This window comes from Bos taurus, chromosome 9 (genome assembly GCF_002263795.3).
Source record: "Bos taurus isolate L1 Dominette 01449 registration number 42190680 breed Hereford chromosome 9, ARS-UCD2.0, whole genome shotgun sequence".
Lineage (NCBI taxonomy): Eukaryota > Metazoa > Chordata > Mammalia > Artiodactyla > Bovidae > Bos > Bos taurus.
This window is the reverse complement of record NC_037336.1, coordinates 43,825,514-43,897,602: the sequence shown is the minus strand read 5'-3', so window position 1 is coordinate 43,897,602 and position 72,089 is coordinate 43,825,514. Positions and strand designations below refer to the sequence as shown.

The 72,089-nt window shown below is 41.8% G+C and overlaps 1 protein-coding gene across 6 annotated transcripts; it reads left to right on the top strand.

Annotated features, from left to right (window-relative positions):
• Positions 1-31,222: 31,222 nt before the first annotated feature.
• PRDM1 (PR/SET domain 1) lies at positions 31,223-53,693 on the top strand. 6 transcript variants are annotated; one of them, NM_001192936.1, is made up of 7 exons: positions 31,401-31,442; positions 33,067-33,315; positions 39,710-39,829; positions 43,328-43,580; positions 48,613-49,733; positions 50,210-50,338; positions 50,684-53,693. In NM_001192936.1, exons 1-7 carry the CDS (start codon positions 31,401-31,403, stop codon positions 51,254-51,256), a joined length of 2,487 nt encoding a protein of 828 aa, NP_001179865.1. In that variant the 3' UTR covers positions 51,257-53,693. The 6 variants fall into 6 exon arrangements, with proteins under 6 accessions (XP_059745774.1, NP_001179865.1, XP_005210891.1 ...); XM_005210834.5 differs by lacking the exon at positions 31,401-31,442 and adding an exon at positions 31,459-32,790; XM_059889791.1 differs by lacking the exon at positions 33,067-33,315 and having other exon boundaries at positions 31,223-31,442.
• Positions 53,694-72,089: the final 18,396 nt, after the last annotated feature.

Below are 72,089 nucleotides of genomic sequence, written 5' to 3'. Positions count from 1 at the left end.
TTCAACAATTATAAATCACTGCCAGTTGAATTTTCCTAGTACTTTGGCTGGTAGGAGACTGGGTGGATAGCCTTAAATATATATCCAGTAATACCCTACTCTGCAGTTTACTGAAACAGCAAGAAGACTTCGTTTCAGAAGAATATTTCTTTTTCTTTCATTTAGTTATATTTGTGTGAACAAAATGCTGTCATTGTATCTAGAGGATACATACATACCCTGCATTACTATATACATGAGACGTATTACTAATCTGGTTAGCAGCCTGATTCACAATTATACCTAGTTGTCAATACATCTCTTATGTTTTATTTACTTGTAAGAACATATTAAGTGGAAAATATTTGTCATTTGAATGTCTGAAACTTAAAAAAAAAAAAAAGAAATATGTGTCTCTGTGAAAAGCCTGCAGGTTAGATTATCAGCACAGCTAATACTTCAGAGATCTGTGTCTCCCTCATTTGCCAATATCTATTTGTTGAGTGTTGCAAGAGTTTGCTAATTAAACAATTCACAAGGTGTTTTGAGCAGTGCTTGTGGACATTTCGCCAATTAGACAATTTATTGCTGCAGTTGAAAAAAGTTAGTTGCTGTTTATTAACTAACTTTCTTGCCATGTTTATGGAGAGGCATGAGTGCAACTTCTGGCCCCTGACTCAATTTTTAAAGGGCTCATAGTCATTATTGGCACTTTAGTTGCCAAGGTGCTTGTTATTAGTCCAAGACACAGCCATCACTTTGCTGAATTTGCAAATTTAAGTGAAGTAATAAGACTCTAAGCCTAATAAAATGAAAGCTGTATATATGGGAAGAGGATTGGGTGAGAGTTTCATTCTTAAAACAAGCATCACATTTTTCACTCAAGGGAAAAAACTCATTGTTATAAAAAGGTAGAAATTGAGGTGTTTAAGATAAAAAGAAAACCTTTTCAAGCTATGAATTTCCATATCATAATTCTTAACAGATGAAGCTACAAAACACTTCTATTTCATTAGGTAAGTGCAAACTTTCATCACCAGCTCTTTGTTGTCACAGCCCAGCAGAATTTAGGGTGCTGACTTCCTACTCTGATGTGCATTGAGCGCTCAGCAGAAAAGTGGAGGAAGCACAGGGCATATGAACTGGGACCCACAGACCCCTAAGCGGATAAGGAAGGGCAAGTTTTGGTCCCTCCACCTTCCTGCCACCTCTCCTGGGCAGGTGACTGAACTCTAATTTGACCATTCCTAAAATGCAGTTAGTAAGAATATTAATCCAGCCTTGACAAAAGTGGAAAAATTGCCTCACTCACCAGATACCATATCTAATCTCCAAGGTGTATACACTTGCTTAGGCTTGAATCCCTTAGACCCAATAGCCTGTTTCATCAGCCGTACATGAACCACTCAGAAGCAACAAGAGAGGCTCCTGCGAGGAAGTGGGTTTGAGTCTATTTGCCCTTTGTTGTGGTCAGTAGAGGAACTACTTGTGCTTTTTAATTACAAGGGTGGGACCAGAGTCTTCTTAATTGCAATTTGAGCTATAATGTAAAGCATTTACAAGAAGAATTAAAAAAAAAAAAAAAGAAATTCATTTATGTTCTCTCCTTCTTGCAATCCCTGGCCTTTTCTTTGAATGACTTCTCATTTTACATGTTTTACTTAACCCCTCCACCAGAATATATTCAGCTTTCTCATCTCTGAATATGTTTCTGAAGCTGCAACACTGCTTGTGTTGCTTATTAACTTGAGAAGGTGCCCAAAGCGTGCAAAGCCTTGGCTGGTAAGGATGCAGAAACACTGGGTGTGCCCTTTGTTTTTGGAATGGAGACTCAAAAGTGCACAAAAAATATGAATTCAGCCATGCACATTTAGAATAGCCAGAAAGGGTTCATCAAAAATTGCAGACAGCTGCTTGTGCTAAGTAGGATTTATCCTTAGAACTAGACAAGGAAATTTGTATTTCCTGTTTTAATTAGAAGGGACTTTCACAACATAAGAATAAAAGGCATGGTTTGCCCCAGAGACACACATCTGCTTTATATAAAAATAAATGCATTATAAGTGTGAGAAATTGCTTGAAGATGGCCATAATATTGAGAATATGCTGTGTATTTACTTTATAGCCATCTGAGGTTTTCTTTTCCAGTAAGGTTAAGAACCTCAAGAATTTTTATGAGTGGTGTAGAGAAAAGCATGTTCAAGTACTCTTGTTAAAGTTATATTTGCACAGAAAGGTGAAAAGAAGCTTTTTACCTCATACACCTGCCAAATATATTCACATAAATGCAGCTTTTTCTTGTAGACATGAGAGGAGGCAATGTTCCTCAGTTTTTCACCACAGTTGTTGGTTTGAGATGCATACTGAATAGAGTATAAGTTGATAAGAATATATGTGTGTGTGTTCTGAATTTGTAGGATAATATACTGGTTTACTGCACAATGTTAATTGTCTTTTTAATAAATCAACCCTACATATATCTATGCCAAATTCACTGTGTGTCCAAGAAAAACATGTCAAAGAGCCATTTAAAATCACTTGGAGTGACAGGATTCCTACCAGAACCATAAATCATCTTTTAAAATGAAAAAATATAATAATCATTTGACCCTTGGTTCTTACTTTATATAAAACCCAGTTTTTGTTTCCATGCTTCTCTTGCTCTAAGAAAATGTGACATTTCTTAATTTGTTTTCTTCTTAAATAGACAAATAAATATAAAGGAGATGTGAAGTGCAGAGGTTGCTGAGGCCCATGATGACCACAGTTTGGTGCCTGGGAGGGTTCTCACAGTCCTCTCCTAACTCCATCCTTTGAGTGGTGCGGCTGTGGTCCATGCACAAGGATGCAGGTGGTAGGGGCAGTTGCAGTAAGCTCCTCCCATAGTCACCCATCAGCCATGGACCAGAGTCTTCTTTCATGTGAGTCTCTTCCCCTTTTTCTTGCTGCAGTTTTACCCCAGCCCCAATTCAAAACCAAAAATACAGTGAAATATAGTTAAGTCAGAAAATAAGGAGAACTCATAGTTCAGCTATTGCTGTTAAAAGTAGGTAGACCATGAGGCAAATTAACCTGTGATCCTCCTCTCTTGCCCCATGCTGGTTCCTCTTTGGGCAACAGCACTTCTGGGTTGTATAAGTTTACATTCTTAAACTGCCTTGCGACTTTTTCTCACTTTGGCCCCTCCTTACATGACATACCATCCTGCAGCAATATCTGGCAAAAGTTCTTTTCCACTCTCAGATGCTTCTTGGAACAGCCTCAGGGCGAGTGATCCTGACCTCTGTTTGCTTCCGCTTCAGCATTCTCACATGAGTAGCTGGCACATCTCTCTAACTTCATCTTCATCATGTCAGTGGCCCTGATCAAGAGATCACTGTCCTTAACAATCACTTAATGAACCAAATTTAAATAAGTAGCATTCAATTTCTCCATCCACTCATTCAGTAATCTTTGTCCAACAAATATTTGTGGAGTACCTACCAGTAGTACCAAGCTTAATTCTGAGTGCTAAGGACTATAGGTAAAAAGACAAAAAATAAAAACAAAAAATATATTCTGTAATCTTAATGGGGATTACATTCTAGTGGGAGAGACAGATTAAGTCAATAAGCAAGCAAATTAATTAATGCAATTTCAGGTTTTTCTGAGAGATAGTGAATTAAAACAAGGTAAAGTCCCAGAGGATGATGGGTTCTGGTGCTATTTTATATAAAGGTAGATAAGAAAGGTCTCCCCGAGGAGATGGCATTTGAGTATAGACTGTAATGAAATGAGTGAGCAAATCCATGTAAGATCTGGTGAGAAAATAGTACAGAATCAAGGTAAAAATGATTTTGTCTGTTAGAGAACAGCAAAAAGACAGTGTGGCTAGAGCCTGAAGAACCAATGGGATCATGAAAGGAGACGCGATTTGAGAACTAGAACCCTGAAGGTCTTGAACCATGGTAAGTAGTTTAATTTCATTCTAAGGATGATGGAAAGCCCTTGGCAGGTTTTATCTTTGGAATGATGTGATCTCATTTATGCTTTAACCGGCTCTCTGAATGTTGGGTAAAGAATGGATGGTGGAGGTCAAGTCAGAGAGACTACCAGCTAGTAGAGTCTTTCAACAGTCTAGGCAAGAGATGATAGTGTCTGGGGCTAGAATAGTTCTGGCAGAGATGATGAGATGTGGTTGGAGGACCTGGAATATATGTGAGACGTAGAGCTAGTAAGACTTGATAGGGAAGGAACAGAGAGAAATAGGGAAGCATAAACAGTTGATTATTCCTAAGTTTGATATTGGTGAGTGGAGGTACCTTTCAGTGAGACTGGAAGACAGAGAGAAGAGTAATCTTGGGAGGAGAAATTCTATTCTATTTTAGATTGTTAAGATGTAGATTTCCATAAAACATCCAAATAAAGACGTCAAGTAGGTTGTTGGTTATAGAGATCTAAAATTGGGCGTTCTCAGCATATAGCTAATTATTTAAATCTAAGCATTAGATGCTTCAGCTGAACCCTAGTTCACTCCACCTCTTGAAGGAGGAAGATGAGAATTCAACAAAGAAGACTAGAAGCAGCAGCCAGTGAGACAGGATGGAAACAAGAGTGTGTAGTGCTTATAAATTAAAAGGATTTTCTCAAGAAGGACGATTGTGTCAAGTGCTGCTCAGAGATAAATATGATGAGAATAGAGAATTGCTGACTCATTTGGCAAGATGGAAGCCACTAGTGAACATGGTGATTTCAAGTGCAATTCTGGGAGTGAAAACTTGATTGCAGTGGATTGAAGAGAAATTAGGATGAAAGAAAGTAGAGTTGGAAGACATAGACACCTCTCTTGGGTCCTGGAGTTTGGGGTAAGCATGACAGAAGTGGGACTATGTAGTTGAAAACAATATGCAAGGGAGACTAGATTGTAGACTCAAAGTTGGGTAACAAGGGACGTCAGAACAGGAGGTAAATATCAGACAGTGAAAAAGTAGGGCGTCTTGTCATTGGACTAAAAGATCTGATGTGATCCGAGACATTTCCAGAGTCAGGATAGTAAAGTGAATGTGCTGGGAAGACCAGAGAAGGGGAGATTGAGACAGAGGCTTAGAGGAAGGATGTTGCATGGTGCTTCATGATGCGATGTCATTAAGTGGACTGGGAATGGTTGATTGGGGTGGAGTGAAGGGAAGAAAAGATCAGGGGATCAACCAGGAGGGTCTATGAATGATGACAGCAAGCAGAGGTGTGACATATGCATGTGATGTCCTTCAAAAGGAGGAACTGAGGGTGAGGAGAAATGATCTAGAAGCAGTCACAAGAAGCAAAAAAAATCTTAACCTCAATGCCAGGCAATCCGCCGCCCTACCCCATTCCTTTTTTTTTTGTTTGTTTTTCAGCCATTGTCTAGAGATTTAGCCAGAATAGTTAACTAGTTCCACTAACTCGGACCGAATGCCTTCCAGTAATTCATATCCACCTGTCCTCTAACACCTGGCTCAAGTGTTACCACCCCAGCCAGATGTCTGAATTCATCTGCCTTGGTCATGATAATTGTGTCCCTCAGGTCAGTGTTATTTCAAATCTATTTCCTACTATGCAGTTAGATTCTGAGTTCCTCTACTTCATTTCAGCCATCTCTAGCAACAAGCACTGTGGTATAAAGATACACTATTTGTTTGAGTTGAGGGTCTTTAATAAGGAAATTGAGACTCAGAGACATTGAGTGATGGGCTTGAAGCTTTCAGCTAATTAGGGGCAGAGGTCTTCATACATTTCAGAGGCCTTGGGAGACTTTAATGCTATTTAACAGGGAAATTCAGCCCTGGTCCATCCATGATCAGTTTCTAGGTTTTAGAGAAGGGATTCAGAGTATACATCTGTCGAAGAAGAAGTGATGTGGACAGGTTTTAAAGCACATTTACAACATGTAGTCCAGAGAGGATCTATCCTGATGGACAACTAACTCATCCCATATCATTTTGCTTATCGGACTGGCAAAGACGATTGCTGAAAAATGCCAATATAGGTAAGGGCAAGGGAAAAATAATGATCGGTGAAGTTATAAATGCATTCATCAGTATTGTAGAGTAAGTGGGACATATATATTACAATAATAATAATAATAAAAACCTCTTGGCTCCATGTCTACATATCTTGTTTTATAACTCGGGATATTTATAAAGAGATTTTTGATCATTTCAAATTTGGACCTAGCTATAGCATCTTAAAAACACATTTTTGCTTCATCTATTGGAACACACCTCTGAAATGCAGTGTTACATTTTATTCTTAAGATCTAAGTATTGAGTAATTTTCCATGTCTTTTTTCTTATAGCATTCATTTTCAATCTATTTTTCTTGTCAAAGGAAAGGAAAACGTGTAACCTCTTCTTCCATGAGGTTAATCCGTAACACAAAAGTTTAAATCTTAAAAGTGATTTTTCCATGAATTTATACTACAAACAGTTTGAGATGGATTTCCAGTGCTCTGTACATCACTGCCAACACAGTTAATGTTGGAAGTACAAAAAGCAGAATCTCAACAAAGTACTTGCAATGTGATATGTACAAAAAAATGTTGGCTACATCTGGCCATTTCTAAGAGTGGACTAGCTTTTATATGGAAATATTTTAACAGAAGTTATTCCTGACAGAAAAAAGTTAGGAAGAGCTTTTCAAATGTTTTAAAGCTCCCAACCCCCAACATACATATCTCCTCTAATTATGGGTTTTGAATAAGTTGTGACTTGCTGTGGTTAATAGGATGGCTGCTAATGTGTGGGGCCATGTTGATTCTTTCCCAGTTGCCCTACAAGGGTTTGGTGGGGGGCACTGGATGGAAATGAATAATCACTGCTGGCTTCTGTTTTTCAAAGCCAAAGGAAATGGCAGGCCCCCTCCTTCCACCACCCCCCTCCTAGAAAGCCTAATGAAGATGGATGGATTCCCTCCCTCCCAAAGGGCACAGAGGATGCCCTCCATCTGCAATAAGAACGGTGGGGTGATTCTTGGGTCCCCGCAAATGCAGTCCTTTCCTTGTGCTGTTTTCCTGGGGTTTCCTGACTGTGGCTGCTGCTCGGCTCTTAAAACCTCTACCTCCAGGTCAGGCTGAGGTTAATGTAAACTAACTCAACACCTCCTTTCCAGATCATTCTTCAAATGGCAAAAAAAAAAAAAAAAAAATCCAGGGGAAGTAAAGTGCTTGGATTCTCAAAAACTGCCTTGTACACCAAGGACTTCACCTCTTGGTTACAGACCAGGTAGTCTTGGCACCAACTAGAATGACCTAAAGTTGGTAGGGTTTACCTGATCTTAATCTATATTCTGCCTATAAATGTCCCGCAACCCCACCCTTGAGAAATGAGCAGTCACATTTTAAAACAAGGACATTAATTGCATCTAGCGTGAGTTTTCTCCTCATTTTGGGGTATTTAGGTATCAAGTTTGATTGCCTGCTTTGTGGGACATTTTTTCTCTAAAGTGTAACATGCTACATAAAGATAATAAATCAATTTAGTAATTCCTGGTTCCCTGAAAAATAATTTCTAAAAAATATGAAAAATTGGCAATATGATCAACCCCCCCCCAAAATGTTTTTTGGTCAGTTCTGGAAATTTCATTTTAAGTGTACTGCATGTTGAATCAAGTTCTTGATCAAATCATTTGTTAGCCTGAGATTTTAAAAAGTGGAGTGAGGATAGTGGTTGAGAAGGGTAGAAGGCAGAAATATGTCAAGAAGCTTTTGTTGTTATGTTGGTTAATTTCCCCCTTATGTGCTAGTCTTATTTAAAGTAAAGGATCTTCATTATTGCATCAAGAGTGTAGCTTGTAGGGATTTAGCCTATACTCTGTTGACTTTCACAGTTTAAAAGAGTTCAGTATAGAGGGTGTAGCTTTGAATTGAAAACAGAAAATTCTAAGCTCACTGACTTTACAAAGGGTAATAAATGCCCTCATATTAAAATTTTACCCCAAATCCAGCATCTGGGAAGGACCTGAATGCAAGAGGATGTAGATGTCTCAAAGATAAAAGGGAGAATTCACTGTCCTGTCTAAAAATAGCATTGTGTCTTCCACCAGTTACTATCAGTTAGAGGAAGGGTTAAAGAGTAGTTGTCTAGGAGAAAAAGACAATAATTGAGTGTGACTGATTCTTTTGCAAGGCGGGTGCAGGTGGTGAAAGTTAAGTATTGTCATTCAGATAAGGCTCAAAAAAGTTTGCCTCCACATCTCTTTGACTCTTCTGCAAAATGTCCTTTCTGGGTGTTGAGCCGTAGACAGACACAATCCAGATCCATTCAAAGGGGTCCCATGGCAATCGATTGCTCTCCTGGGTTCTCAGTGAGGGGCTGAGCTGGAAGGGAACTGCGGGACTGTTAAAACACATAGGCAGATGTTTTTGTTATGGATCTAAGTCCAGAGACTCAAAGAGTATTTGCCAGGTGACTTAAATCTGATATTCTGAGGGACATCTGGGTAATTTGACTCCTGAGTGAAGTTGGAGCAGGGAAGCAGCGCAAGAACCAGGGACTTGGCTTCTGAGAGCAGACAGGCAGTGTCCATTTATCCTGACCTCTACGAGCAGGAAAATTCTCTCTAGTTTTCATGGCAGTGGAAGCTTAAGTTGGGTCCTGATGTTTCAGATGTTCCCAGAGCTGGTTCTCCTTAGTGAGAAGGAAAAGAAAGCACATTTAGCCAGAGTTCTCACAGATGTGGGATTAAAGCTAGCACTGATCAGGGAACTTTCCGCTGGGGTGGGGTGAGAGGGACAGCAGAGGGAACTGGGTGCCTCACAAGTGCCAGTGGGTTCTCACTCACTGAGTTCAAATCGGTCTTTAAACTTAGGACAGTTGCCTTATTGAGTCAGTGTTTCCTCACCTGTGGAAGGGAGATGATGCTTTCTGCTATTGGCCTATCTGGTCCTTGGTAGGGCATCAGCCAGCCACAGCTGCTGTTAATGTGACAGACCTTGCACAGACTGCAGGGATGGCTCAGGAGGCCCATCGAATTTATTCTCACTTCCACATGCCTGGAGGATGTCTATGGTTTAAAGGTTTCTGTCGCTCTTGTCTCTTATATATTCAACAAGTATTTCTTGAGTATCTATGGTGATTAGACCTGTCCCTACACAGATCAGTCCACAAGAGCTAGACCCTAGAAGACAATACATTTTCAGGCAACATCCTATAACTCAGCTCCTTTTACAATGGCTTGTGTTGTTAATAAGCAGAAATGAATAGTGGCTAAAATTCTCAAAGGAGGTTATGGTAACCAACAGTTCATTTCCTATGTGTATCATTAGTATCATGCATCATCCATAATGTTCAGGTTACTGTAATTATATACGAAGAGGGCTATACTTCTGCTATGCAAATAGTTTCAAAAGTCTGTTTTTAATTACTGCACAAATGTTCATTTGTGATTAGGCTGCCTGCCCAACAGTATCATAGAAAATGACTATAATGTCATCTGTAGTTTATCAGTTTATTTTAAACAAAAACTGGGTCAACAGACCTTCAGATAAGAGGTTAGGATAAAAGAAGATTGAGACTTCATTGCTTCTATAGATTGAGTCTTTGACTTCCAAAATCGGGGGCTGCCTAGTAATCCTAATGGATTGACTTCCAAAATTCCTTAGATTTGCCCTGTCGGACTTGTCTCTCTGGGGCTTAGCCAGATCCCTGCAGATAGATATTATGGTTTATATACAGTAATTCCACTCAGTCCAGCTGTAAATTTAAGTCTATTGTATTACTACAGCATTGAACAGCAACCTTGTTCATGCCTGTCTTGCAGACATGTTGAACAGAAAATCAAGGATTTTCAATTAGTTGGTTGGGAGGCCCTTGGAGAAACAGCCACTCTGCCTCACCACACATTAGCTATGGTTTCTGCCTGCTCCTTCTAAATGGGACAAATGAAGAGATTCTGTGCATGGTCATTAATAGGCAAGCTTTGGTGGGGGCTTTGTTCTTAAATGGGGGCTTTATTTTATCCCTGCTGGCTAAGCTCCTCCGCGCACTCCTCACCTGTCATATCTGTCATACATTTAATTCATCACGCTGGGGACAGGAGCTAGCTGATCATGTCAAAAGGCAGGAGGGAGCTTGAGGAGAGTGGCTTGGTCAAGTGAGTCTTAAAACTTTACCGTCAAAGACGATTAACAGATCTTAATACAAATTTGTAAATAGAATGTTAATTGTAGACAGTTTTGTAAAGGAGAATTTTCTGCTTCATGATTCTTCATCAAAGAGGAATCTAGAATTTCTGAAGTTAGGACAGCAAAATCTGTTTAATTTTAGGAATCCAAATGAAAAATGTGGTGGGTATTTAAAAAACAGCTCTCCTATCCAGTATTTTTAACTTTTTCCCCTAAATATAAAAGTAATATTCATTTTTAAAGATTTTTAAAATCTTAAAAAATGCAGGGAAAAACGTTGTATTTCTACCACTTAGTTATAATTACCAATATCTTATGTATATATTTCCAGTTTTTTGGACATACATACACATTTCCACCCAAAATCATTATAGTAATGCTAGCTATAAATCCACGTATTTCCTCCACTTTTACACATCTTCTGCAAAAGTTATTTATTATAAAATTAGGACAAGCTTATTGTAAAGTATTCTAACCATATGTATGGACATGTACTAAGCACATTGTATGTGCCAGGCTCTCTTCCAAATGTTCTATGCACATTAACTGGTTTAGTCTTTACAACCTCTCAGTAAATATAGTGCAGTTATTATTTCCATGTTGCATATGAAGAATATGAGAAGTAGAGAAGGTCATTAATGTGACTAGAGTCAGATAGCTTGTAAATAGTGGAGACAAGATCTTAACCCAGGCGGGATGCCCTCATAGTCAATTCTCTTAATCACCGCCCTGAACAACCTCATGGACTTTGCTCTTATAAGTAATACATTTATTCTATCCTATGTGATTTAATCATTTGGCTTGTTTCTAATTTTTCAAATTTATAAACAGTGCTATGTTCAATAACCTAGTAGGTAATTGTCTGGGAGCATCACAGTTACTTCCCTAGAATAAATTCCTACGATTATAATTTCTCTACTAAAATGTACATGAGTTTGCTTCTTCAAATAGCTAATCAGAGTTGCCATATGACACAGCTATTCTTCTCCTAGATATATACCCAAAAGAATTGAAAACAGGGACTCAGATACTCGTACGTTGATGTTCAGTGTTATTCACAATAGTCCAGAGACAGAAACAACAGGTGTCAATCAACAAATGAATAAGCAAAATGGTATATACAGATGGATAAACCAAATGTGGTAATATCATACAATAGAATATTACTCAGTCATGAACAGGAATGAATTTCCAACAGACACTACACATGGATAAACCCTGAAAACATTATGGCAAGTGAAATAGTGAAAGAAGCTAGACACAGAAGGGCAAATACTGTTGCTTTTTACTTATATGGGAAATTAGAATAGGCACAGCCATAGAGACAGAAAGGATAGAGGTTATCAGAGGCTGGGAAGGGGACAAGTGGGATGGGGGTGGGAATTAGGAGTTATTGCCTAATAGATACAGAGTTTCTGTTTCAGGTGATGAAAGTTTCTGGAAATAGGTAGTGGTGATGGTTGTACAACTGTGTGAATGTAATCAATGTCACTGAATTATACACTTAAATAATTAAATTGTTTTATATACTTTATTGTAATTTAAAAAATGTGTAAGTTTGTCAAATTGCCCTGAGTCAAGATTTAGCATATCTTCAGCAACATTATTTTTAAATATAAAGCTATATATACATATATATATAATATTTGATCTATTTTGCATGAGTAAATACAGTCCCATGGTTCAGAATTCAAAAGGTGACAAACATGAACAGTGAAAACTCGACACACACAGTCGGCCACCGAGTTCCCCCCAGAGGTAGAGCCTCCTGTGTAGCCTTCCCTATGTATGTCTGTGTGCACTGTGTATATTCTTCTCCCTTCCTTTTCCTGTAAATTGTATTTCATAAAGCATTTTTGTAAATTTGTATTTATGGAAACCTCGCCCACTTCATTTACTTTTTAAAATCCTGATTAAGTTTCCTCACTCCCATCCATAGTCAAGCAATTGAATATTGTTATTTCCCAGATATGTTGAGTTGGGAGTTTGGGTCAAGAGATGGACCCCCTTGTCTGGAAACATCATGCAGTCTTGGGATAATCTTTCCAACTCTAGATGGAATGATAGCCTCATGGCACCTCCTGGAAAGAGAAGATAAGCAGCCATTTTCTTTCCCTGCAATAAGATGAACGTTATGCTCTCTAGCTTATTTCCTGATGAAAACAGACAAGTTCTTGAGGAATTGGTGCTTGACAAATGTTCTCTACTTGAGAACTGTGGGATGTCCCCCACTTTTGCCCATTATTATGTCAGCACAGACAGAGCCTTCTTCAGCTGCACGGGACTTCCCGTCACTCCCTGGTCTCTGCGCCGTGTGGCACGGGGTTGCAAAGAGTGCACAAGGACACGGGAGGAAATACCTCAGCTCTGGCACCGGCTCTTCTGCCGGCTGCCACCCCTGGCAGGTCACCTAGCCTTCCTCCTACAACGAGAGGGATGACAGCAGACTCACTTGTGGCAGCTAGAGCCTACTAAGTGTTGATTTGCTTGGCATAGGATCCAGCCAATTAAAAAAAACTTAAATCAGTAACTTGATTTTATCTAACTCCTGATAATGTCTATATTTAAAAGAAATAAAATCACAGTTCCTCAGAATGTATATAAAGTGAAAGTCTCTCAGTCGTGTCCCATGGACTATACAGTCCATGGAATTCTCTAGGCCAGAATACTGGAGTGGGTAGCCGTTCCCTTCTCCAGGGGATCTTCCCAGCCCAGAGATTGAACCCAGGTCTCCCGCATTGCAGGCAGATTCTTTACCAGCTGAGCCACAGGGGAAGTAAACTATAATTCAACAAAATAAAGAGAGAGATTTAGAAGCAATTAAATTTGAGGCCCTGAGCAAGAAACAAATCTATCAATAACCAAAATCCTGCCCCTGTGAGCCTAGAGTGTCCTTTTTCTCTTTAGAAAGATGGACGCAGAAAGTATTAAAAAACATACAATCCAATAAATGTACTGCATTTCTAGGAAACAAAAATACAAATAATAAATAGAAATCCATGTTATTAGCAATTCTATAACCAGTTCGGCCCTAAATATAGCAGTCGGTTTTCGGATTTAAAGTTTGATGTCTGCTTCTTAAGGCATTTAAAACACTGAGAAGGTGATAACAAGACTGTTAACTTTAATTAAACCTGAATGTATATATGAAGGTGCTAAAACTGCCTTATGATGCAGAGCTTTTTTTGAAATCATGGTTATCAAAAATTGTTTATAGACTCATACAACTCTAAAGTGATGTTCAGAGGAAAGAAATGGAAGCACCTTTAGAATGTAGGGAAACTATTACAGGGTTATGCTTACAATGGTGATAGATAGCTATCTATCACAATAATAAAAGGCTAGCCTTTTATTATTTTATCAGTCACGGAAAGAAAGGCAAACTGGAAGCAGAGTAAAGTGCTCCACTTATAAATTCAGATGATGCTCTATCTTACTCCGTATGAGTGACATTACTCTTCCGATGGTTTGGCAGCCCTCTCTACTGCTTGGATGCCATGGAGAAAGAGCGACCAGCTTCTCAGATATTCCAAATGACGCGTGCCAAACACGTGGAAGGTAAATCCCCTAATTCAGTCCGTTCTTCCAGCATTCTCTGGCAGACAGCCAAGCTAAATATTTCTGCTGGATAAAAAATACACTCTTGTGAGCTACACTCTTAACTGGTTGCCTGATTCAGTGAAAGGAGTTGCCTTAGTGAGGAGAGTAGGAAATAAGGAATTGGCTTCCAATGCCTGTGTATGTTTTTTCACCTTAAAAAATTTCTCTAAGCTATTTATGGGCTGTGATTGGATTAACTTATGGTTGCAGGAGGGAGGAAAATTGGAAAACAGATTTAATGCAATTCTTCCTCTTTCCCTCCCTCCACCTCCCCCTCAATTTGCTTTTAACGATTATCTTTTCAGATTTCCTAGGTGGCTGTCATTTTGTGTCTGTTGCCTATTTTTTAGCTAAATTAATTTTCAAAGGCTGTTACATTTGGTTGACTAAGAGGCCCAACATATGGACCAGCGAGTGCGTGTCAGATGGGGATTATAGTTAATTGTAATTTATGACAACACTACTGACTTCATTAAGACTAATTAGAGGAATAGAATTGGAAATCAACTTTCATATATACTCTTCTAATTGTTTGGATGTTTTTGTTTTACATAAAAGACAGGACACTTTTAGTAGTTGTAAAAAAGAATACAAATGGAATCATATCATAGTACAGTTTTGTAGCCTCCTTTTTTCGTCCATTTGGTATATCGTGAGCATTCTCTCACGCCACATTTACTTAAAATCTGTTTCAATGGCTGCGTAACACTCATCACGTGGCCATATTATAACGTATTTGGCAATTTCTATAAATATGACTATTCAGGCTGTTTTCACTTTGTCATAATTCTAAATAATATTGCAACTAATATGTTTACATGAATCTGACTCTTCAAATTATTTTCTTGTCAGTATATCTCCATAAGTATAATCATTTGACGAAAGGTTATAAATCTTTAAACCTCTTCACATATATTGCTAAATTTCATTCCAGAAAAGTTATACCATTGAAATATAGTCTGCAAATAATTGGACATTTAGATTCAACTTAAAATGTCAAGAATCTCCATATTTTTTTATCTACGTAAATATTGATGGCATTACTGATATTTGAAAATTTTCCCTGTGGCATACATGTTTATTGTTTGTTCATTTCACAAACATATTGGACTGTCTATGTTCTAGGCACCAGGCATATCCCAAGGAGTAAGTTTGGCTGCTTTCAAATATTTATTCTGAAAACAATTTCCAGACTGTTTCTTTGAACAATCATGATTTACATTGATAGGTTTGAACCTTCTACATTAAGAATGTATCTTGCTATGACCATATAGTCACCTTTTAATTCAGACTATGACCAGAATATAGTTTGATAACAGCAGTAATATAAAGATAAAAAAAATTAATACAAGAAGATTACAGTACTGACCCACTTTCAGTAGAATGCAGAATTCTGAGTTGATTTTCTGGTATTGGGTATTGCATTGAAATTTACTTATCCACACTCTTGATGGTAGTTTCCTTTTCCAGCCACAATATTCCCCCATAACTGGAATTAGGGACACAATCTGTGGCCACAGACCCAAGCCAGCCTAAAGGACCCCTGTGAGTACAGAACTCATGTCCTTGGCCTCATTGCCCCAGTTCTTTGCTAATCTCAGCAGCAGATTGTCTGTTACCCGTGATCACCCCAAGCCATACATTCAGATGCCATTCCTGTGAATGTTCCACAACCGTGGTACATTTTGTTTGCCAGAGGAGGGTTGAAGAAGACAAGATTTTAAATGCAGATTTAATCTAAAAGGTGGGCATCTGATTAAGTAAAGCATTTGGTCCCCAAACTTGGCAGCATATTGGAACCACCTGTGTGTGTGTGTGTATGTCTGTGTGTGAGTGTGCTCACTCATGTCTGACTCTTTGCGACCCCGTGGACTGTAGCCTGCTGGGCTCCTCTGTCCAGGGAACTTTCCAGGCAAGAATACTGGAGCAAATTGCCATTTCCTTCTCCAGGGGATCTTCCTGACCCAGGGATCAAACCTGCATATCTTGCCTCTTCTGCACTGGGAGGCGGGTTCTTTAACCAGCTGAGCCATCAGGGAAGCCCTAAGGATCTTTAAAAACTAGTGCCAGCTCCAATGCCAGTATTCTGATTTAATTGGTGTGAGCTGTGACCTGGTCATCAGAATTCTTTATTGCTCCCAGCACCATTCTAATATGTGGAAAACTTTGAGTACCACTGAGAGAAGGCTTTTGTGGGGCATTTTTTGGGGGGTGGGGGAGAGGTGGGGTAGCTCCAGGTCTTAATGCCAGCATGCAGGGTTTTTGATTTTTGTTGGGGCATGAAGGGTCTTTAGTTGCAGCATGGGGACTCTTAGTTGCAGCATGTGGGATCTAGTTCCCTGACAAGAGGTCGAACTTGGGACCCCCGCATTGGGAGTTCAGAGTCTTAGTCACTGGACCACCGGGAAGTCCTTGTGGAGCATATTTTAATGACCAACTATCAGTACGTTCCAGTCACTGATTCCCTGGCCTGGGCCTTTTGCCTTTATGTCCATACCAAGTCATAGGCATCCATCTTCTTTACCTACCGCGATTAAAAGCTCTCCATCATACTTAGTTATTTCTTCGGGTTCAGGAAAAGAAGAGAGAAGTTGAGGAATAAATTCATGGTCTAAAACGAAGCAAAATACTGCAGGCATATTTGGGGGACTGATATATGAGTCTAAAGCAAGGTTTCAGATTCCAAAGGAGGCAGTTCTGGGAACTGTGACCTTTGCTCTCTCTACACTCAAGTACAGCACATAATTGGGTGCCTCGTCTGCAACTAAGGTATTTCATATTCCCCATGCACAACTCTCCTATGCTTTGTTGTAGAGTTTGAGTATTGCTTCAATGCAGAGGGGAAGCAGAGAGAAGGAACAGTTCCCTCTTCTGTCCCACAAAGTTAGTCCCATGGTGAATCTTTTCTCTGAAACCCAGTTCTAATAAAACTCAAGACTGGATAACCAGATTTCAGAGTGTTCTATTTGGGAGCCTTTACCCAGATGTGTGAGTAGCTTCTCCCGCCGTCTGCGGTGCCGTCTGCGTGGGGGAGCTCCGAGACAACCTTCTAACCATTTGTGTCAGGAGCCCTGAGTAAATGAGAACAGAAACACGATGGGGTGGATTTAGCCCTTCCCTGGAAAGGGGATGGTTTCAATACTCTTCATCCCACACAGACTTCCAGGGGATGCTTTGAAGGGAGCCTTATGCCAGCAGGCCTTTGAGCTTCCCCGGAAGACAAGGATTGTGTTGTGTGCAGATTTGATTCCAGTGGGCCGAGGAAGGGGAAGTGGAGATGACACGAGGGCGAGGAAGAAGGATGAGAACTGGCTGCTGGCTGTTCTCTTCACCACAAGGCAGCCAGGAGCAGGCATCTTAACTCCCAGTGGTCAATGAATTTGTGGGCCTGTGTGCAGTGTATCATTCTAAACCCACCATATCTCTCTTTGAATTGCTTATATTAAGAGCAATATTATATCCTAGCATTTCAGGATCTTTTTAAATCTAGAAAAAAAAAAATGACAAAGCCATTTTATTGTCCCTGTCTTCAAATCAGTTGAGCAGTATTAATGAAGTATTATTTTTATTTATTGTTCTGCCTAGATAATGTGTGACTAAATATCTTACTATTTAAAAATTATTTGTGACTTTTAAGTTTGCATAAGAAGAGAAAAGATTCAAACTTTGTAACTGACTTCAATTAGTATCTTTGTTGAGCCATGGTCAGTCATTTTATTAATAAACATCCGTCTAGTCAAAGCTATGGTTTTTCCAGTGGTCATGTATGGATGTGAGAGTTGGACTATCAAGAAAGCTGAGCGCCAAAGAATTGATGCTTTTGAACTGTGGTGTTGGAGAAGACTCCTTGGACTGCAAGGAGATCCAACCAGTCCATCCTAAAGGAGATCAGTCCTGGGTGTTCATTGGAAGGACTGATGCTGAAGCTGAAACTCCAATACTTTGGCCACCTGATGTGAAGAACTGACTCATTTGAAAAGACCCTGATGCTGGGAGGGATTGGGGGCAGGAGGAGAAAGGGACGACAGAGGATGAGCTGGTTGGATGGCATCACCAACTCGATGCACATGACTTTGGGTGAACTCTGGGAGTTGGTAATGGACAGGGAGGCCTGGCGTGCTGCAGTCCCTGGGGTTGCAAAGAGTCGGATATGACTGAGCGACTGAATTGACTGACTGATAGAGTCACAGGCCCAGGGACCAACTGAGGAAAGTGATCTGGCTCTGGAATTGACCCTGGGGTAGGTCCCACCCCTTTATGGGCATCTCTCAGGGCCAGGTGTGATTTGCACTTTGGAACTTCTGAGAATTTAGAGAGGTAATATTGATGCATATCCACTCAGTGAATTTTTCTGATTCAAACATTAGTGTTTCTGCAGCAGAAAACAGCATGACATTTCAGTAATGAGGCAAAAAGAAAAGACAGTCTTAGGTCTGCAGCAGCGGGGGCTGTGCAAGGGTCTGGGCCAGGGAAGGGCCTCAGAGCACTAATTCCAGTGGCAGTGATGTTGACGAAAGTTCTAGTGAAACTAGAAATGGAGAAAGCAATTAGAAGACCATAGTATCTTGGTGATGAGAGTAGATACATGGTAATAGGAATAAAAAAGTGAAACAACTTTCAATTTTCAGAGCTTTTTGGATTGAAGACTGGCAGATAAGATATTATGGACCTGGCACCAGTAACTAGGATCAAAAGAAAATTACTCGCTCTGTCTGTGTCAGCTTTTTTCCCCTATAAAATTAGTAAGTTAGATAAGATTTCTATGGATTATAACTTTCCATGAACTGAATGCTCCTGAACTTTAGACTCAAATTGCTAATTGCCCACAGCATTTGGTATAATAGTTTTAAAGTATTGTAAGTTTGATGATTAATAAAGCATGGTATGATATACTTCATGCTCTACACTTTAGAATACTCTATCCCAGGTGGCTCAATAGAATATTCTAAAGTGCATATTCATGGCTTATTAGTCATTAAATTTATACCATTAATGATTTTTTTAACTGTTATAAGAATGCTATGGACAGTTAGCAATTTGAATCTGAAGTTCAGGAAATTCCATGGACAGAGGTACAATCATGGTGTCGCAGAGTCAGACACGATTGAGTGACTGAGCATACATCCCAGGTGGCTCAGGGTAAAGAATCCACCTACCAATGCAGAGGATAAAAGAGATGTGGGTTTGATCCCTGGGTCGGGATGATCTCCTGGAGGAGGAAATGGCAACCCATTCCAGTATTCTTGCCTGGAGAATCCCATGGACAGAGGAGCCTGGCGGACTACAGTCCAACGGGTAACAAAGAGTCGGACACACTGAGCGACTGTACACACACAGAGCAATTAAAGATGACACAGACATGGGAAGATATTTCCAGTAACAGCTGAAAAAGTGGGTTATGAGACTATTTACAATAGGATGTCGTTTAAAAATGATACTTGGATAGACTCAAGAATCTACAGAGTAATGGTTAACAGTGATTGTTTTGTTGGGGTTTACTTGGTAGCTAGGAATAATAAACCCACCTAAACTGTCTCAGGTATAAAGCCTTTTGTTGAAGATTTACGAACGGGGCACACCAGATAATCTCATGGCCATCTATCTGAAAAGCAATGCAGAAAAGCTACTGTGATATTGTAAGCAATATTCATTTCTTTTTAATTTAACCATGAGCATTGATTACTTGTGTATTAAAAGGGTAATTTATTTTTAAGTTTTTAAAAACTACTATTTCCTTTATCAGCATCACTGTTGATTCAGTTCTCAGCTAGCATTTTAAGAAACATCTTGCTTCTGCTTTGAGTTCTGCTAGTAACTATTTGTTGTCAAAGCCAATGAAGGTATCTCATAACTCTACCTCTACTAGTGAAAACAAGGACATATTTTTTGTGTGATAACTCTCTTAACTAAGCATAGGCTTTATAGTTTTGTATTATATATACTCTTTTGCTTTTTAGATCAGAATGTTTATTTTATGGAGTCAGTATTTCCAGTTTACTAGTTATTAAAAATCATGTTTCATAGTTGAGAAGAAATATGGGCAATATGAAAAGTGAATAATATTTTAAAATCACAGCATCTTCTTGGTTATACTTTATATTATCGGTTGCTTCAAAACAATTTATTATCCCAAGTGGAGTGATTTAGAAAAATTCAGTTATTGGCTGACCACCTAGAAATGCTGTTAACTAACCTCACTCAATCAGCTTGCTGTGTGTCTTCATATTCTTCTTGTCCTCTGTAAACACACTGACTTTTTTATTCAAGAATAAAAGTCCAAAGATGTTTATTGCATTGTTTATAATAACTCCAAATTAGAAACTCATTATTCATCAAAAGGAGACTGCTTGAATAAACCATGGTTTATCCATAGCATTCTTTTTTAGAAATTTTTATTGGAGTATAGTTGCTGTAAACACACATTTTACTCCCATGCTTCTCTATTTGACCCTTCTCTGACATTTCTTGAGACTTTCTGCTTTTTATTTTTTGATTTTATGCTTACCAAGAGATGTTTGTATGTGTTCCCAAAGTTGATGGTGCTAGTTGGAATCATGTAATTTAATTAAATATTATATAAACAAATGAAATATAAGTATTAAGACTTGGTTCCATTAAAACCAAGTAGAAATCTTTGGCAAGACTTGATAAATACTAATTGAAAAAATCCTATAATTGAAATAGATGTGGGTGAAACAATTAAAAAATATTGGGGAAAGTGTAAGTCTAAGAGGATTTTGCCTTCACCTTTCTTGGACTGAAAAGCACTGCAATATGTGAGGATGTATGCAGGAAAGACACTGGAAACTTCAGAAGGAAGAGGATCATTTTGAGACAAGAGGCCTTGGCCCTGTATCAAAAGCAGAGAAATTGTCATTCATTGACATATCATCAAATACAATGTATAAGGTTAGTATTTATTGTTTTTTTGTGAGTCTCTGATTTAACTCTTTATATAATTTTAAAAATTGGGGAGGGACAAGATGGGGTAGAAGGTTAAGAAGAACAAGCTATAATCCATGTTTTATAGTAACTATAAGTGGAGTATAATCTTTAAAAATTGTGAATTACTATGTTGCATACCTGAAACCTACATAATACTGTAAATGAGCCATGTCTGTGCTCGAGCTCCATCGTGTCCCACTTTGCAACCCTTTGGACTGTAGCCCACTAGACTCTTCAGTCCATGGGATTTTCCAGGCAAGAATACTGGAGTGAGTTGCCATTTCTTCCTTCAAGGGATCTTCCTGACCCAGGGATCGAACCTATGTCTCCTGTGTCTCCTGCATTGCAGGCAGATTCTTTACCTGCTGAGCCAATGGGGAATATTGTAAATCAATCATACCTTGATTAAAAAAATTTATAGAAAAAAATTTGATCCCAGTTACACTGAATATGAAAACACCAACTGCATTGACAGTCAACTAAATTGAAAAAAAAAAGTAATTTTGACTGTAACAGAACTTGATTTGCATTATCAATTTCTCTTAATATATCAACAGATCTCATTTTAATTTTTTTTTATAAAACCAAAGTTTTACAAAGTGAGCCATATTTTAAAAGCAGGGAAAATTTGCTATTTAGCAGAATCCTTCAGTGACTTCATTTCTCAAGCAAACTAATTAAAAAAAAATCATGATTTCCTATACTAGATTAGATTTCTAGAAGCCAAAATAACATTTTAGTTATTTTTTTTTTATCTCTAGCTCTTCACCAATTCTATATAATTTGAGGCAATTGGATTTTTATTTCCAGTAATCTGTGTCATTCACAATAAAGACCTGCTACTTAGCTACAATGGCTTCTTGGGAAATCCAAGAGATAAAAAAAGCTTATATTAACCGTTAAATGTCCCTGGTTCTGATAAGTCTCTTCGCTGGCCCTCAGAAGCTATTGTGTTTGTTTTCCTGTAGGGTTATCTGAATTTTAACACACTGAGAATTCTATTACTGTCAGATGCTCATCCAAACTTCTAGTGGAAAGGAGAGTTTACTTTTAATTAAATATAGACTTTTCCTTTTCAGGTGTAGTTGCAGAAAGCTTCCTTCATCGTTATGTTCTTATTCTAAAAGTCAAGGGAGTTGGTATAAAACTGTCATAAAGATCACGACAGGAAACAGCAAATTAAAGTATAAAGAACTCCACATATATGCTTGAAATCTTATATGGCACTAGTGTTGAATAATAGGCAAAATGTTGGAATTATGCCACATTTTTGGTGTACAAAAAAAGATTTTACAATGATAATGACTGGAAAAAGAAGTAGACTTGAAATCATAGTATTTTGTGTAATTTGAAAGTAATATGGATAGGACCTGGTGAGGCTGAATAGTGACCGAATGAAAGGTCCTAGGCGATAGCGTTGCTTAATGGACCTAGCTTGGGTGACTAGGTCAAAGCAAAATCATAACCACACTTGAATAGTGTGATCCCCTCACTGATCCCTTTTAAATTAATATGGCACACAAGTAAAGTATTTTGTGTAGAAGCATTCAGGAGATTGTATCATGTTTATAATCAACCTTCCGTTTAAAAAACACATAAGAGCTATTTAGTAGAAAATATGAGGCGTTTGTCTCAGAATCATTTAAAACTCTGTAACACTGAAAAAAATAATTTGATCTGAATTTTAATTGAAGAAGCCATAATGCTTAGTAAAATGTAGCTAAAATGTAATGGTAATTTTAGACTTCAAATTTAAAATATGGAATTGTGTTTCCTACACACAATGGATTATATGCAAAATGGTTGCATAACGTATTTATCTTTCTTTTAAACTGCTTTGTACATCCTAAAACAATTTTGCAATCAGAATTATCAGCCCACTAAGCAGCAAGGAGTTTGTTTTGTTAATTGCTCTTCTTAAACCTAATTACCATGGGGTGGAGTGGCTATGAAGGGGAGGAATGCCCAAAGACCAGCAAGGAGAAATTTTAGGGAGAGGTCCAGTGTGGCATAAGTGGACAAAAGCAGACCTCAGAAGACTCTGTAAATCACTTAGGTTTGGGAAACTGTTACATTTGTTTTTAGCCAGTGAAGTTATTTTTAAGTGCTGTTGTTAGAGGTAGGTTCCTCCCTTCTTCCATAAATATGCACATTTTTATGTCTGTGGGTTCTGTCCAGGAACATTTTTTAATGTTCCATGAACTTAGGGCTGAGCAACTTTCTCTAGACAAAGAGCCTATGGCTGTGCTTCATTCACAGGTGGGATCCGAGACCCATTTTTTATCCATTCATGAAATGCACATTAATCAGCCATATACGCTCAGCACTGTGCTGAGTGGTGGGTGTTCTAAGATGCCTGGGATTGCTTGCAGGCCAGTAGGTAGCAGATCTTAGAGACAGGTCCTCCCTCAGTTCATGGGTAAAACATGAGCCAAAAAGTGGTACACATGAAGAAATGGAGCCCAGGGACACAGCCTGGCCTGGAAGCCAGATGTCCTAGCCACGCCTGGCACTCCCATCCTCCAGCAGCTCAGAGCAAGGAGTACACTTCAGTAACCCAATATCCTGTACGAACTGTCATGTTAGTCTTCGCCAGTCGGGGATTCTGAAATTAAAAATGTTTTGAAGAATGTCTGGAATCATATGAATGAATGTGTATATTTCATATGCCTCACAATTTGAAGCGTAATGTCTCACACTGTGTTTTTATTTCTATTTTGGAAAAACTCCTCTCCTAAGGAAGAGAGGACATTATCACCGGAGAAAACTTTAATCTGGCAGAACCTTTTTATATTAGCGTAAACTAGATGTTCATGAAATAGAGGTCAATAAGGAGATAAACCTTTGATTTGTTTAAATATATTCTGAGTAGGACATCAAGACGAATTGGTGTCACTTGTCTGATGAGTGAAAAGCTTTGGGAGAACATTGAACTAAGCAGTGAGGTAGTTGCGATTAGTTCTTTCTTGCTAGGTAAATGTGTTTACGTTTTTCCACTGGTATTTATACTAGTTAATGTGTTGTACCAGATAAATCTACTTCCTGAGTCCATCTCTCAGCTTGTTCTCCTCTCTTTAGAGCTGACAAATGATTTGACTTTGACACAGTTTATCAGTTGAGCCCCTGTGGGGTGCTGCCAGCCGCTGGCTCAGAAGAAAAAGTGAGTTTTCTGCAATATTTTGTTCCCGGTTCCTCTACCTAGAAGTGCATGACTCAGGGACTGATTTTGAGGGCTATGAGCTGTTTTACCTCCTGTCACATATTTATGTTTTCAGCCCAAGACGCGCTCTTGATCATTTCCTGGTGGGGTCACCGTAAAGCTGCATCGAATGAGGCACAACTTTCAGTTTTATCATAAGGCTGAAATCAAACCGAGTTGGTGACTGTTATACCTCTGAGGCTGAAGGGCACTAAAGATGCCTTACACATGCCGAACGATCAAAACCAAAAACTCATCCCCCGGAACGACTGCAAGCCCAGAGGCTGCATCTCTTGACAGGGCCAGGAGAGCAAGCAGGTGCCTTTTTCATTTTGTGTCAATGTTTCTTCATGTGCATTCACATGAACAGAAGGCAATAAACTTGAGTTCAACACCATGGGTCAGTCAGGCAGAACTTTAAAAGTTTAATTTTTTAAGCTTTTTATTATAAAATTTTGTTTACAATACTAAAGAACATATTATAATGCACCCTTGTGACCCAGTTCAACTCAAGACCTGGGTTGTTTCCTCTGTACCCCAGCATGAGGGGTTTTGACACAAATCCCAGAAGGCACAGTTGCACACATCAGTATTTCAGTGTGTATATCTGAAATGCAAGGAATTCTTTCAAAAACCAAAAAAAATTATTGTATTTTTAAGAGACCGATTACTATATGTACTCTTTAGGATACTGAGTAAGGCAAGAATACATGGTTCTAATTACAGATTTTCAGCATTCAAAATAGAACCTAAGGGCTAAAACTGTATTGCAAAGATAACTTTGCTCCCTTCCTAAGATTCTGAAAGGAGAGCATGCACACGCAGGCGGGCACCAAACTGGCATTTAAAGCTCTGTTGTTGAGATAGAATTATATGCTTTGTGGTGCTGGTTGAGAATGAACACTTTCCTCTAAGTAGTTGGTGGTGGCAGCATAATTAGTGAGATGTCAGCCACAAATAGAATCACCCAGGCAGATACTCCGCACGCATGAGCACATGCAGATTTGGCAGCCAGCCGTGATCTAACAGTTGGATCCTCTGTGCCCCGTGCCACTTGTGGAGTCTGATGCCTAATGCAGTTTACTCACTGGTGTGTCCGAAAGCAAGATTAGCTGTTACCGATTAATAAACTGTCTGAGGCCCCAGAGGTATTGATTTGGAGTTAGCCTTCTGTTCTAACACCCCGCTTCCCTCCAACACCCTTCCTTCTCATCTCCTTGAGTTATGAGGAAGAGGGGGGAAATAGAAGAGAAAAAGAGGTCCAGATGGGAAGAAAAGAATGCTGGAAAGATCCTGTAGGAAGTAGGTCAGGTACTTTGGAGATTAGAGTAGCGTGCTTCATCCTGAATGCTGGAGCCGGGGACAAGTAGCATACAATTAGAAGGAATTAGAACAGCAGCAAGTAGCTTGGGTTTATCAGCTTTAATTGTCTATTGTCAGGACAGAGCTCTCCTCCCGAGGATCTCGGTGGCGGGCTACATCCTAATACTTCTAATGGACCTCCATTGTGGGATTATCTCTCCTAAAGTCCAGTGCCTGTTCTTTTAAAAGGAGCCGTTGGGAAGCCAGCCTGAAAAACTCGAAGCCCTGGCTCTCCCTGTGATTGGTCCCATTCTAGGGTAATGCTGGGCTGCCCTTCTGTCCCCAGGGGAGCACCTTAAGGGGGAAGATGCCTAGTGAACATTAACCCCTCAGCCCCGGCTTCCCCTGCATATTTGCAGGAAACAATGGGCTGTAGATGGAGATCAGATAAGCCAGGACTGCCGGCTGCGATCTCCACACTGTCTTCTCGTTAAAAGGTTTCCTTAGTCAATAACAGAGTTTTTCAAAAGATAAGATGTCTGTTAAATTAGGTTTGTCATTGTATTGCCTTCCCTTTCCTCCATCACCTCTCAACCCCTCAGGTGAAGAAAGCATTGAAGGGAGGGGTCACCCAGGCACTGAATTAGGCTGGTTTACTTTTATTCTGGTCCCCACCAGTTTAGAAGGTAAAAGGGTCTACAGTAGGTGAGTCTCCTCCCTCCCCCTTCCCAGCCCATCTGTACTTGGTGTTGGTCCATCAGTCACATTTGACTCGCTGTGATTCCATGGACTGTGGCCCGCCAGATTCCTCTGTCCTTGGAATTCTTCAGGCAGGAATACTGGAGTGGGTTGCCATTCCCTTCTCCAGGGAATCTCGACCCAGGAATTGAAACCAGGTCTCCCACATTGCAGGCAGATTCTTTACCATCTGAGCCACCAGGGAAGCCCTGTACTTTGGGCCCCACAGGTGCTTAAGAATCCGAGGATTTTACACTAAATGGAGAGCCTAGATCTGGTTTTGCTCACTGTCTGAGCAGAGGCTTGTCTGCTGGCTGGCGTGAGCCAGCTCCACAGCTTATGGAAGAGGCAAGTATGGAAGGAGAGCCAGGAGAGATGAGCTTTGTGCTTCCTGACCTCTGCCCCTCAGCTTCCTCTGCAGGAAAATAAAGTGTTGGGCTAGGTCTGGGGTCCTCAAGGCTGGAGGATTATGAAATCCCCTTTGGAGCAGAACGGTGGCAGAGGGGACATCTTTCTGTCTTTAAACAAATTACAAGGGTCTTATCTTTCCCCCCACCCTCACTGTCTGTTTGGCAGGGTGTTCAAATGATTTCACTATTAATTCTGTCTTTTCCTAACTCACACTAGCACATAAAAATTAAGCTTCTACAACCTCGAATCCTCGCTTAGAAAGGATGAGAAGAAATGCCAATCCCATTTTTAATTAGAAATCATTCTTCCCTGATCTTTTGCTGAACACTCTGGGGCTTCAGAGAAGTAGAGTGTGGCAGGCCCAGCCATGGGGCACATTTTTCCATTCCTTGGAGACGGTTCCTGCTTATGCGGGCTCTCCTGGGCTCAGGGCTGCTCTTCCAGCTACTGTGCTTCTCATCAGCCCACCTTTGTTTTTAAGACAACTTTCCCCTTTCAACTCACTCTGCTGAAACATCCACTCTGCAACCCTCTTTTGTTTGTAAGTCCACCTTGGATCTCCACTCCCCACCTTCAGTGTGATTTCTCCTCCCACTGGAAGGTGCCAGAAGCAAGCTTCCGTCCCAGGTCTTCCTCCCCCTGTGTGACTGCTGCTCTTCCTCTTCCGTAAATGAAGAGAAGAGGTAAGAGGAAGCTGAGTTTCAGGATGGACACCTTTCCTGTTGCGCTCTTACTCCCTTATTTACAGTTCCTATTTTGTCTTCTGTTTGTTTGTTTTATGTCTTTGTCCCATCAAATGCAAGATTAGGAAATGTTTTCCGGTTTCAGAAATGATCTTCCTTCCTGTGTCCTTCCCCGCCGCCTTTTCAGACATTTAAATCCCCCTCTTGTCTGACTATTGGAAAAAATAGATACATAATTAGGAAGAAACACCAATATTGGAAACCCACCTTGTTTGCCCCATCAATCTCATAGGAACGATTATAATTGCTGTTGTAGTTTATTAAGTGGCTGGATGTCAAACTCATGAATAATTTAAACATATGTAACTGATTCAATAAGAACACAACTATATGTCTGAAGGCTGAAAGGACACTTAGGTAGGATGAGACACAAGTGATTCTGTCAATCCTGAAACCTCAGACATTGTGTGGGTTTTATAAAGTCCTCTGGATACTTACCGGTTCTTTATTCCTAAGAAAGGGAGGGACCTCAGCTTTGGTTCTTCAATGTACTTAATTTCTGTTTCCCTTATTTAAGAAGTCAAAACACTGATCTCATTTCAAAACACCCATGGTCCCCTAGGATTACCATCCCAGGGTTTAGGCCCTGAATAGGTTTGTCCAGAGTCTTGGAGTTGTGAGCTGTATCACCAGAAGGAAGCCTGGTGCTATTTTTAAACTGATGCAACCCATCACTGAAACATATCATACACATATCATACCAATGACACATACACTGCATTGTAACATAGCATGTGTCATACATACATTCTCTCTCACTCACACACATCCTTGCCCTTCTTGTCCGGCTTTAAAAAAGGAAGGCAGCCAACATGCCGAGCCCAGTGATTTGAGTTGAAAGGCTGTTAACGTGTAAAAACCAAGTGCCCTTAGTGCTCAGCTTGGCTTTGAGACATGTGGGAGGGCTTCAAAGCTGTGGTGCCCCTCTTTTAGAGCTCAGACTTGCAGTTGGTCCCCAAATGTTTACCAGCAGGAAGATGCCTGACTTACAGGAAGTGGGAAGTGGGTGTGGGGGGTAAGGGTGGGTGGGTGGGTAGGGAGTGGGGAGAGGAGGGTGGGGGGTGTTCTCTTGATGTGGTTAGTCTGTCATTGACCTTGTTTGGGTAGAGCAGGAGTTGAATTAGAAAATGAAAACACGTTTCATCTTAGGCACATTTCATCCCATTTTTTACTTTCCTTAGGAAAAAAAAAAATTATTTTTTTCCCCCAAGTGGAGTCAGGTCTCCAAATTTGGTACTCAGTTTCCTTTCATTCTACAAGAGTCTTCTCTCACACTCATCTGGCCGCCTACACGGCAACTCCCAGACCACCGAGGATGGGCCAGGCCCAGTAGCTGAGTCCGAAGAGCATAGACTTTTCAAGCCGTTGTGATGACACCATCAAAGGGAATAGATAGGGGTTTCTGAGAGCCCAGCTGTTCGGATCATTTATGATTTTGCTGCCATTGTGAACACTCTTAAGGAGAGAACTCTGCCTGAGAAATGCTGATTAATAAAGGTAACTGAGGTTGGCTTTTTTTTTTTTTTTTTTTTGGTGTTCTAACAGGGAGGGAAATAATATAGTGACTAAAAATGCACCAAGGTATTACTTAGAAATGAACATTTTGAGACTTAATATTCCAGACAGTGGCAGCCTCTGATAGCTCTCTCTGCACAGCAGTACCAGTGCTGACATCTGCCTGCTTGTCAGCTTTCTAAATGCTATGCTCGGGCCTTCTAGAAGCGGGAGACCCTCTCTTCTTCTCCTCCAGCACTTTTGTGCTGGACATACCTAGGTGTGACTATATGAACCTACTTTTTCTTACAAGGGGGCTTGCTTCCTTCCTTTATCCTTTCTTCCTTTTTTTTTTGCAGCTTTCATTTTAAATTATATTATGGCCGACCTTTGACTGCTATGATTACAATAAAAATGGTCAGGTTTGTGCTTTTGGTATTATTGGAAGGATTTTCTAGTTCAACACTCTGTGTGTCTTTTTTCTTGAAAGCTCCAATCGTGCCTTCTCCAGCTCAGCTGGAGCACCTGGAACTAATTTTAGGGTTGCCTGGCTAAGCCCCACACTGGTATTTGAAGTTTGCGTCCTCCCTAGACTCAAGCCCATTTCACCACCTCTGAAGGTGAGTGCAGGCTGATATTAATTAACAGTGAGTTGATTCACTGGCATCTTCAAGTCATTAAAGTAAATATTTGGTTTAAAATAGCCTCTTCCCATCTAAACTATCCAACTTTTTGCCCCTTTCCTTCCTCCACTGTGATTGACTCACCAGCCCTTGGAGGGTGTATATGGCCTAAGAACAGTTTGATTCTAAAAGGGAAGTGAAATACTCTAACATCTGCAGGCGAGACTGACTGAACAGCAGGCCAGCCTTCAGTGTGACTACGTTGGGGTTTTTTTGCCCCTTGTGGTGCTGACTCAGCATCAGTTAATAAACCCTCGCGAGAAGGCTGGATTTCTCTTGTTTAATTATCATCTTGGAGCTTTCTGAGAACTCTTTAACAAATTGTTCATTCAGTTTTACACCCCCTAGCATATCTGCCAATTCAAAGTCCTGTTTCCTCTGGGTGCTAGCGTCCCCTCTGGCCTAACATATAATCACAGGTCATCAGGCAGTGATGGGGACTGTATTACTTATGTCCCCTAGTGGGAATTTAATTGTTCTCTACTACAGAAATTGAGGAAGGATTTTAGACACAAACACCATTTCCTGCCAGATAATCTTTTACCTCCCCTCTACCTGCCCACTCCCCCCGCCAAAAAAATTCTAGAAATGTTTCCTAAAAGAGAGAAAAGAAATTTTAAAGATAAATATTTTTATGGTTGAGTTGGGCTTTGTTTGGCTTTGTTTCTTCCTGTAAACAAATACTCACATGTCCACTTCATTGTATGACTAAGTTGGTATCATTAGGTTGGGACTGGGTGTGTGTACGTGGGGGTGTGCATGTCTGTCGGGACGTGGGTGTGTATCACACGTGTATTTAAATGTTAGAAAAGACACTGCAGCCTAAGGTTGAAGGAGAGATGCTTTTAAAAATCACCACGTATAGAAAAGAAGCAGGAATAGTGGGAGACTTGTGCTACAAAGATCTAAACAGTCCTTGTAATGGGGTGTCTGCTCTAAATGGACCCTTTGCATGATTGTTTCTCTGAATTAGAGGATTCCTTGCTGAAGGCACAAGACCATTGAAGGAAGTAAAGCATCTGGTTTGTTTTGTAATGAGAAGCAGGAATGCAAGGTCCACGCTCTTAATAATAAACAAACAGGACATTGTATGCCATCATCACAGGATGTCCTTCCTTCAACAGAGGACTGACCGGGGCTGGAGGAAAAGCCGGACAGGGCTCCCAACGAAGAGCCCCACTAATTACTGCCTCTGTCTGCCTTCCACTTGGAGTGATCAGTTCCACATTCTCTTTAAGAAACAGATTAATGCTCTACATTTTGCAAACACACTCCTCTGCCTGTGGGTTTTGGGGAGGGGAGAAAAGGCAAAGAAATTTCAATCTGTAGGATTATAACTTTTTCCTATTTCCCTAAATAATTGAAAGAGGGAGGTCAGTTTTACTAAGTATGAGCTTTAATAATCAGGAGAAATGGACGCTTACAAATTTTGGGGCGGGGGGGGGGGGGGGACGGGGGCGGGAGGAAGGAGTCCTTTATTTCCCAAGCAATAGCTTGAGGACTAGACAGCTCCGTCTTATTTCATAACATGCAAATTAATTGCTCTTTTTCACGTGTTCTTTTCAAGTAAGTTTTGTAAGCTTTCTAACTGGACCTAGGCCGAGGAACTCCAAGAAGTTTAGATCCTTTTTAGGTTTCCCTGAATTTAAGGAATGTGCGCCCCCTCACAAAGCCGCAGCAGGAAGGAGGGCGGTCTGGAGTCTTTAGAATACAATACAGTCCGAGTCTACGCGGAGGTTAAGTGCCTTCAAAGGGAAGTCACGATTCCAAGTAAATGTTGAAATTCAGATACGGAGAGAGGAAGCTCTGGGCGCTCGCGGGCTGGGGGGAAAGCCCTAGACTGAGCTCGACGCGGCTTGGCCAGGTGCGGCCACGCCCCCTCTTCAGGCGACTGGTAGGAGTGAATCACGAATGGGAAATCTGCAAGCTGGGAGGGGGTAAGGGCCGAGCCGCCGGCCGGGTTAACACAGACTGTAAGCGCAGCCGTGACACTCGGCCCTCCAGTGTTGCGGAGAGGCAGAGCAGCGCGGCACCTGTCCGCGCCGGGAGCCGGGACGCGGGCGCGGGCGGCCGAGCAGAAGGGCACCGCCGCGGTGCGCGCCAGCCTTCGGCCCGGAGGGGACGCGGAGCACTGCGGACTGTTTAGGCATGAGCGACATTTATCTCAGATGTTGGATATTTGCTTGGAAAAACGTGTGGGTACGACCTTGGTAAGGAACTTGATCTTGTTTTTGATTCTGAAATTGATCTGAAAACTTCGCCCCCCCCCCCTCCTCTTTTCGGCTAACGTAGTCGCAGTATAAACCAGAAATGCTTCTGCTTTAGGGCACTTAGCACTGTCAAACATTTATAAGACTTTTTCCTTATGAATCATTAACCCTTTCAGTTCTAGGCATAATTGTCAGTTCATTGAAATTTCAATAGTGACTCCCGCCCACCCCCGTCCAACAAAAGTAACTATTCCGCGTTGGCTTAATTTTAAATTTTGGTTTTATTTTAACACTTATGTGGCATCGTGACTGTACATGTCGCAACTACGTAGACTTAAGCACGTTTGTTTCAGTCGTGACTGAGGGAAGGACAATTTCGCATCTGAGTTTTAAAAAAGGGGGGGTCATTATATTTAGAGAAGAAACAGAAGAATGGAAAAGCCACCCTGAAGGACTTGGACAGTGTTGTGTTTACATTCTAACGAGGACACGTTCTTACATGGAAATAATACCCTACTCCTTTTTAATACGTTCCTACTTTTTCCCCCAACACGTCTGTATGGGAAAACACTGCAGACGTTGTTTACCTTTTTACCCCCTCTCTCTCTTTGGAAAGCACTTTTCCTGCGTGTGAGGGGGGGATTTTCGGGAATACCCTTATCAGTTTACAAGTGGAAGCAGAGCTTGTCTTCTGAGTCTTCTATATTTGTTATAACTTTAGTTACAGTAAACTGTAGCCCATCAGTGACTTCTGGGAATTCGTACACTTTCAGATTTAAATGGAAAGTGCTATTTGTAGCTGAGGGCTCCTAAAGGAATTCTCTTTAGGGAATTCTGTTGAACAGTTTTATGTTTTGTTTTTGCTTTTTCAATCTGGCGTAAGATACCCACAATCAAAAGAAACTGTGGGGAGTTTGCCCCCTGCCCCCCACCCCCATCTTTCCTCGTCTTTTCCTATGGTCCAAATGATTTCTGAAAAGCTGCAGCTCAGTGATGCTGGCAGGATGCAGTCCTTTTCAGTCTTCCATGTGAGAGGATGAAAGAGATCGCGCTGCAGAGGGGGTGTGGGGGGGGGTAAGTTGTTTTGAAAGTTGTTTTGAGTTGGGAGCTGGTGGGAAAGTTCAGTCTTCCCCATTTGGAAAAGGCAGGCTGGGTTCCGCTCCTGCACCACACGCGCTTTCCATTTTTAGCTTCATTCAGAGGCAGACAGAGCTCCTTCCTCTTCCTCTCCTTGTTTGTGACACTTTTCTGAGGCAGCTTTTCCACAGCGTTGAGGGTCTGGCGGCCATGACCCCAGGCGTCCTGGGACAGAGGACTGGGCGCCCACAACATTTTTCTGCTGTGAGAGGTAAAGCCTGGGATTGTTCGGAGGTGGTTCTTTTCTTTTTAAAACTTTGTCTTCCAGTGAGGTTGCCACACTCTTTGTTGTTGTTATTGTTGTTAAAGGATAGCATTTAAAAACCTTGCTTCTCCAAGGCAATCTTTATACGGCTTTTTGGCTCTTACTCAACTGTACCGAGCACTCTGCATCTGCTTTTAAAGTCTTCAGACGACTGTATTAGTCATAGCCTCTCAGAGGAGCCACGGGACAATGGGGATTAAAGGCCTTTCCCTTCTCTTCCAGGCTGCCCCCAAGTGTAGCTCCAGTGCTGTGAAGGTTCCAGGGTTGGCAGAGGGGACTGAAGGGACCATGAAAATGGACATGGAGGACGCGGATATGACTCTGTGGACAGAGGCTGAGTTTGAGGAGAAGTGTACATACATTGTGAATGACCACCCCTGGGATTCTGGTGTGGAAGGAGGCACTTCGGTTCAGGCGGAGGCTTCCTTACCGAGGAATCTGCTTTTCAAATATGCCACAAACAGCAAAGAGGTAAGCCTCTGGTTTCTTGCTGAAGAAGATTGGCACCTGATGCCAAATCTCCCTACTTGCCCTTGAGGCCTTGTATATCTGTGAGAATCTGTAAGTATCAGTAAATAATTGATCACTTAATTCACTTCTTTCATTGCTTTCTCTTGCCCTAAGTCTGTCCCTGCTTATTTTCTCCAGCTCTTGACTATTCCATATTAATCAGTAAACAGTTAAATTTTTTGGCAAGTTGACATGTCTTAGAAAAGCCGAATTGCAGCATGGGGTGGGTGAAATTGTCAGCAGCTTCGAGAAAGTTTCCTGACCGCTCTGGACTCACTGGCCCTCATCACCCAGTACAACTGCTTTGGAGGGAGAAAACTTTTTCTTTGAGAAAAATGTTTTTCATGTTTCTTTTGTCTCCTTTTGGTCATGAGATGGCTTTAGTCTTTTTTTAACGAGCCAGCTTTATTAGCTGGGTTTCTAAAATTATTCTCAAAACCTTGACGTGTTTATGAACAGAAGTGATGGTGTAAATTGAGAAGAGGTTCATGTAAAAGTGTCCTCTGTCCGGGTGACTTCAGAGCTAACCACTGTTTATCTGCAGCAGCTCCTTTGCTTTGGCAGGGCTGGCAGGCTGATTCCTTCTTAGCCTCTGAAGTGGGTACACTCTTTGTTGTTTCAAAGGGGTTGAAAACCCAGACTTGGAATGAGCAAAGGATTTGTGTTTACCCTTTTATATAATGATTATAGCAAGGCGTGATGTTTAGCTGTGAAAAAACTTGCAGAACCACCTCTTGTTTTGAGAATTCAGCTACTGCAGTTGCTCTCGTGGGTCGACTGCAGGGCTGAGTTGAAGGAATCGACGCCACCACAGACTTAGCACCACCATTCCCGTCACTCACTGTCAATCCTATCACTGCCTTCAGAAAGTCGTGAAAGGTGGGGGGGGGCGGTCTTTTGCTGTAGGAGTCCAGAATTCCATCCCGAGACTATTCATTAACAACCATGTCAAATCACTTTCCTCCTTCCCTAAGGAACAGTATTTGAAGGCGTTGAGAGCTGATTTGGGAAATACTTTTGTCTCTTTCCTGTTGGTGTGTCTCAGTTTAGTGTTGTTAGTGAGGGGGTGACACAGCTGTCTAAAATTAAATAGAGCAACTCTGCTTTGGGTTTCATTAAAACTCAACTCCCCCCCACCCCCGCTCCCCGTTTTTCCTACTGGGAGAGAGGAGGCTGATTTCATAAAAAGCAAAATTTAAATTGTGTTTGTATGTGAACATTACCAAAAACTTGACCCCAGAAGTCAGGCTTAATTACACCTTTTTTGTGAAAGTAACACCCTTTTCTATAGAAAGTCTCTTAGTTTGTGGCCCATGGAATCAGTGTAGGATTTGTTTGGGTCTGTAATGTTTGTCTGTGGCTTTAAAAACTGTAGCATTTTTTTCCCAGATCAAATTTGACCAAATACTGGTCTGTTCCCAGATTTTAATTGTGTTGTGTTGCCCTGTCCAGCCGCTTGGGATTAAAATCAAGACCTCTACTCTGGTTCATCCTTGCCTTTTAGTTCTGTAGTATTGTCCTCATTTCAGCTCTTAGCCTGTCTTTCAATTTTCATCATTCTATTTAAAATAATAGCTAAATAGAAAAAACAATGCCCTTAGATCATTAGTCCAAAGTTCAAAAAACTAGGCACATACTTAAGGTGTATACTTGGAGGCAGAGCCAGACTTGGAGCAAAGTTCTTCAGACTTTCCAACTAATGCTTCTACATTGTGCTACACTGGCCCCTCTTGGTGTCACTGTGGTTTTATTTATCGTCTTAACATACTTCAGACCAATCCTTTCTTAAGCTTGTTTGGCGTTTTTTCACTGCATGTGTAACTCCTTATTTCGTATGTTCAGCACTGAAAACGCATACGGTACCTGTATTCCTAAGGAGGGTCCTTCAGAACAAACCTAGTAAGAGGCCAGGGTTCTTTTATTCTATTTTCTCCTATTTGATTTTACCGAAATGCTTGAAGAGAACAGTATGTCTTTAGTCCTTCATCATAAAAGTCAGCAGGAAACCAGCTTAAATGTAATAATACTGGCTTAAGCTCCCTCTGTAATGCGTGCCTGCTTTTCAGTTTCTCCTTCCTTTTTGCCTTTTGGAAAAGGACAGCTCCCTCAAGATGGTGAAAGAGAACTGTGAAATTGAGCCATTGAGAGTATGATAGCTGCAAACCAGTTCTAGGACAGGAACCTTCAGAATGGATGAAATGTTTACATTATCATTATTCAGTTAGTTCTTTCAGTCCCACAAGGCGTGGAAAGAGGAAAAAAGCCTTTGTACATGTAGTTTTTATCTGACCGATGTATCTTGCCCTTCTTTAAATGTTTTCATTTAAGTAGCAGAAGATGTTACATTATGTACTGATGTGCTGACATCCTGGGGATTTTTTTTTTAACAAGACCATTTTTCATTATGAATTTGTGCTATGTGTCAGCACCTTTTTTTTTTTTTTTTGGTTTAAAAACAAAACATACAAACCGTATTTCTGATCTTGACCCTCATTTTTAGATTTAGTTTAGAATCATTTTGCACCTTTAATGAGGCTGTTCTTACTTCCTATTTCCAGAACCCAAACCAAATATAGATGTTCTATTCAAAAAAACTTTTAAAACTTTTTAAACTGCTGGGTTATTCTTTTAGGGGGATTTTCCCCTTGATCTCCTGAAATAATCTACTGTGAATACTTGAACACAGAAAGATTGATTTAAACACTTCTGTTCTAGAAGCCGTAGCCTGAACTGAGGTTGCTTGCGTTGAATTCAGAGGCTCTGTGGCTCTGAGCCTGAACTCCAGCATCATGTGGCAATTAAACATCAGGCCGATGATGGGGACTCAGTGTCCATTTTGATTGAAGTCCATTATTAAGTCATCTGTAAAAAGTATCTCGCCATAATATGCAATTCCCTCTTCACACTGCCTTTTATTGGGAGACCATATAACCAGGCATTTCCTTTAATATAAAGATAATTAAGGAAACTTTCCAAAAACATCTCTTTCCACTCCACCCCCTTTTAAAAACAATGGAGTAAAGTACAGGCTGAAGTCTTGGTTCACTGCAGAGCACTAACCATCTCAATGCAAATATCCTTGTATTCAAAATAGAATTTTAATCTAATGAGTCATTTCTTTTGAGGGGGAGGGGAAGAGGTAGCTAGTAATTAAAATGATTTTAATATAATTTGGGGTGAGGATACTTATCCCGTCGTTAGACCTGAATGATATTTCTGCTTGAAACTCAGTGAGATTCATGTGTATTCATATATTCCTGAAGAGGGAATTTGCTTAAAAAAAATTATTCTCCTTTCTATCAAACTTTGATTCAGCACTCCTAGTCCACCCATACTAAGTTGTGACATCTTCATTTTGTGAAATGGAAAACAAGCCCTATTTTTTGTCTGCAGGTCTTGGACTTCAGGGTATGTTGTGTAACTGAGGCTGTTGATAGATCTGTAGGGGTCAGCCCAGCACAGAGCACACAGCTGGGAAGAGCGGGCAGGCGGGGAAGTGTGAAGGCCAGCATCCTCTCGCTGGTAGATTTATGGGAGGCACACAGGAGTCTGGGCCCAGCAATGATGCTTTAGGACCCTGGTCAGTTCCAGTGAAGTTTCCTTCCTGAGCTTAGGTGAACACATTCTTAATTAGTCCTTCTAGTTCTGGGAAATTCAAGGCACACACCAGGTTTCCCTACATTATGTGCTGGCTCCAAGGATAGAATGTTGTTGGTTGTTGGTTAAGATTCACATCCAGATCTTTCCAGGGCCGGAGGGAGAAGTATGACTTAGTCTCTTCCCATTAAAAACTACCCTGGTTCTGATCCCCGCTCTAGTTACCTGGCTGAGCTCAGGAGTCTTAGAGCTGGAATCTTAGTTATAGCTCTTATGTCCTCTTTGAATAATTTCTCAGATAAGGATCTGAGATGAAGGTGCTGATTGTGAGATAGGGTGCTGAACTGGGAATGGATAGAGATAGTATATGAGCTAAACGGTTCCTTCCAGCCTCAAAATTCTGATTTGGTGTCTCTATTTATTCATGTGTGAGTATATAAGTACCCAAAGCTCTATGGATCACAGAACTTAAAATATTAGTGTTCTGTCTCACTTGTAAAGATAATCTGGTATTGAGGCTCTTTTATTTGTTTGGGACTTGAGGATTTCCGCAGACCTCCCTTTCCAGACAATTGTTCTCCTGTCTTGTCTGGTGAGTTGCATTTGTATGGCTATTGATGGCAGGAGCTCTTTAATGCCCTCTCATATCTTCGCCAGTGACTTGCCTATGGCTGCGCTCAAAGATGTTTGGTGGCGTATGTCTTCTGCAAATTCTTTTGTAGGAACAAGTTGCTAGTTGACTTCTTTCGGACCATAAGAAAGTGTTGTGTATTTTCTTAGTGTAAGATTGATAGCTGAATATGAAGCCCATTGGTTAAAGAATGGCAATTCAAGAGAAAAACCCTGACCTCGTTGTCATACTACTTGTTGGTAATCAAGCTCTGACTCCCAAGACATTGTCTGCAAGAGACTATAATTTAAAACAAAGTTGATAAACCAGTTGAGTACCTTTTTTAAAATTACTGCTTTAAAGTGGATATGTTGAAAATATCACCTGCTTATTATTGGCTCACCAGTGAATGCCATTATTTGTTTTTCCTGTTTGTCATTTTAATATTATGGAATAATCACTCAGATATGAATGCCAAATGATTTCTGTCATAAAAGCCGATTCCATGAATTTTTCAAATTCATTTCAATAATACATAATAAACAGTAACCTCTGAATAAGTCTACTTAAGCTTTAGGATGCTTTTTAACTCAAGGCTGTTATAAGGTACTCCGCAGAGCTATACTGCCAACATATACCAATAACGATGAACTGTTATTGAAAGGGCAGATAGATGTAAATGAGGCAGAGGAGGAGAATGAAATGAACATCTGCTTTTTTCAGCTCTTGCCAGAAATTCATAACGGACCAAAAATAACACTCTAGCTTACCAACCTTGTTTCAACTTGTGTTGGGTATAGGAAATTTTCTTTTTTTCTGTCTTTCCAGTCTCGGTATGCTCCATTGGCTTGTATATTGAATATTAAATTTTTAAAATTAATTTTTAAGTCATGTATATGAGAAAGACTGGTCTGTCACAAGCGTGTAGGTGTGTTCTATATCTTTTTAAACAAAGATTTCGGTTGTTGATGAGATTTAATGAAGTATCAGTGTATATCAAAACCAAAATCTTAGATTCCATTGCAAACATTTATTGATTCATATATAAAGGCCTACCATTTCAGGTGCACAATTAGAAAGGAGCCACCAGGGATAATAAAAACTGGAGATAAATATGTTTTTACCTCTCCTCTTGGTCCATATCAATAAGGCATTCAGTAAGTGATTTGTAGGCTGTTTTGGGTGAAAAGAAAATCAAAATGGGAAAGTGAGTGAATAAAAAACAAAATGTACTGCACAGTGTTGTAAAGGACTGTTACAGAGTTCTTTTGAATAATGACGAATTACTTCCTGATTCATGGTTGGTGACTTTTTTTTTAAACCCCACCCCCGACCCCAAGAAATTTACCATCAGGGAGGAACTGGTATAGTTAACATGTTTCTTTTTAGCAAGGCCCTCCAAAGTCAAATGTGTGATCCATCCAGTCTAACAAAGCCATTTCCTCAATCTTAGAACCCACAGCTCTCCTAGGTATAAATTCCATTTCAGAGGAAGACTTTTGACCACCGTTGAGCAGAAGATGCTAGAGAAGAGCAAAGTTACTTGAAAGAATTTCCTTCTACTAAAGAGAACTTACAAATTATAAAGAAAGAAAAAAAAAAAAAAACCTCATCTGGAATGAAAAAAATATATTATGTTTTGTTTCTGGTTCCTTAGGCCTTTGTGGAACAACCAAAGAACATTACTTTGGTTTCTGAGGTTAAAACTATTTTATTCCCCTTAAGCACACTGTGTTTATGGTTTGAGGGAGAAGAAGAAATAGGAAACTAGGAGCGGGCTAAAATGGTCTAACCTTGACTAATTCTGCAGTATTCGAAACTCATCCTAAAATGGAATAGTTTTACCCACTCTGTTCTTCTAGCATAAAAAGTATTAATAAAAAATATTGGACCCTCAGTCACCAGAGAACTAGACTATTATACTTGGCTGAATATTTATTTGCTTATCATCTGTGAGTTTAACAGATAGTCTTCCCCAAAAGTCAGGCTCGTTGTTAATTATGTAGGCACGATTAATGTCTGCTCTCCATAGCACAATTTTGTTATCATTGGTGGTATTACCATTTGACAATTCAACTCATTGAAACGAAAAGATCGATTCATATTTTACTGTTGAACTCACTGTTTCATATGTTTTACCCCCTTTAGATTACTGGAGTGGTGAGTAAAGAATACATACCAAAGGGAACACGTTTTGGACCTCTAATAGGTGAAATCTACACCAGTGATGCAGTTCCCAAGAACGCCAACAGGAAATATTTTTGGCGGGTAAGTAGGGAAATTTTTCCCAACTCATTAAGTATCAGGGGGAAAAAATGAAACTAAAATTGCTGGGTCACTTCCTTCTTCAACTGTCCTGGAGCTCCCCACAATATTCAGGGTCCCCACGGACACAGGGAATTCTAAGCAATTGTGACGAAACGGGTTAAAAATTCAGCCTGGGAAACACAGCTTGAAGGTAGTTGGGGTGAAGAGGTGGTCTGTGTGAATCTTAACTTTTTGCGATTCATTGGAGTTTTGTGATGAAAGGAAACAGTTTGCTGCTTGCTTCAAGGGTAAGTTCATTTGCATTTCTGTGCAAGGAAGTAGTAATGAGTCACCAAGTCTTAGATTTCACCCCTTCTTGATTTCTTGCTGACTTAACTTTAATTGAGTGGACGAGTAATCACAAATGAATTACCTTGAAAATAAATGCCATTTAGGAAGGATGGTACTGGAGGAATGGAGATGGACTACAAGACTCATCCTGTTTAAATGCATCTGTACCATGAAACTGCTGGATTTGACAGCACATAAGTTATTCCATAGTGTAAGGAAGATGCTTACAACATTCAAGAGGATAAACTTCCCTTTAACACCCCATCTAGTCAATCCAGTTTCCTTTGGAATATCACAGTTAGAAAAAAATCTCACAGGTGAACTAATTAGATGGAATCTTTAGGTAAAAGACCCTGGATGAGAATGAATAGAAAAAAGCAGACTGTTTTACATTTGCCCATCCATCTCTCTGGATACTCCGTTTCCTCAATTAGAAAATAAATTTAAAAGCAATTATATGTATGTATGTATATAGACTTGCATAAAATGTACATGATTACTGGGAAACCTTTATTGAAATTCTTTCAAGAAACAGTTGCATGGTAGCAACAAAAACTGTATTGTACTTACTTGTTTAGTCGCTCAGTTGTGTCCTATTCTTTTGTGACCCCATGGACTATAGCCCACCAGGCTCCTCTGCCCATGGGATTTCCCAGGGAAGAATACTGGAGTGGGTTGCCATTCCCTTCTCCAGGGGATCTTCCCAACCCAGGGATTGAACCTGTATCTCCTGCATTGGTAGGCGGATTCTTGACCACTGAGCCACCAGGGAAGCCCATATTATACTTATTCTGGTCGGATTTACCTAGAATGCTTATATTTTTTGGACAAGTATTTTTATAAAAGACCTATATTTTGTGATCACCCAGAAGCTGTTCCTAAGAAACAAGCTTTTAAAAAAAAAAAACAGGAAGTTTTGTATTTTAAGAAATCTACTTTACTATTTTCTGAACAAAAGAGATCACTGAGAAGTTTCCACTATGAATTGCATGCTCAAAATTTAATAATTACTCATACTTAAAATACATTTAATACCTGACTAATAACGGGTAAAATGTGAGTGCACTTTTGCCTTTATTGCCAATAAGGTCTTCTGAGAAGTGAGCCATAGATGTTTGTAATTCTTGAGTCTAAGGTCTGAATTAAAACAATCCAGCATAAGTGTGGTTAATGCAGGGTCCTTTCCAAAAAAATGACAAGAAATATTTAAGAACCTCCTATCTCTGTCTCAGTTCCCTAGTTTATTGAAGATCCACTCTAAGTAGCTGAAATGCTTTCCCTGAGAGGATTTATTTGAATTTGGTCCTTCACATGCAAAGGACACTGTAGGAGATGACTCCCCACATGTTGTTAAAAGCATCCCGATTTTGTTGGCAGGAGTATGAACATCTGTTGTGAGGAAAGAAAAAGTTTCATGCAAATTACACAAAGAAGAGAAGGGATGTTCAAGTTGAGAAACCAGTGACATTTCTTGTAACTGTGCTATGAGTCAGCACGTTTTTAATCTTCTTGATAATATATGGAAATAAAGTGAGGGTGATAGGCAGCAGTGTTCATCTGACGTATCATTATTTTATTTTCTTGTGTGTGTGTGTGTGTGTGTGTGTGTGACTTCATGGCATCGACATTTCTGTTTTTAAATGAGGATACAGTAAATTGTAGTCTGTGGAAGACTGACTGGAATCAACATACCCGTAGCTTTAGAAAGCAGTTTCCGCCCAGCGAAGAGTGCAAGAGCGATGGAACCCCGTGTTCCTGGAAGTTTGCACATCAGAGTAAACAAACTTGAAAACCCCTCTTGATAGCAGAATTCACCCAGCCTTGTTCCATTTTCTCTTAACAAAACACACCGCAAAAGCTCTCATAAGCTGCTTTGATGAAGCCACATGTATTTCCCCCTTCACAATTTACAGGAAGTTACTCTTAAAAGAAAGTGATTCTGGTGTTTACTGCCTGTGTTAAAGGGACAGAGTTCCTTTTTGTCTCTGATAACGTTTGAGTGAAATACAGAAACACTTTAGAGATTAACATAGTCAGTATGTGACTAAGAACAAAGCAATGACCTGCTGTCCGGTTAGAGCAAAACTTCTGCTGTGAATCATGCCCTATGACTTGGAGCCTCCAAGTTGCAGAAAACGAGGTACTGCTTGTATATGTGTAAGGATCTTTCTTAAGTCTTAAGATGAGATGGGTACATCTTAAAAAGAGGGAAAGAGAAACTTTCTGGGGAAGGTAAAGGGTCTGTTTATAAAGTCGTTTCAGTAAGACTTTACCTTTTTACCGAGTGGCCTGAGGATATCTGCTAACCAGAAGTAGTAGTAACTCTAGGACAAACTTTGAATTCCTCATTTTGTATTGCTTTTAAAGAACAACACCGTTTTTTCCTCTTCTTCCAAAAACAAACCCTAGGGCTCTGTGAGTGGTGTCTTAGCCACCCCCCTCACAGATAAGAGGGTTCCCTCTCCCTCCCTCAGCCTTGAAAGAAAAGCACAAGGCCGAACACATTCATCAAGAGGAAAAGTGACTTCTCAGTAGACTGTCAGATGCTGGCTTCTGTCCCAGTGTTCACTTTGTTATGGCAGGTGAAGTTCACCTTGGCCCCACCCAGCGTTTCCACAAAAAGGCAAAGTTCCAAGTATTCATATGAACAAGTGTTACTGCTGGACTAGGAGGCTTGGGGGTGGAGGATGTTTGCAGAGTTTAAGCCTTGGGCGGGGGTGTAGGAAACGGGCAAGTACAGAGGCCATAGAAAAAGCTGAGAGACTCAGTTTGACGTACTCAGTCGGGTTGGTCTAATACCTAGTGACTCAAAGCATTAAAAGTCAGAATGATCGGAACTCAAGCCAGCCGTGCTGCCTGTGCGCCATTCACTCTGCTAGCAGATGGAGTACTAGGTGCGGCAGCTCCTTAAACGAAATCTTGGGTTTCGTTCTTCTGTAGGTTTTCCCCAAACATGAAAAGACCCTAAAACTGAAATGGAAAAGGTAACTGATAAAGCGTGCCTCCCGTTTCCTCCCTTATTTCTGCTGATTCAAGACAACTCCGGCTAAACTGATTTCCTTTTCTAATGAGGCAGTCAGGGACCAGAAATCACACTTGCCATGTGCTGGCAAGCTTTCCATTGCATTGGGGGCTTTATTTTCCACGTCTCTCTTCTCTTTTGCGCAGATCTATTCCAGAGGGGAGCTTCACCACTTCATTGATGGCTTTAATGAGGAGAAGAGCAACTGGCTACGCTACGTGAACCCAGCGCACACTGCCCGGGAGCAGAACCTGGCCGCCTGTCAGAACGGCATGAACATCTACTTCTACACCATTAAGCCCATCCCTGCCAACCAGGAGCTTCTTGTGTGGTACTGCCGGGACTTTGCAGAAAGGCTTCACTACCCTTATTCCGGAGAGCTGACAATGATGAATCTCAGTAAGTGGATTACAGAAGAAAAAAAAAATTAAAAATGCCAGTAATGTCAGTTCTGCCCCTTTGCACTAATAACATGTTGTTTAATTACATGGCTTCATTTGATGGGCCAAGTAGGTGGCTTAAACTCAGCACTGGGAAGAGAAAAACAATTTTTTTCAGTCTCTATTCCCTATAATGAAACTTGATCATTTAAAAAATACTAAGAGCAATTCTGAATGTACAGGAAGAAATAAAGGTCCAATGTTAATCTGTCCAAAAGGGGGCAGGTAGGATTATATTGTAATAGAGATTAGTTCTGACATGCCAAGGATGAAAGGTATAGTTCCTTGTTTGTGGTAATTTCTCAGTGCTTAAAATAAGCTTTGAAATGTAGATGCACATTTGGTTATCAAGTTATGGTCTGATGCGAAACATAATTGTTTTAGAAAAACTTGGAGCTATAATTTTTTAAATCTTATTCGAAATGGATAACCCTGAAGATTTTATATCTTCGCTTCCTTCCTTATGGTAAAAACCTAATTATCTGATCTCCTGATCAGTATTACAGTAACCACCTATCACTTTTATCTTAACAAATTTTCAGTTCCTTAGGTTTATAAGCTTTTACTTTTCTATTGGTTAAAGTTGCTGTCGTGACCTCTCTGCAAAGGGCTACTTTGTTTTAGTCATTCTCAAGTGATCTCTAGGAATGATGTAAGATTTACCATAAAATTCCAACCTGTTGTAACTATAGTTGTATATTCTCAGACTGCTTTTAAAGCAGGTTTTTAAAATCCTCTCCTTTTGGTTTCAGAGTTCGGCATCTAAAAGCTGAAATTTTTGTAACCTTTTGTTTTGATCTCATTTCCAACATAAGGAGAAGTTGGAAGAACAGTACAAAGAATTCCCAGAAACACTTTACCCAGATTCATCAATCATCCATATGCTGTCCCATTTGCTTTATCTGCAGTCTAAATTGTTTTAGTTCACATTTTGGCCTTTGAGACCTTTGGGATGAATGTTAATATTAACATAAATTAGAATTTGACTTAAATTTTTAGCCAATTAACAAACCAATTACTTATCCTAGTCAGGCATAATCCAACTCTATAGCTATTTGGTACTCATCCCAATGATCTCCCAATGATCTCAAGACTATATTTGTAGTTTTCTGAAAAGCTGAGGCTATAAAAGCTTAAAGACCTCTACCATAATATCTTTACATTTGTGTTTGTGGTCCTTATGTACACACATATAGTTACCCTTGAGGTTTGGGGAAAAAACCTTGAAATGTTTGGAAACAAATTGGCTTCCAGCTTGAGCATAGTAGGTATAATCAGGTCCTGGCCAATGGTGGTGGGTCTTTTCCCTCATCTCTCTAGCACTTGCAAGAGTCCCCATTATATCACTAGTACCCAGCATCCCAAGAGCCCTTCTGCTCTTCCACCCTCTGTAGGTGCCAGGCCCAGTGGCAAAAGGCAACTTACTCTCCAACAGGCCATCTCCCAGGAAAATGTGCTGCTGCTTCTTGAGGGTCTCCTCACATTCCTTGAGCTTCATCATTCATGGATTCAGAAAAAAGACTTTGATTTTTTGTTTTCTTTGAACTGTAACTCCATTTTAAATGACCCACCTTGGTGACTTTGCAGTAACTACAAAGCAGTTTTTTCACATACATCCCTCACCTTCTTCCACACAAAGAAAGGTCCTAAAGGCCTTGAATTTTTATTCCCCAACAAAAGGCTTCAGCACAGAATTTTCAGGTTCAAATGGTTATTCTTTAAGCTCTGAAGGAACAATCATGTTCTCTATGAAATGACACCTTTGTTCCCTCAAATATCTGTTGATGTTTATGCAGAGTTTTTTCTAAATGGTGGTTGAACATTTTCAGGTACCCACTCACTGTCCAGTATTCGTAGTACAGAATGAAAGTTCACAATAACCAGTCACAGTAAGCCAAGACTCCTGCTGCCTGTTGTGAAACCAGTTGTCTAGGTGTGGTAACTGATGATTGAGATGCTGATCAGGAAAATTTCCACTATTTCATCAGGTCTAAAAGGTAGATTGTGTCTTCAGATGAGTTGTGTTGGGTTCCATGTTTCATGCACAGTAGAGGCCTGTGTCAGAATCTCTGTGAGGGCTTTAAAATGGCAGTGATGGTTCAGTTGGTAGAGTTTTGAGGAGAACAGATTTGAAGAAAACTGAAGTCAAGAAAAATAAATAGCCAGAAATCACAAATAGTTATTAAAAAAAAAAAAAAAAGGAGTAGGAATTATTAGGTTTAACTCTTACTCTCCCAAGGTTGTGTGGTTTTTTTTTGGTATTTTTTTTTTCAGTCTATCTAACTAACCCATCTAGAAAACAGTTGACCAAATTATAGACTTCTAAATGTTAATCTGCTTTCTCAGTTTCAGTTGAAAACAGACTTTGTTTTGCCTACTGCAGAACTTCTAGGTTCTTTCTTATAGTCTTGGGGGTTCTTATTATAGATCGAAAATGTGAGTCGGCATAATTAAGCCATTCAGAGCCTTCAGAAGCAGTTCACTCTTGAAATGACTCCGTCCGCCTACAGCCATTAAAGAATTAAGAACAAAAACAGATCTTGATTTTCTTTTTCAAGTTAACTCAAGCTGCTGCTGAGTGGGAGAGTCAGAAATGACACCAGCTCCACTGATTACTCAGCTACTGAAGGATGGTTTTTTTTAATATACCTTCATATAGACTCCATGAGGGCTTCCCAGGTGGCACTAGTGGTAAAGAACCAATATGCCAATGCTGGTAGATAGAAGAGACGCAGGTTTGATCCCTGGATCAGGAAGATGCCCTGGAGAAGGGCACAGCAATCCATTCTAGTATTCTTGCCAGGAGAATCCCATGGACAGAGGAGCCTGGCAGGCTGCAGTCCATAGGGTCGCACAGAGTCGAACACGACTGAAGTGACTTAGCACACACATGCATAGATTCCATGATTGACACTTTAGAACACCTGAGGGGGGCTGACATTGCTCTCCAGATATTGTTTTTTTTAATAGGAAATAAATGTGTTTTTATGAAGGTGTAAGATAGTGAGCATTTATCGTGGAGCTATGATACGCTAGGTACACTCTGCTCAGTATTTTGCATAGAAAATAATAAATTCCAACTTTTCTTGTTGTTGGCTCGATTGTTAGCTTTGCAGCAGTTCAATAATTGGATTATGGAGGTGCTCAGCAATAACACCTGACTATAAATAGGAGGGCAGTGCTATGGACAGATTAAAACTTCCTGCTTATAACTTTAATTTATTCAATATTAGAACCCAGAGAGTGTGGAAGCTACTAGAAAAAATTAGGAGACTCAGATGTAATTTGCCACATAACAATGGCAGAAAGTTGTGATGGTGAAGCTTCTGTGTTTTCTTTTTTTTTCGGGTTACGTCTTTTTTTTTTTTTTTAACCTGAGCCTATATGGTTGCCTCCAAATCATTCTTTTTTTGCCTCAAAATCCCCTCCTGTGGCTGAGATGCCTTGCCTATCAGTTTTCCAACTTAGTTGTCTCTCTTCTTCTACCATTTCAGCTTTAAAAAACAAAAGTGACAAGTTGAACTTCCTGCCTGCTGAGCCTCACTGAAAGACTGATATTGGCCTGATAAGGGGGTATTTATTTTGGTTTAGTGGCCTCAGAAATCCCTCTCCCTCAACAAGCTTTCCATCACTGCCCCCATCACATCTTCCCTGATAGTGTCTGGGCTGTGTTTATTCTGGGGCTTCGGGCTCACCTGGGAGTAACTGATAACAGCCAGCAGAGATAACATTCTGAGGGGGCTCTCAAACTGGAACCGAATCCCTCAAGCCTGTCAGCCTAGAGAATGGATTTGAAGAGTTCAGACTCTGGAGTCCACAGAGTTCATTTCTAGACCTATCGGGTATCAAGCCTAGAGTTCTTCCTCCATTAAATCAAGCAGGGACAACAAAATGATGCTTTTACGGAGGCTTAGCAAGGTCCCCCAAGCCTGTCCTCTTCTAAGGCTGAGGCCAAGAGCTCTCCTGATGGCATCTATACAAACCCACAGCTGATCATCTCTCCCTACACTGAGGGCAGGTGTGCAGGCTGGAGTGCTTACCAACCAACAACCAGAGCTCCAACCAAGCAGCTTGTATTTTACTTTTGGTTTCCAGGGAAGGCTGAGCAGGGAGTGGTCGGTTTTCCCAGCTCTGGGTGGTTGGTGTCTTCCTGAAAGCATCTTTCGTTCTGCGTGTTTGGAGGGAGCAGTGCTGGCCATGACCTGGAGAACCTGTCGTAAACAGGCTGTTTAAGAGCATTGCTGCTGTTCCTAAACAGTCTGTTTACCGAGTAATAATATGCCATCTTTTGGAATACGTGTGTTCATCTTCGCTGCCTGTTTTCTTTGGTGCTCTAAGTAATTGAACTGGCTCGCAAAGTGCCATTTGTGGTTTGGCAGCGATGACTATGTAACGCCTTGTGATTCCGGGGGACAGCATTACTGGGAGCCTGGTGAGACCCGGAGCCTCAGTGAAATTCTGGTGTTGTCAGCAAATCCAGAGGAAGGGTTTGCATCACCTTGCTAATCTGTTTGACAGAGGCAGTTTGAACAGGATTTTATCAAATTCGTATTAAACAAGAATGGAGGTGAAAATTGATGACTGCTTATTACTTGAAATGAGTCTTCATCTTTCACATCTAGTTCACAGGGTGTGCTGATTTCCTTTAGGTAAACTGTGACTTTTATTAACCTGTGACACCCCGCACCCAGTATTTCGTGGAGGCACGCTCCTACTCTAGGTTGAACAGGACTGTTCTATCATGAGGATTTTACCAGTGGAAACAGTCATCCAAACGATGTTATTCATTTGACTGATGCCACCGGTGACCCGGTTTTGCTGAGGAGGAACTGGAGTGGCATGAGCCTTCCAGAATGAGTGGGTGTTGAGAAGCCAGGTGGCCCTCTTGGGGCAGCTGGGGCTCAGGTTTGCTCAAGGAGAGAGCAGCCTGGGCAATGTCGCTTCAATTTTCTGTCTCCCTCTGAGTAATCATCTCCCTTTCTTTATTTCAGCACAAACCCAGAGCCGTCCAAAGCAGCAGAGCACTGAGAAACATGAACTGTGCCCAAAGAGTGTCCCGAAGAGAGAGTATAGCGTCAAAGAGATCCTAAAATTGGACTCCCACCCTTCCAAAGGGAAGGACTTGTACCGCTCCAACATTTCACCCCTCACTTCAGAGAAGGACGCGGAAGACTTCAGGAAAAACGGGAGCCCGGAGATGCCCTTCTACCCGCGCGTGGTGTACCCGATTCGCGCCCCGCTCCCGGAAGACTTTCTGAAAGCACCCCTGGGATGCTACGGGATGGAGCGGCCGCCCTACATCACTCACTCCCCCATATCGTCCTCCACGACGCCCAGCCCCTCGGCGCGCAGCAGCCCGGACCGGAGCCTGCAGAGCTGCAGCCCGCACAGCAGCCCCGGGAACACGGTGTCGCCGCGGGCCCCCGGCCCCCAGGAGGCCCGCGACTCCTACGCCTACTTGAACGCCCCCTACGGGGCCGCCGCCGAGGGGCTGGGCTCCCTAGCCGGCTACGGGCCGCCCACCCACCTGCCGCCCGCCTTCATCCCCTCCTACAACGCGCACTACCCGAAGTTCCTGCTGCCCCCTTACGGCATGAACTGCAACGGCCTGGGCGCCGCCGTGAGCAACATCAACGGCCTTAACAGCTTCGGCCTCTTCCCGAGGCTGTACCCGGTGTACAGCAGCCTCTTGGGCGGGGGCGGCCTGCCTCCCCCGGTGCTGGCGTCCGCCTCGCTCCCCAGCTCGCTGCCCTCGGAGGGGGCGCGCCGCCTGCTGCAGCCCGAGCACCCCCGGGAGGTGCTGGTGCCCGCGCCGCACAGTGCCTTCTCCCTCCCCGGGGCGGCCGCCAGCCTGAAGGACAAGGCCTGCACCCCCACCAGCGGCTCCCCGACAGCCGGGACCGCCGCCACGGCCGAGCACGTGGTGCAGCCCAAAGCTACCTCAGCGGCCGCTGCGGCCCCCGGAGGCGAGGAGGCGGTGAATCTCATCAAGAACAAAAGGAACATGACTGGCTACAAGACACTCCCCTACCCGCTGAAGAAGCAGAACGGCAAGATCAAGTATGAGTGCAACGTCTGCGCCAAGACTTTCGGGCAGCTCTCAAACCTGAAGGTAGGCCTGGCTGGCGTGGTCACCCCCTACCCCCACCCCACCCCACCCCCTACCCCCACCCCACCCCCACCCCCGATGCGCGGTCTTTCCCCGGGAGGGCACACAGCGCGCCTGGGTACTTAAACCTCTTGCAGGTTGTTGATTGCTGTTTCCTCCGTGTAAGACCCAGGCATGGCATCGTGGGCCAGGCAGCTTGGGACCTGTTACTTCCCCTCCCCCCAGTATCTGCTGATTAATAAACATCTGGGGTTTGGGCTAGAGGATCAGTGTGGAGTCCCTGCTTAGGCTGTGAGTTTTCTTTAGCTCAGACACGACAGAGTGTTCTGAAGCCCACATTGGAGTTTGATTTGTTCTAAGACTTCACCTTGATGCTTAAGAGGTTTGCATCCTAAATGCCCGGAGTACTTGAGCCGGGATGTTCACTCTTACAGCCTGCAGACTGGGAGCCAGGCTAATGTGTTGTGGCTTCTTCCCAGGTCCACCTCAGAGTGCACAGTGGAGAACGACCTTTCAAATGCCAGACGTGCAACAAGGGCTTCACTCAGCTCGCCCATCTGCAGAAACACTACCTGGTACACACGGGAGAGAAGCCACATGAATGCCAGGTGGGCAGTGTTTTCTGGGTAGAACTTTCGACCTTTGTACACAGTGTCTCAACAGTCACCCTCCTGGTGTCCTAAACCAACGTAAGAATTCTGCCTTCCTTCGGCTGCTGATGAGATGACACAGCCGGCTTCCACTGGGTGGACAATGGTCGGGGAGGGAACCACAACCCTGTGGGAGCGTCCCCACTTCGCCCTATTCACCTTGCGCTGCGGTGAGGGGCCACAGGGAGTTTTCTTTCCCCTCCCAGTTTGTCCTGCGTGGGTGGGCAGCTGGCACCTCCCCTTGGCAGCTCTTAACCTTCTGGTCTCCATCCTCCCTTCTCTGCCTCCCTCCCCACACTGCAGGTTTGCCACAAGCGATTTAGCAGCACCAGCAATCTCAAGACCCACCTGCGACTCCACTCCGGAGAGAAACCTTACCAGTGCAAGGTGTGCCCCGCCAAGTTCACGCAGTTTGTGCACCTGAAACTCCACAAGCGCCTACACACGCGGGAGCGGCCCCACAAGTGCGCCCACTGCCACAAGAGCTACATCCATTTCTGCAGCCTCAAGGTCCACCTGAAGGGGCACTGTCCTGTGGCCCCGGCCACTGGGCTGCCTCTGGAGGACCTGGCCAGAATCAACGAAGAGATTGAGAAGTTTGACATCAGCGACAATGCCGACCGGCTGGAGGACATGGAGGACAACATCGACATGACCTCTGTGGTGGAAAACGAGATTCTGGCCGTGGTCAGAAAAGAGAAGGAAGAAACTGGCCTGAAAGCGTCTTTGCAAAGAAACCTGGGAAATGGACTGCTCTCAGGGTATAACCTCTATGAGTCAACAGAGCCGTCCCTCCTGAAGTTGCCTCACAGCAACCCACTACCTCTGGGACCTGTAAAGGTCAAAGAAGAAACAGTCGAACCTATGGATCCTTAAGATTTTCAGAAAACAAAAGGTGTTTTGTCTTGTTTCTTAACTTACGACTTGGCGAGTCAGGGTGCCTGTCGCAAGCGCTTGTACATAATTCCAATTCTGCAAAGCTCTCCCTGACGGCAGATGGTTTCCCTCACCTCTCTGGAATTAAAGAAGGAACCCCAAAGTTACTGAAATCTCAGGGCATAAATGAGGCAAAGACAATATATATACCTATTATATATACTTATTTACACCCCATCTATATATTTGAACCTGTTGTATTTTGAATATTTGTGTGAATATGTTTGCATAGCCTCCCCATTGCTAAGACTATTGCCTAGCCATAATTATTTTTTCAATGATAATCCTTCATAATTTATTATACAGTTTATCATTCAAAAAGCAATAATTAAAAAAAGTTTACAATGACTGGAAGAATTCCTTGTAATTTGAGTTAAGTGTTATATTTTTGTCTGGTGGCCATTCTTTGTAGATAATTTCTGCACATCTGTTTTAAGTATCTTAAGATTTAATAAACAGATACATTACTTCAAGTCAACCTCCCTCTATAATAATGGTTTGAAAGTGAGGTTTGAGTATTGCCAAAGTTAGGCAGTTGATGTGTTCATTCATAGGATTATATTATTTGAACAGCCTTGTATCATTTGAACATAATTTGGGGGTATGTTTGCAGAATTAACCAGTAATAGGTGGAAGAAATAAAAACCTTGTATGTTTCTGTAGAGAGTTCAGCATTCCTGCCCCCAATCACAGATTTACCAGAAAGGTGATAAGGCGTTGCCAGTCTGTCTCCCTCTTCAAAAAAACAGGGTTGTCCCATCCCCAAAGTCATGTGACCATTTGCAGTGGCCATGAGACTTTAGCATCCCAATGTATTATCTGAAAATGTGAAGAAGACAAATGCCATGTTTAAAACCACTGCAAAATGTTTCCAAAGCACAGGTGGTTTTGTATGGGTGAGGTCTGGGGGCATGAGTCCAGGTGTTTTTGTTGTTGGTCTTTTGTTATTACGTCAGAATTGCACAAGCATGGTGCTCCACCAGGAAGGATTTGAGTTAGATAGGCTCAGGCCACACTTTAAAAACCAAAAGCCAGAAAACGGGTATTCTCGTTGTCTTAGGGTCAAAGCGGGTAATGAACATTCCTGTCCCCAACACATCAGTTGTATTTGTTTTTTCTGTGCAACTCAAGACTTTTCCTCAGTATTTGTGTTTTTACATTTTATGGTTAATTTAATTGAAGAAGAAAGGGCATTGCAAAGTTGTTCAACAACAATTACCTCATTGAGTGTGTCCAGTAGTGCAGGAAGTGATGGCATCTTTAATGATTTGCTACTCAAGAGGAGAGAGCACGTGTGCACCAGAGAGATGGAATGCATCCCATTCTGCCTCGTCCTCTGCTAAGCCCAAAGATAACACGTTGGCATTCAAGGTGTAGCGGACAATGATGTATATTTATAAATCTATTTATACCACTATACCATGTATATAGAATATATTTATAACCACTTAAAATTGTGAGCCAAAACATGTAAAAGATCCTTCTTTTCCTAATGGCAAAAAAAAAAAAAAAAAAATCAAACCCTCTCTGACTCTTTGCTTAATTAGCACTCGATGACCTCACAATTACATTGGTGAGCTTGGGCACCCCCTTGGTATTATAAGAGATCCTAAAATTTTGGTGCAAAGGTGGGGACCGCATAACAACCAGGGAGAAAGAGACATACCTTTTTTAACTATTAAGGACAATCTAAGATGGCTTTTTTTTTTTTTTTTTTGTCACATTCTGATGTGGTCACACCCAAGTCCCAGAAATAGAAATCCCATCAACCACTGTAACTTTTCTCTCTTCCTCTCCTTCCTTCTTAAATAACTGATGGATCACTAATGAATCTGGTTTATATATTCAGCATTTTGGTCTGTGGCAACTAGTATCAGCCTACAGAAGAGAACAACAAATGTAGGATAATCCAGGGAAACCTAAGAGCCTTACTGATCTGTTCCTTTAAATAATGAAACTGACAGTTTTTTTTAATATTTTTTTTAACAGTGTTTGACAAACAGTCCTTGATTATAAGTAAACCAAAGCATCATACTGACACTGACATCAAATATTTTCTATTCCCCATCACTCATTTGTTCTCTTTTTTCCCTCTCATGCTTTCTCATTAGTGGAAATTTTTACTGAGACCTGCACAGTGGCTTGAGACCCCGTAATTCTCTACCATCTGACTTTCCCTCTGAGGCCTCTTACATGTGAATATTGAGCCCACAATCAAGAGTGGTTTTGTTTTTTTCTTTCTTCTACTCAAAACTGACCAAAGTTACTGGCTTTTTACTTTGCTAGAACAAACTATCTTATGTTTACGTACTGGTTTACATTGTTATTTATGTGCAAATTGTCAAAATGTAAATTAAATATAAATGTTGATGCTTTACCAATGCTTGTCTAATGTCTTGAGTGGAGGGTGAGGGAGCAACACCTTAGCCATACTGTAAGGGTGGCCTTAGAACAAATTCCGAACGTGACACAATTTGCCTCCATCCTGCTCATGTCCCCACCCCCATCCTCCGTGCCCCATAGAGATGATTCCCTAGTTTTCCCACCTCCGTTGGTGACTGCATTTGTCAGTGATCTGACAGGGTTGATCGCTTGCCTCTCATAAATCGACAGTGTAAGATCTTTGTCTTTAATTATGGGCCATAAAAATGTCCTCTAAGAAAAGCATTTCAAGCATGAGCCAGCTATTGTTTGCTTTTCTTGGACTTTTTTGTTTGTTTTACTTAGTTGATGGGCAGTGGGGTGGTAGCGAGGTGAGGAAGACTTGGATTAAGTCCAGAAATGCCATCCTAGCCTTGATCCAGGATGTATGTGTGTGGACCCAGCCAGTTCATGGGTGAGGGGCTCTGGGGAGCCCTGGGAGCCTGAGGAGCATTTTACCCATTGGTGGCATTATTTTTATTTCAGTAGCCAACACTCCACAGGGAACCATAGGGAATACTTCTGCATAGTTTTTCTGCCCTATGTGCTACAGTATTTTTTTCCCCTTCACATTTTAACTCAGGAAGTAGATTTGCCACTTGTGCAATTTAAAACAAATTTCAAGAAAGCTGTTTGACAGGCCTCTGGGCATTTTTAGTATGAAGCCCAGGAATCACAGTAGCCTGGCCATGTGGTCCCAAGGGTCATGTGTTGGGAATGGATCTACTTGTTTGTCCACTGACACTCCAGACACTAACCTTTCTCCAGTCACAAACAAAAAGCAAAATTTGAGTTTCACTTGGTAGACATGAATAGGAGAGATACTTATAGAAAAGTGTTAGTGCCCTCAATGAAAAAAAAAAACCTAAAAGCCCTTCACAAATGGTTTTCATGTTTGCCACTTCATCCATTAGCAAGTTCATGGTACCATGCATGTTAAGAAAATAATGTTGCTTATATTTAGACACTCAAAACTGCCCAGTGTTTTTTTTTTTTTTTAATGTTTCTTCTTTATAGTCACTTAAACATCTGTGCCAAGAATTTGAAATGCTGCCAGCATTTTACTGTGGAGTTAAGAAAACCAGACCCTATTGTCATAAACGTGCCAAATGGTGCTGGATGCACTACTAAATTCTACAGAACCATTGTGGTAATAATTTTTCAAAACAAAGCCCAATCAGATCCAGAGTATAACAGTTACTACCATTAATCATTGTTCTTTACTTGGCAAAACATACCTTTTTTTCTTGGGAGTTATATGTCTTGAGCACACTTGTGGACTTAGCTGTTTAATGAAACATTACATGAGAAGATATTCACTAGGAGCTCAAGTCTCCCCTGCCGTCATCTACCCTGCTGAACAGAGACTTCAGGCAGCTGTTTGTATGGCAAGGCAAAACCAAAGAAGCCACCTTTTTAAATCTTTCCTTAAAAGCCCTGTTCAGAAATGACACATTCAATTCTCTACTGTAAGAAAATACATAGAATATAGAGTTCCATGGGAGCTTATAAGGACATTTCTAAATTTTTTCCCTTGGGGGACAGAAAACCAATTTAGAACCTTTAAGTTTGTGTAAGTGAACTTATTCCTTTATGTGTGTGTGTGTGTGTGTGTGTGTGTGTGTGAAGCCTTCTTTAAAAGAAGATAATGGGAAAAGGCCAGAGCAGAGAAATGAAAGTAATTAGAGACACATGCTGGAGGATTTCTAATGTTTCTGGGATAATCTGGTCCACAAAGGAAGGCTGCACCACAGAGGGTGGCAGCTAAAAACGTTAATGAATAGAAGCGAAGTTACATAGAATGGGATCATTGAACCAACTGAAAAGACACTTCTATTTCCTTTATGAGACCATAGAGTTCTTTGTCCATAACATGTCTGTTTCATTATCAATGTCTGGCCAGAAGAAATCAGACCATTCTGAGCTCTTCTGGGTATCCAGCAGCTGCAAGAAATGTTTCAGTACACATAAGCCTCCCATCACATCCATTTCTAAGTTTCATGTCCTTAGGACTCCCAAGTCCTTTTGCTTAAAGTGCTGCTGACAGCTGCTCCTTCAATAAGTGAGAAGTGATTTTAATCTCAGTATAGCTTTAATCATGTAATTTAGGCCCAAAACATAGCAAAATTCCAAAAAGTTATTTTTAAGCTGATTTACACAAATACTCCTCATGCTCAGTTTCACAGAATACTATAACAAACCCTCTCCTGGTTTGTTCTTCCTTCCAGGTTTGATAAGTAATGAACCACAGTTAGTCATGTACACATTTCCTCCTCTGAATTTGAGACAGAAGCTTTTGTTCAGCATAAATGTGAGCACAACCACCTTGCAGTTTTCTACTACCCCCATCAAGAAAGAAAGAGGAAGTGACAGGTAAATGCCAGTGGGTGGTTTGGGTAAGAAATTCTCCAGTGTGTTAACAAAAGGAAAATTGTCCTCAGGGAAATGTGGCACAGCTTCCCATCTTTAGGTAATCTGAAGGATTTGTATGTGGGTTATGGCAACCAGTGTTCCTCCCTGGATGAGGGGCAGAGCAAAAGAAACAATTAAACCATTAACAGAAGGGACTTTGGTTTATATGATAAAGGTGAACAGCCACCTTTAAGGATGGTAACACAGTGGGTTCCTTTTGGGGGAGGGAGGAAGTAGTCTCCTTCCTGGGATGGCCTAGAGATGAAGAGCCAGCTTGTCTAAAAGCACAGGATAGGCAAGATGCCTGGCAAGCCCTTCCCATGCTTATAATTCAAAGACTTCCATAACCGTGTAAGTGACGGTGCACCCGGGGACAGGACAGAGCCAAGGCTCTGGTGGAGAACTTAAGTCTCCTTAATGTTCCGGAGGCCTCGGAGGAAACTGTGCATATCAATATGTAAAACTCTATAGAAGACAGATCTGGAGAGCTCGTCTCATCCAGAGGAAGAGTCCATGATACCAAGAAATGAACTGTGCTGTTACGTTTTGTGAAATATTTGAAAATGTATTTCCCATTTGAGTCCTTCCCAGGGATTCTGCGAGGGGGTGGAAAATAAGACAGTGCCACTGTGACCCGACACCCGGCGCTCTGCAGAGGAGCATCCAGGCTAGCAGCCTGCCAGCGCAGTCCTGTCTTGGGAAGAGAGGGACTATCTCCATCCTCCCTTCTTCCACAGCAAGGCGGCCCTGGAGTACTATTCCCGTCCATGCAGGCAAAGGAAGTAGGATGAAGCCTTATCCCTTTCCATGGAACACTTTCTTGCCACCTCAGTTTTACGATTAACCTGACAGTGATCTGCAGTGAGACTCACCATCTAAAGATCACGAACTGGGTGACTTCAGTCCTTCTTCGGTGCTACCCAGGCCAGAGTCTAAATATACCCCCAAGGTGGGAACTGAGATTATGAGCTCCTAGTCTGCTGGAAAGAGTGAACCAGAGATTTTCCTAGTTCTAGTCCTGGTTCAGCTGCTACTACCTGAGTGCTCTCAAGAAAGTCCTAGAATTTCCCTGGGCCTCAGTTTCCTGATCCATAAAATGAAGGAGTCATTCCTGGGCTTTCTTTGTGCTCTTTCGTAAGTATTACATCTCTTAATATGCTAAGATTCCATCATTGTCTCTTTTTTCCTTTCGGTTTGTTTCCCTTGGAAGTCTGATTGTTGCTATAGGCAGTTATTTGTAATTTAGAGAGCAGATGTCAGAGGAAAATGGAAATGAGGGACAGGCTTGTACGGAAAAAACTATTGTGGCTTCTTTTGGCAAAAGAGATTCGGCTCACAAAGGTCCTGCTAATTTGTGAGAATCATGAACTTTCCCCAGGAATTAATATGCTCATCTGAAAGGAATCAAGATTCTTTTAATGGAAATAATGGCTTGTGCTTAAATCAAACCTCTGCTCAAGTGAAGTACCATGAATTCTAGGATGTTTAGTTTAGTGGCTTTTTGTTTTTTCTTCCACATCTTTTTTTTTTTTTAATGCCAAGCCTTACGTGCATGAAGAGTAAGAAAGATTTAAGTTTGTTGCTGCAAAAAGGAAAGAAGATAAAAAATATGGGAGCTAAAGAAGACAAAGCCAACCAAGAGAATCCAAAAAGACGTTGAAAGGAAACATTCTGTTAGCAAAGCAATAGAGGCCTCGATACTGTTCTAACGGTTCAAGGTTTAAAAAAGGGAATAAAGACAAATGCAGCAGTCAGAGGGAGGAGAGGGAAAGGTTAAGCCAAGACAGAAACTGTGAGTAGATAGATGTGAAAGGGGCTGAAAATAAGTGAAAAGTGAAAAATTGCTTTATGAATAAACCGTTAAAAAATAGTGAGTGAAAAAGCAATCGTGCTTCCAGTTATTACTGAATCACCCGCTGGTGGCAGCCAGAGGCTGACCTGAGCTGCGACTCCACGCTTAACCTACATGCAGCAGTTGGTGCTGGGCTGCTCCTGTGGGCGGACACCGTTTTCTACTTGAGTGTCAGTTTCACTGTGATTACTTGCCGTCAAGACGCATGTGGCCCATTTTACCGCCTTGAACACCAAAAAACATGACTTGGTCATCTCTCCAACCTGCTGACATTACAAGGCAGGAGATACAGCCTCTTGGTACATTCAGGACACCAGCAAGGCAAGGAGCTAGAACCGAGGGATGTGAGGACAAGCAGATCTTCTACGGGAAGGTGATGGGGCGTGAAGGCTCAGCCTGCTTCTGTGTTTTTCTGAAAATGAGGCCATGAGTTTATACTCAATGATCCTTGTCATTCCTGATGGCGTGTCTGTCAGGGCAGGGACACAGCAACCATCCCACAATCTCTTCTGCGCTCGGAGTCCACATAATACTCTTCTCCCGAGCACATTCAGGCCAGCAAACAAAATGCCAATCATAGCAGACCCGCCTCCGCCCCTGCCTACTTGAGGAAGCACTGGAGCCCTAGGAAGTGAACCGGTTCCACCAGTTGACTCCGCCCTCCGAGCCGCCGGGAAGAGCAAAGACCGGAAGTGCTCGCACCCACCAGAAGATTGGTCAAGCATCACAAGGAAGGGCTAGTGCAGATGGTACAGGCAATTTCCAAAGCTGCAGGGTCGCCCTCCTCCTCATTCCAAGTGTAGAGCACAGTTCTCTTTCCGAGCTGCCTGCATGCAGAGCTAACTTTTGATTCTCTGTTTCAACAGAAAGGAGGTGGGAGATGGGTGCTTACAAATTCCAAGAAAATTTTGCATGGCAGGGCTTCACTGGTTGTCTCTGGTGGACTGCAGGGAGGCAGGTGGCCCTCCAGTGTTCTAGGGCCCCGGGGAAGTCAGTTCTGGGGACCATTTGACCCAAGTGACCCATGGAGCAGTGAGCCCATGCACACAGATGGCATGGCTGTGAAATCAAAGAATGAGGCCCAGTTTTAATGAAACTGTTTCATTTTTAAGAACCAGGATAAGACTGTAGTTCTGTACATCTGGCCAGTTGGGGCTACGATTTCCTTCAAAGCTTCACACAGTTCTTGGTATCTGTTCTTGTTGTTGCTGCAAGAAGTACCTAGCCTTGTGCTGGTGGAAGGAAGGTTTAAGGTTTTCATCCTTGAGTGTTTTCATGGAGACAGGTAAGGATGGGCTTTGAGCATCTTCATTTTATAAATGGGTCTGTCAAAGCATGGAAGGTCAGGAGAGAGGCTCAGGCCACCTGACTAGTTCCTGCTGGGCCTGGAAACCGAATCCCAGCTTCCTGACTCTACTTCCACTTCTCACTTCCGAAGTCAGCACTTTAGAAGATGCTGCTATTGCCCAGCAGGCAGGGCCCACAGGAGTCACTGATGCTGTTTGTATTTAGGTCAGGCTTGCCAAAATGGCAGGGTTTCACAGCATTAATTGCTGTCTTTTGCCTGGTCAGGAACTTGACTGTTAACAAGTTCTGCAGACATTTCGGGAAAGCAAGGTGGGGATGGCTGGCCTTGGAGAACCGTGGCCTGCTGCAGCCCAGTATTATTCACCAGTTCGACACAATCATTCACATCTCTGAAACCAAGCTTCTTCCAGATGCCCCTTTACTGAAAGGCTTTCATCACTCTAGGGTGGCCAGTTCCCCTTCAAAGCGCCAGACTGAGCTGGCGTTTCCACGTGCATTCACAGAGGCAGGGGGTGTGTGTCAGGCTTCAGTGGTTCCGGGTCAGCCTCAGGTCAGCAGTGCTCCAAAGAGAAAACTGAGGCAGGGAGCTCCCAGGCCCCCATCAGGACATGCCTTGGGGGCCTGGCAACTGCAGCTGAAGAGCACATAGATGCTCAGACAGAAGGCACTGGGCATTTGCAAACATTCAGATGCTATTTTGGATAAAGTGGGTAAGTTCATTCCACTTGAAAAGCATGGGGGCGAGGGGGCATGTGTTTTCTACAAAGGAGAGGAACCGCATAAATGGACATCTTTTCTGCTTCAAGTGCACATAAAATTTTTTTGTTGCTTCTGAGTTTAAGGAGGTATGTTCTCTGTTTTAAATATTGCCCATACATAGTTAACCAGCATACCTGGACACAGAGTTGAAAGTTGAGAAAAAGCAGTCTGTTGTACCTTTTTGTTCCCAGGCAATGTAATCCCAAAAGGCACGATTCCTCTAAGAATTATCTGAAGACTTGCAGTTTACCCACCTGTTAGACAGCTTTTGCAACCAACAGAAACCTTACAGATTTATAGTAATATTGCTTCAAATTGGTAGTTTTTGTCTTCTCTAGTTCTGACCTGCACGTGGATTCCAGACTGAAAATTACATTTATCTGAAGCAAACCATTCAGCCCATCTTAGATAGGTTACAGCTGTTTCATCCATCCTTCCAACTTTAGTGTAATAACCTCATATATTATGGTTCATCTATAGCCTGAAGAATTATATGCTCTTAAGAGGATTGGATGGGGAAAAAATAAGAAAGAAAAGGAAGGAAGAAAGGAATCTTTTAAGACTAGCTATATAACTCAGACATGAGAGAAGCATCTCTTAAATTCAGGTCCCAATCTTGCTCCCATCAGAGTAAGGAGTTAGAACGTGATCAGGTGGAGATGAACACCAGCTGGCAGGGATGCTGAACCCCAGCTCTCCGTGAGTTCTGCTGAGGGCCACAGGGCACCTGGTGGACTGCTCCAAAAGAGAGGCATATATTTCTTATAAACAAACAAAAAAAAGAGGCAGGGCAAAGTCTGTGCTGAAGGTGCACAGACTTCCTTCCTTCCGTACTTGGGTTTTTCTCCCTTCTAAGGGGTGTTTGAAAGTTTTTCCTGTGCTTCTAACTGAGCAGAAACCACATCACGTCTTTTGTCACCGTCTCTGCTCACCACTGGAGACCCTGGTGGTTAGAGAGGGAAAGTCCCTTTCGATGGGGGTAGAAGGTGTTGGGGGCCTGGGAAGGGGGATGGTGGGGAGAGGGGAGAGGAGAGGTCACTAGGGTTTCCTCCTGGCCTAGACAGTGTACCCACCCCGACTGGACCCTCCAGTCCTCCAAGCAGCAAAGCATGTCTTTTAATGCCCTAATCACCGTAGAGTGATGGAGGAAGAGATCGTCCAGTGCAGGAAATATCATCCACTTCCAGAGCTCTGTGGTTATGGGAAGTCAGAAGAGTGGCCACAGGGACCTGTGTGTAGCCTGAGGATAGCTGCCACCTGACTCCTTAGCACTGGTCCTGACAGATGGGTGATGGACTGGGAGGACAAGGAGGGACGCTGGGAGGCTGGGGCAGAGCTGTATATTTGGTTTGAGTTGTTACAGGGCCGTCTTTGTAGTAACCATTCTTCTTTTTATAAATCTTGGTAAAAAAAATATATAACATGAAATTCACCACCTTCACCGTTTTTAAGTGTACAGTTCAGTGGTGTTCACTCCACTCGCATTGTTGTGCACAGATCTCTAAACATTTCATCTTGCAAAGCTGAAACTCTAAGCCCATGAAATAACAGCTCTCTTTTGGTCTCCCCTAAGTCCCCGCATAACGACATTTCCTGATCACGAGTGCTTTTCTTTGGTTAAATCTATAAACTTGATTTCCGTACCAAAACCAGTGCCAAGTTCACGCACCAGCTACCCTGTCTGGGGAGCAGTTCAAATTCACTTGGCTATGAATATTCATCACTCGCTGGGGATCAGGTTCCCAAATGCCTGTCCTCAGCACTTTGACTGGGCTTTAGCAGCTTATAGAGTTGTTATTGGCACCACCAAACTGGTCAGGAATGAAAATAACAATCAACTCCTTAAATGTTTACAAGCCTGTTGGGCTATTGCTCATGTAATTTTCAGCTGCCATCTTGTCTCCTCTCGCTCAGTGGAATGGAATGTCTTCTCCAGCAGTTTGATGACTGCAGGACCATGGGGGAGGACAAGACCACTTGCCCGGTTTTCTAATGGAAACTGGGTTGCAGTCCTCTCTGGTGGCAAGTTGTTTGGGCTCTTGTTGCTGGGCACCACTTCCTCATACAAGTCACTTCTAAACAAATCCTCCCAGTAGGGTGTCCTCCAAGCCAGAGAAGGAGGCAGGGAAGTACTCTCACCCAATCAGCACAATCAATTTGTCATTCCCTGAAAATAGAGTCGTCTCTCCAGTCAGTCCAGTTTCCCACCCCCAGCGCTTGGTGGTGGAGATGGGGAGGAGGGGATAGGGAGGAGGAGATGGGGAGGAGGGCTGGCCTTGGAGCAAAGCCACATTCCAGGGGGAGGGTTCCTCCCAGCCACCACACTGGGCAGGCGTGTTGTGCCTCGTGCTTGCAGCCACCCTTGAAGTGTTGTTGTTACACAACAGTCATGAACTCTGGAATGTCTCTGGTCATTTACAGCATGACTGTGTCACTCCATAAATGACATGGTCAAGCTTCAAGGCCCAGAATGAGGTTGGCTTGTTTTTCAATAGGTCATTTTCTCCCGCCCAGAACAAAGCTTCCAGGCTTTTACAATGTCCTTCTTACCCTGAGACTCCTGAGAGTGGAAATTCAGGGGAAAGAAAATACAGGAATAGATTACAAGTCACACGCCAATAGTCCTACAGACGTTTTAAAAACATACTGAACAATTTGACCATACTATCTGCAGATAAGAAGCTTTCTAGAAATTAGCTGGGCACTTCGTAGAGAAACTTTTCATCTTCTCTAACTCTTGCCTTGACTTTTTCCTTCTTTGGTTCATTTCCTTCATGAGATAAATGAAGATAGCAACAGATTAAGGTTCCAAAGAACATATGATTCATGAGTCATGTCTATTTTTCTCTACTGTATTCAGTTTAAATGGCATTGGTCCAGTAGAAGAAACAGAAAGTAAAATATGACTTTGGTGCTTCTGTAGTGCAATAATCATTATGAAAATAATGCCTCAATTTGATTTATACTGTATAAGTTACTGGGGTCTGTAGCCACCATTTTCTAATTTTATCTTTTGAGATGGGTTCTATTATACATACAAGGAAACAGAGGCCCAGAGAGATCAATTTGATATTGAAATATAAATTGGATAATGCAGGAAAAAAACACTCAACCCAGTGTGCATAGAAAAGTACTCTGAAACAGTAATTGTTCTTAAGTAACTTGCTTAATATCACCCAACTAATAACTATGATCAAAACCTTCCTAAACCATGGCCACTAACTTCTCTCTCTACCTCAGCATAGTAATCTTAGTCCATAGAATACAAGAGATTTAGTTTTAAACATTTTCTGGCATCTCCACTTTGTTATATAGAATTAGAGAGTTTGTTGAAGACTCACTAAATGTAATTCACACAGCCTTGTGGTTTTTAGACCCATTTCCCCCAAGAAAAAAAAAAATGCTTAGAAAATCCTCTCTACTGTTCCTCTTATTTTTAAATCATTTTATCAGAATGATTGAGCTTTGGGCGGTGGTGGGGAGAGGTTGTTTTAAACTGTGAGGCTTTCAACACAATAATGAAAGGTAAATCCAGCATTTTGACTATGCATTCAATCATTTGTTCATTCAACAATATTTATTGCCTGCCTATTATACTTTAAATATTGGGCCAGGCTAAAGTAGCACAGCTGGCCAAACCAGGAAGAAACCCAGGATCAGGTATGAATAAGACCAGACCCTGAGACCCCTCCAGAGATAGAGAGTGCATGCTACGTACAATTTGATTAATGCTATTGACCTCTTTCAAATAAATTAGTTCTATTAATAACTGTTAAGAGGGATCAGATTGAATTAGAAACATGAATTCCTAGGTTTCCTTTGAAGCATTTAGTTTTATAAGTATTTTGGGTATCTTCTGCATATAATTCATCTTTGGCTCAAAAACGATACTTTAAGTAAGAACAGTACATGTCCTGACTATATTTGAGTTTGGATGAATAACAGAGAATTTCCACGTTCCACTTGTTATATTTGTACTAGCCTCTATGGGGCAATACCAGAACTGAATTTCAACAAAACACATCGTTAAACCTGGCTATGCCCATAAGGAATTTTTTAATTTCAAAATTTTTGTTATAAATCAGTGATAATTTATTAGTAGGTGGTCAATAGGACTACAGTATCATTTCTACATTAGACCTTCAGAAACATGAGTTTCTGGATGAGACCATAAACAAAAAGAGCTCTAAGTTATTTGTTTTTAATATTATATAAAACACACTATGCTGAGATGTCCTAGGTTTAACTTTTAAATATCCAAGCATCTCATAAGGATTCAGACAATTCTGTCAGGTCATTATTTCCTTTCAGAAAGATGTATTCCCATTATAGCAATAATGATGGGAGGTCTTGAAACAAAATGAGCACTATGGGGTGGGAGAGGGAGTTGTGGGAGGTGGGGCAGGTCATCAAGAGACCTGGGTTCATTCCTGGTGTGGCCAGCTGGGCTACTTTCACAAGAGGGATAGCCTCTCCAAGTCTGTTTCTACATCTGTAAAAGGCAGTAGTAAAACCTCTAAGTCCATTTCTACAATTCAATGGATGTAAAGCTCCTTGCTCGTTTTAATAAAGCTGCGTTAAGGGAAACCTCAGCGGGTGGCCTCCATTCTAGCCACTCTGTGTTTAGCCAACACAGTGTTTTGGTCGGTCAGGTGGCAAAGGAAAACAGGGTGGCATTGCCCTGCAGCTCTTGGCTCAGAGCCTTGGGAAGTATTGATGATTCAGCACATGGCACTCTGCCCTGTGGTCAGGGCTGCAGGTGCCCAGGTGGGTCTTGTTAGGAGGAAGCTGCCAGCACCTTGGGGTGAGGCAGGCACTTGAAATGTGTACCATTTATAAGCATTCAGATTCCAGGACACTTTACTCAAGCTTAGGAGTGTCAGCCTGCATCCCTTCATCAAACTGCCACCTTGGATAATTATGCTCCTCAATTACTCTCGCATTGCAGCGCCATGTGGCATCCATACTCACTGTTCCCTGTTGTGCAGTTTTCTTGTTGTCACCGAATCCATAAACCTGAGGAGAAGGCTTTTATATTGCTCGAGGGTGGGAATAGGGTGAATTGGGATGTTCTTCCTAGACCCAGTGACTCTGCTCTTTCAGGTCACTATAGAGAAAAGAGAGGAAGAGCAAAGAAAATAACCCAACACTTCCCAATCTGAGGGCAAAGGAAACTTCCTCAAAAACGCTGGTGTCGATACTAGAGTCACCCTCGGCAGGCAGGGGTCTTGGAAATCCTAGAAATGCTCTGTAAAAATGAACACAACACTTATTTGTATGGAAAACTTTTTTTTTAAGGGGGTAATAAGTTGTGAAACTACAAGGCTGTATATATAATCTTTAAGCTATGAGATGTCGACATCATTGTTTTGAGATCAACCAATCAGACCACACATTTTGTGCTACGACGTTATAATGAGTGTTCATTAAATATCATGATAACAACACCCTCCTTGTTTGCTAACAAAGGGGCATTCTCTTCATGTATCACTAATGACAGGTGATGTGGCACAATTAAAGTCATCTACTCATTCCCTTTTTTCTGATTTATTCCGGAGCAGTCAGGTGGTCAGAGAGCATTTCTTCTTCCTCTTGATTTTTCTCCTTCCTCTCCCCTTCCTTTTTTTTTTTTTTTTTAACCTTCCTCTGGGCTGAACTAGAGCTCCTAATGTGAGGCAACATCTCCCTCCTGACCAGTCAGGCACTCTGGGAAATGCTTGACTTTTCCAGGTCACTGGGACACCATTGGGTGGACTGGAGCCAACATTTATGGAGTGAAATTCTAGCAGCTGGAGACACCTGCCTGCCTGCCTCCCAGGATGATCAGGGTTGCCAGAGGAGTTATTTACTCCCCTTGTAGAGCTGGCCAATGGAGCGAACTCTTCCATGTGTGCATGCAAATCTGGAAAACTAGTCTGCTTTTGGAACACATTTTAAATAGCTGCAAATATTTGCATCTATTTTAATTTATTCAACCCACTCCAGTACTCTTGCCTGGAAAATCCCATGGATGGAGGAGCGTTGTAGGCTACAGTCCATGGGGTCACAGAGAGTCGGACACGACTGAGCGACTTTACTTTACTTTTACTTTTAATTTATTCATGTGTCCTATGCCTGACTGGTTCTCTGATGTTAGGCAAGTCACTGAACCTTTGATTTACCATTTACTTATTTCTGAAGTATCGTTGATACAAACAAGGAACTTTAATTCATTCTTCCAAAATTTATGAAACCCAACTTTGTGCATGATGCTGCATTTTGAGTTTTCAGAGGCACAGGACAGCACAGTCTCTGCTGTTCTTCCCTAGGATTTACAATCTAATTGAAAAGATGGACATTTACACATAAAAATAGCACTAACCATATGTGATTATGTCCAGTAAGACAAATATATGTACAAGGATATTCACTGCAGCACTGTTTATTATAAGAACATTTTGGGGACTGTCTAAATGTCCATTAATATAGAAGACTGGTAGAATGAAGTATGATCATCTATACAACAGAATACTATGCAGCTAGTAAAAAAGAATGGGCTGGCTCTCCATGTACTAAAATGGAAGTGCTATAAAACACAGCTTTAAGAGAAAAAAGGAAGCGTAATAGTGTGTCTTGTGCTATGATTTGTGAAAAGAAAAAATAGGCATTTAATGCAAAGCATTATGTATTCATTGGATATCTTTGAATAGATATACAGGAATCTGAAAAAAGCAAATGGCTTTTGGGAAGAGATGGGAGGTCAAGGAATGGGGAAGGAGGACAATCTACTTCACCTTTAACATCCTCTTATCACTTGTGAATTTTCCAACCAGGTACATATAATATTAAATTTTACACAATTTGTACAATATTATCAAATTAAAAATAAATAATTAAAATGTGTACAATATTATCAATTTGTACAATATTATCAAATTCAGTTCAGTCACTCAGTCGTGTCCGACTCTTTGCGACTCCATGAACCACAGCACACCAGCAATCACCAACTCCTGGAGTTCACCCAAACCCATGTCCATCAAGTCGGTGATGCCATCCAACCATCTCATCCTCTGTCATCCCCCTCTCCTCCTGCCCTCAATCTTTCCCAGCATCAGGGGCTTTTCCAATGAGTCAGGTCTTCACATCAGGTGGCCAAAGTATTGGAGTTTCAGTTTCCACATCAGTCCTTCCAATGAACACCCAGGACTCATCTCCTTCAGAATGGACTGGTTGGATCTCTTTGTGGTCCAAGGGACTCTCAAGAGTCTTCTCCAACACCACAGTTCAAAAGCATCAACTCTTCAGCGCTCAGCTTTCTTTATAGTCCAGCTCTCACATCCATACATGACATTACCAAATTAAAAAATAATTAAAATGTGCCCTGGGACTTTCCTGGTGGTCCAGTGGTTGGGACTTTGCGTTACAATGCAGGAGCTGCAGGCTCCATCCCTAGTCAGGAGTTAAGATCCCACATGACTCGTGGCCAAAAAACCAAAACAGAAAACAGAAACAATATTGTAATAAATTCAATAAAGACTTTAAAAATGGTCAACATCAAATCTTTGGCTTCCCTGATGTCTGAGTGGTAAAAAAATCTGCCTGCAATGCAGGAGACACAGGAGATGTGGGTTCAATCCCTGGGTCAAGAAGAGCCCTTAGAGGAGGAAATGGCAACCCATTCCAGTATTCTTTCCTGAAAAAAATCCCATGGACAGAGGAGCTTGGTGGGCTACATTCCAAAGGATTGTAAGGAGTCAAACACGACTGAGCACAGCACAGCAAATCTTAAAATCAGATAAAATTTGCCCTAATCCCTCCCTGGAAGATCTATTTCTCTGTCCTCCTCAAGTCAGTTCCCATCTGATGCTTCTAACATGGAGAGTGGGCTCGAAGGGATTTCTATAACCTAATACTCCATTAAACTTGGACTTATAGGGAACTGATTCAACGCGTGATGCAAAAGGATGTGGGACAACGTTGAGGGCAGAGATTTGGAGGATGCAGGAGAGCAAACTGGGTGTGCCCTGAGTGGAAGGATCTTTCTTCTCTGAGAACCTCTGCTGACCCTGCCATACTCTTGGGTGTCCTTTGTCACACTTGTGGGTGACACCTCTTGTCAAGGAGGGGACTGGCAGCCTGCCTTCTGTCATAATGGGGGTCACGTCTTCTTGCTTCTAAGTTCGCCCTGGCACATCCTGGAGGGTATGGCAGTTTATCAGACCTTTGTTCCCATCGGCAATAACATCTCCTAGCCCAGTAGAATCTCGGAGTCAGGAGAGACTCTAGAAACTCTCCCCATCTGTCTTGACTTTCCATCCATGGGGAAGACTGACCCGCCCGTGGACACCTCAGGCCTCAGGGGCAGAGCTGAGACTCTGCCCTAGCTCTTCTGAGTCCAGTGCTCTTTTTATGACACTATATACAGTCTCAGTCCCCTTGGATTTTCAGTTAAGGCAATGCTAAGCCCATGACAGATGTTCCTCCAAGTGTACTGAACACTATCAGGGCAAATTCAACAAGTCAGAGTCAGAGCTTCTCTTAGGCCAGGCTGCTCAGGCAAGTTTCAGGGTGGGAGTAAAGGGACCAGGGGATTCCCTCTTCCTGCTGGAGAGAAGGTGGAATGATCACACAGACTCCCAACCAATAGCCACAGGTACTCTTCAGAATGTATACCACCCCTCACCCCCCCCAAGATCAAGTCCAACCTAGAAACTGCAGCATCAAAAATCTTCACTCCAAAATGTAACATATCAATTTTCATCAGTGATTGGGTATATAACACCTCCTGTAGTCTCAGATCTAAAATGCATACTACAGGAGCAAAACAGTAAGAAAAATAGACATTTGTCCTTTTTTTTTTTTCTATAGGAAAACAAAAATAAAGTCTCAGTCCTTGGATAACTTAAAAAAAAATCTAATAAGGGCTGTTTGATACCACTTCTATTTTTGCTACTTGTGTGAGTCCCCTCTGTCTATGGGATCGAGCTGAGTTTCTGGGCATCAGAGCCCACAGGGTTAGGTTGGCAAATGCCTCATCAGCCCTGGACACTGACCTCTAACCCCACTCAGAGTCTCACCTGTGCTGCTCTGATGCCTTTTACTTTCTATTTACTAAAATAAATTTCCTCCTTTATGATGACTTCAGAAAATGGACTCCGGACTTGAGTTTATAAGGACAAGAACCAGCTTATCTCTGTCCTGGCCATGAATCACTGCCTCTTCCCACCCATTTCCACAGACACCTGAGTTAATTTAGTCTCATCTAATTCCGCCTGCTGTTCTCAGAGGGATTTCCGCCACCTCGGCAGCATGAGTCAAAACGGATCATCCAACTGCTTAACGAATGGAGCTATTTGTTTGGAGCTGAATGTTTACAACAAAAACCACCAACCATCTTGTTTTTTTCATGTTCTGACAGCCCGGAAGCTGAGCCCCGGGGAAAGGGCCTCTCCTTTCCTGCTTAGAAGACGGGGTCTTCTGATTTCTTGGCTTGTTTGGCTTTCACTGAAGCTTGGAAAGTTCTACCCAACATCCAGTGTCCCAGGTCTTGATGAATAAAAACGTGTCAGCACCTAAGCTAATCTTCGGTCTTCATTTCCAGCCACAGCTCAGGGGTTTTGGTGTCTGTCTTTGGATATGACTCAACTAACAGATTGGGGGGGGTGGGGATGGACTGCACCACTGATTAATTATGTTGCAACTTTAGGCTCTGTCCTTTCATTTACTGAATCGGTGTTTAACAACTCAAGACTGCACTTCCTCGAAGATGAGTTTGAGCTTCATGAGATCATAAAATTAAAGTCTACCGTGCTCACTGCTCACCAGTCCTTGGCCCTGGTCTGACCCCAGCAGCTTTCATTCCTGAGTCCGCCTTGGCACTCCCCTGTCTACAAAGTCTCCCAGAAGGGGCAGTGGGCCACTTCAGAGTGACCTTCGGAGCACCGTCCTTGTCACTTCTGTTCCCTTGACTCTTCACTCTCACTGTTCCTTTGTCTTCTCTGCATTTTTATTTGCCAGATACGGGCAGATGGTTGGGCTGCCTTCAGTGTTTACATTCAGTTCTGTTTTAGCTACTGGTCATTTTACAAAGACACAGTCATAGAGTACCTCCATGGCTTCTCTCCTTTGCTTCCTTTTTCGCCATCCCCTTTTCTCTCTTTTTTTTCCCTCTGCCTGAAACAAGAAGAATGTTGGCATTGGGGGCAGAATTTACTCTTGTTCTGATCTAGAACCAGTCTTCAGCCTGGGCTCATTTTTCTCCCTGCCTAAAAATAAAAGTTCACGTTTACTAAATGCTTTACAAATACCTACTCACGTAACATCCAGCAACTGTGGGCTTGTCTCCATTTTACCACAGAGGTAGTCTGGCTCTTCACACTGTGCTGCCCTGTCACCTCTTGACCAATTACAGTCCACACACATACATACACACCCTTAAATTTAAAAAGGGTGTAAAATCTGATGTAACATGGACCCAAATTTCACTACGTTGACATCTTTGAGTTTAGGCGTTGCCTACAGAGATGAAGTCTGGAGTGGAAAACACATTTAAAATGTTGATAAAGGGGAGAAAGAAAGCAACATAATGCTCAAAATATGACAGAAATATTATATTTACCAAAACCATATAAGTTATTTTGATGATAAGACCTCATACCTTCAAATTACTGGCCTCAGATCCACCAAAAAGGGTTTCAAAAAAGTTCATTGCTAAAATCCAGCCCTTGGCTTATTAGTTGAGCCCCCATTTAAAGTCTCTTCGATTCTTCTTACTCTGACTTTCTACATAATTCTAAAGGGGCCAGATTTCTTTCCAGTTCATAGTAACAGACTAGAGACCACAAATCAGAAGACAAAGCCAGAGAGAAAGATGCTGGGAACCTGCCTCCTAGAGTGGGTAGAAGAGGTAGGTGGCTGATACGAGAAGAGGAGGAAGAGGAGCTTTACAAAAGAGCAAACGTAAGACCATTTAGTGTAGGAGATGATAGCCCGTCCACAGCCACTCTGACACTGAGAAACAGAGTAACTGTGTTCGTCATCACATCCCTAAATCACCAAGACAAAGCAGACCATGACTGACTATAACGTGATGAAGTTCACAACTTTTTCAAGGAATTCTTATACATAATGACTAGAGTTTTACTGCCTGAAGGATATCAGTAACACCAAGAGAGCAAAAATGACTCACTCCCCAAGATTTCTGGTTGCCCAAGTTTTACTTGGTGTGTTTACATGCACGTTATCCCAGAGATAAGCCACACTGTCACTCTTAAACTAGTTTCTGACGACCATAATTTTATATCATCCAGTGACGAGTTCTCAGATTATGAAACAATCATTACCCTGAACACTGTGAGTCTCTAAAGCAAGCCTGACTATTTCAAGAGACCCTGCATTTCTGCTAGTACAGGTTTCATGAATGATTCTGGAGTCAGCCCGGCACTGTGGTTATTTTGCATACGTGAAAAGTCAGGTCATCGCTTTGAAGGGCCTGGACTGTGTCCAAAGATCCCTTCCTTTTTGCATAATGGGGCTTTACTTCCTGGATTACAAAAATATTATTTTACCAAAGAGAACGGAACTGAACTTGTGGCATACTTTTGTGCAATGATTTAACTTAATTCCCCATGTTCATAACACCTGTCAGTTACGAAGCGACTAAATGAAATCATGCATTTCAAAATCAACAGAATTTTTTTATTTACTCTTCCAACCTACATAGGGTCAAAAGCCCAATATCATGGCTACCCCAGTTTCTGGTTAAAGAGCATTCTAAGCCTTTCTATTATGGAAATTTTCAAGCATCTGTAGGAATAGAGACAAAAGTATAATGAATGTCCATGTATCCATCATCTAGTTTTAACTTTTGTCAGTCTTAAATAGTACACCTTAGTGGGCTGATGTGAAGCTCCCTCTATTTTAATTTTCTAGCAGGCTGGAAAGATTTGGGGTTGGCCTCCAGTGAAGCACAGCAGCCAGGCATCCAAGGACAAGGTGTGACTGGGAGCGTGTCAAAGGCTCTTTACCACCCCACCCATGACG

Coding starts and splice junctions, on each gene's coding strand:
- PRDM1 (NM_001192936.1), top strand. CDS start 31,401: ATGTTGGATATTTGCTTGGAAAAACGTGTGGGTACGACCTTG. Junction 33,316..39,709: donor ATGCCACAAACAGCAAAGAG/GTAAGCCTCTGG, acceptor TACCCCCTTTAG/ATTACTGGAGTGGTGAGTAA. Junction 49,734..50,209: donor GGCAGCTCTCAAACCTGAAG/GTAGGCCTGGCT, acceptor GCTTCTTCCCAG/GTCCACCTCAGAGTGCACAG.